The 60,948-nt window shown below is 53.3% G+C and overlaps 3 protein-coding genes across 4 annotated transcripts in view; 2 read left to right on the top strand and 1 right to left on the bottom strand.

Annotated features, from left to right (window-relative positions):
* Positions 1 to 9,675, top strand: part of Col1a1 (collagen type I alpha 1 chain) — a 15,979-nt gene extending 6,304 nt beyond the window's left edge. Inside the window, 36 exon segments of the mRNA XM_048365817.1 lie at positions 1 to 35; positions 125 to 169; positions 267 to 365; positions 488 to 541; positions 730 to 837; positions 941 to 994; positions 1,195 to 1,293; positions 1,443 to 1,496; positions 1,583 to 1,681; positions 2,395 to 2,448; positions 2,631 to 2,684; positions 2,787 to 2,840; positions 2,940 to 2,952; positions 2,955 to 2,992; positions 3,316 to 3,360; positions 3,456 to 3,554; positions 3,790 to 3,897; positions 4,333 to 4,440; positions 4,634 to 4,687; positions 4,832 to 4,885; positions 5,109 to 5,216; positions 5,303 to 5,356; positions 5,467 to 5,520; positions 5,640 to 5,801; positions 5,891 to 5,998; positions 6,113 to 6,220; positions 6,320 to 6,373; positions 6,479 to 6,586; positions 6,957 to 7,010; positions 7,122 to 7,229; positions 7,591 to 7,644; positions 7,985 to 8,092; positions 8,185 to 8,467; positions 8,581 to 8,771; positions 9,053 to 9,295; positions 9,426 to 9,675. The exon segment at positions 1 to 35 is cut by the window's left edge and continues 64 nt beyond it. Of these exon segments, the coding sequence (XP_048221774.1) occupies positions 1 to 35; positions 125 to 169; positions 267 to 365; positions 488 to 541; positions 730 to 837; positions 941 to 994; positions 1,195 to 1,293; positions 1,443 to 1,496; positions 1,583 to 1,681; positions 2,395 to 2,448; positions 2,631 to 2,684; positions 2,787 to 2,840; positions 2,940 to 2,952; positions 2,955 to 2,992; positions 3,316 to 3,360; positions 3,456 to 3,554; positions 3,790 to 3,897; positions 4,333 to 4,440; positions 4,634 to 4,687; positions 4,832 to 4,885; positions 5,109 to 5,216; positions 5,303 to 5,356; positions 5,467 to 5,520; positions 5,640 to 5,801; positions 5,891 to 5,998; positions 6,113 to 6,220; positions 6,320 to 6,373; positions 6,479 to 6,586; positions 6,957 to 7,010; positions 7,122 to 7,229; positions 7,591 to 7,644; positions 7,985 to 8,092; positions 8,185 to 8,467; positions 8,581 to 8,771; positions 9,053 to 9,295; positions 9,426 to 9,572 (3,272 nt within the window). The 3' untranslated portion in view covers positions 9,573 to 9,675.
* Positions 9,676 to 18,800: 9,125 nt separating this feature from the next.
* Positions 18,801 to 29,541, bottom strand: Sgca (sarcoglycan alpha). 2 transcript variants are annotated; one of them, XM_048365778.1, is made up of 10 exons: positions 29,485 to 29,541; positions 28,858 to 28,965; positions 28,607 to 28,761; positions 28,328 to 28,400; positions 27,785 to 27,983; positions 27,068 to 27,230; positions 25,885 to 26,093; positions 25,619 to 25,645; positions 19,437 to 19,629; positions 18,801 to 18,965 (listed from the first exon to the last, which is right to left on the bottom strand). In XM_048365778.1, the coding sequence occupies exons 1-9, from the start codon at positions 29,519 to 29,521 to the stop codon at positions 19,449 to 19,451; spliced, it is 1,152 nt and encodes a 383-aa protein (XP_048221735.1). In that variant the 5' UTR covers positions 29,522 to 29,541; the 3' UTR covers positions 18,801 to 18,965; positions 19,437 to 19,448. The 2 variants fall into 2 exon arrangements, with proteins under 2 accessions (XP_048221735.1, XP_048221734.1); XM_048365777.1 differs by having other exon boundaries at positions 28,858 to 28,977.
* A 15,945-nt stretch (positions 29,542 to 45,486) lies between these two features.
* Positions 45,487 to 60,662, top strand: Ppp1r9b (protein phosphatase 1 regulatory subunit 9B). Its single transcript, XM_048366319.1, has 10 exons — positions 45,487 to 47,409; positions 51,207 to 51,339; positions 52,486 to 52,606; positions 54,245 to 54,349; positions 55,257 to 55,392; positions 55,840 to 55,992; positions 56,074 to 56,127; positions 59,154 to 59,383; positions 59,696 to 59,792; positions 59,973 to 60,662. The coding sequence occupies exons 1-10, from the start codon at positions 46,027 to 46,029 to the stop codon at positions 60,024 to 60,026; spliced, it is 2,466 nt and encodes an 821-aa protein (XP_048222276.1). The 5' UTR covers positions 45,487 to 46,026; the 3' UTR covers positions 60,027 to 60,662.
* The last annotated feature ends 286 nt before the right edge of the window (positions 60,663 to 60,948 follow it).

Genomic DNA, 60,948 nt, shown 5'->3' on the forward strand with positions numbered 1-60,948 from the left:
GCCCCCCTGGCCCTGCTGGTGCTGCTGGTCCTGCTGTAAGTGTCTCCCCAGTCTTAGTGTCCCCCCACTGTGTACAGCCTCCGAGTCCCTGCCTGTCACTCACCCTCCTTTCTCTGGGCCACAGGGAAACCCTGGTGCTGATGGACAACCTGGTGCTAAAGGTGCCAATGTAAGTCTACTGCCTGCTCTCAGTCCTGCCTTGATGCCTGCCCCAGACCCCCCATGCCCTCTACTTCAGGCTCATCCGTCTGTTCTGCCACCTACAGGGCGCTCCCGGTATTGCTGGTGCTCCTGGCTTCCCCGGTGCCCGTGGTCCCTCTGGACCCCAGGGTCCCAGCGGCGCCCCCGGTCCCAAGGGAAACAGCGTAAGTACAAACCCTCATCTCCCTACCCCCATGGTGTGAATTTGCAGTGCATGCATTTTCAATGCAGCTGAGCACCCCAACACTCAGCTCACGGTCTCCTCCTCCCTGGCCTCTATTTACAGGGTGAACCTGGTGCTCCCGGAAACAAAGGAGACACTGGTGCCAAAGGAGATCCTGTAAGTTTCCCATCATCCCCACCCCCAGCACCCACAGCTCAGTCCCAGGGCCCTGAGAGCCCCTGGAGGGAGATGTAGGGAGAAAAGGAGCCCCTCATCTGCTAGAGGAGCTCCAGCCTCCAGCAGGCTCTGGGTCAGGCTTCAAGATGGCCAGTCACCAAGACCATGCCCTCCTCTGCCCACTCTAGGGCCCTACTGGTATTCAAGGACCCCCTGGCCCTGCTGGTGAAGAAGGAAAGCGAGGAGCCCGAGGTGAACCTGGACCTACTGGCCTGCCTGGACCCCCTGGCGAGCGTGTGAGTGCCCCCTACCATCTCTCCTCCTTCTCTGCCCCCAGTGCCTGCCCTGTGTCCTGGAGGTAGGTGTCTCTGAGCTCAATGGGCTCCTCTCCTCCTGCAGGGTGGACCTGGTAGCCGTGGATTTCCCGGTGCAGATGGCGTTGCTGGTCCTAAGGTAACTCTTCACCCTCAGGGCTTCCACTGTGATCACCCACCCATGTCTCCCTCTTTCTCGTCACATCTGGTCTTGTTTTGACACCCCAACCCCACAACCCTCAAAGCCCACCTCAGTTGCCCAAATCTCTCCCAAAAGGAGGAGGACTTTGGTTCATGGTAAAGATTCCCAGGCTTGAGATTATTTTTGCCCCCAACCAGGGTCCTGCTGGTGAACGTGGTGCTCCTGGTCCTGCTGGTCCCAAAGGTTCTCCTGGTGAACCTGGTCGTCCCGGAGAAGCTGGCCTGCCTGGTGCCAAGGTGAGATCCCAGTCCTCTAGCCCAGCTCAGCCAGGACACACCAGCTTGTCCTGTGCAGGGTCCAGGATAAAGCATGCCAGAGTGGTCCACATGTCTACCCACCATACTCTTTTTCCCTAGCCCTGACTCAAATCTCTGCCTCCCCCTAGGGTCTGACTGGAAGTCCTGGCAGCCCTGGTCCTGATGGCAAAACTGGACCCCCTGTGAGTATGCTTCTTCCTGTTCCTCCTCCCCCACTCCTATCTGCCCACCCCAGTCCTCATCATATCCTTGTGCCGTCCATCCTCAGGGCCCCGCTGGTCAAGATGGTCGACCTGGACCCCCAGGCCCCCCTGGTGCCCGTGGTCAGGCTGGTGTGATGGGATTCCCTGGACCTAAAGGTGCTGCTGTGAGTATTCTGTGTGGAGCATCCTGCAGGCTAGAGTCAGGCTTGGGGCCGAGCTCTGCAGACTTGCTGCGTGACCTCAAGCCTTTTGCTCTCTCTCCCTGGGCCTTAGTCTCTCCCTTAGTAAAAATGAAGGATTTCTCCTGGCTCTGTGGTTATTGCTCCATGAAATAAATATTCTTAGTGCCCCACACCCACATACAGGTAGGATGGAGCTTTTATATAATAGCCCTAAATTTAGTGGGTTCTTTGAGCTTCCAAGGACATGACATTCCTTTGCAGTTCAGGCCACTGGAGGCATGTAACAGGAACAAGAAGAGAAGAAGAAAGTCTCTGAGAAGGCACTAAAAGTTGTCAAGGCATTTCCCCACAGGGAAGAGCATGTAGAAGTCTTACACGCTGTCTGAAAAAGCCCTATTCAAAATCGCCCCGCTCAAACTGGGAAAGGTGGCACATTTGGCTACTCAGGAAGTAGAGATGGGAGGATCATAGTCTAAGACCAGCATAGGCATAGTTTGTGCAAGACCCCATCTCAAAAACTAAAAGCAAAAATACTGGGGGCATGACTTGGGGGTAGAGTGCTTGCTTAGCCATCTCAAGGCTCTGAGTTCAATCCCCAGTATTTTTTTAAAAATGGTTCCACTCAATACAATAAGGAGTGACAGAGGTCCCCCAGATCTACTTCAGTACTCAATCCTGACTCCTTTTCTTCACAGGGAGAACCCGGAAAAGCTGGAGAGCGAGGTGTCCCAGGACCCCCTGGTGCTGTTGTGAGTATTGCTGATTCCTGGTTCCCTATTTCCTGTCTGCCCCTGGCTGTGACCCAGGCCTTCCCCAGGGGAGGGATGCCCAAGTCCACCACCAGTATCAGGCCATCAGAAGCCCCTAGCCCCACTGACTGTGCCCCCTTGCTTCCCCTCCCTGAATTCTTTACCTTCCCTTTCCTGCACAGGGTCCTGCTGGAAAAGATGGAGAAGCTGGAGCTCAGGGACCCCCCGGCCCTTCTGTAAGTATCCCTGACCTAGAAGCTTGAGGAGCAAGCACAAGGGTGACCCCCGCCCCTCCTCTTTTCAGACTACCCATGACCACAACATCTTCTCCATGACAGGGTCCTGCTGGTGAGAGAGGTGAACAAGGTCCTGCTGGCTCCCCCGGATTCCAGGTGAGGCCTTCTGGTGTTTGCAGGGGAATGGGGGAGTATCTATGTTCTCATCCAGATTCCAAACCCCTTCCTCTTTCTTCCCCCATTTTCCATCTGTAGGGTCTTCCTGGCCCGCTGGTCCTCCCGGTGAAGCAGGCAAAACTGGTGAACAGGTAAGTGGCAGCAATTGGCCAGAGGGGTGCAGGAAATACAAAGGGACAGGCTAGACAACCTAGCTGCCAGAGGGATGGAGGTCAGACACAAGAAAGACTTCCTATAAGGAAGGGAAGTAAGTACACAGAAAGAAAGCAGGGAACTGCCTGTTCTGACCTGAAAAGAGCTACATGGCTGCTAGGCTGGAAAACTGGTTTTCCCTCAAGCCTTCTAAATTTGGGGAGGGAGGAGGCCTGTGACACCTGCTGAAGGGACCATCTGTAATCACAAGCCCCGAGGTTTGTTTTGCTCACTTGGCTCCTCTGCCTCCACCTCCCCACAGGGTGTTCCCGGAGACCTTGGTGCCCCTGGCCCCTCTGGAGCAAGAGTAAGTAGAAATTCCATCACTGCATCCTATCTCCATGTCCCTGGCCTTAGGTCTGTCTCTGGAGCAGCTATGATGTTCCTGTCTTTCCCTTGTAGGGCGAGAGAGGTTTCCCTGGCGAACGTGGTGTGCAAGGTCCCCCTGGACCTGCTGGTCCCCGTGGATCCAACGGTGCTCCTGGCAATGATGGTGCCAAGGTGGGAGCAGTGTGAGGGGAGGGGGCTGGTTATGACCAAAGCCATGGAGATGTGGAGGGTGGAGGATAAGACCAGGTGGTAGGGGCCTCCACACAGGCGGAAGTCTGCTGCTAGCACATGTCTGTCCTTGAACCAAATCTGGGAGACATTGAGTTGGGGGGGAGGGGTGGTATCTCAAGGCTTTAACTCACTGTGAGACCCCAGGCCTCACATCAATCTTTTGGTTGCCATCTAGGGTGATGCTGGTGCCCCTGGAGCCCCTGGTAGCCAAGGTGCTCCTGGTCTTCAAGGAATGCCCGGTGAACGTGGTGCAGCTGGTCTTCCAGGCCCTAAGGGCGACAGAGTAAGTCAAGCTTCCTCCTGTCTGCAGCCCTTTGTGGCGCCCGTCTGCCTTCCTGCTTTAGATCACACAGTCTCTTTCTCCCAAGACCTTTCTCTTTTCCCTCCTCCCTTCTTCCCCTCTGGCCCATTTGCTTGGTGAATCCTCTGCCTGTGGTCCAGACACTTTTTCTTGTGAGTAACCATGGTGATAAGAAGTAGAGCACTTCCTTGATAGAAGTTTCCTTGATTCATCCCCCTATATAAACCAGGGACATCTTCTCCAGGATTATGCCTGAAAAGGCAGGAGCCTTTTCCCCTGAAAGGAGGTTCTCATATCCTTGGATCCTCGGATAATTGGAGCAAGGCAGCATTGGGAATGGCCTCCCTGGGGTTCCAAGACCCTGCAGGTCATCTCCTGGTTCCATACTGGAAGTCTCTGACTCTTCCCTGTCTCTAGGGTGATGCTGGTCCCAAAGGTGCTGATGGTTCTCCTGGCAAAGATGGAGTCCGTGGTCTGACTGGCCCCATTGGTCCTCCTGGTCCTGCTGGTGCTCCTGGTGACAAGGTAAGTGGCTAGGAACTGCCTCCTCACTGACACACTGCTATTATGTATTCATGCACAGTGCTTACCAGCAAGCCCTGGCATACATACTGGAGCCAAAGTAGTTAGAGGGACCCGAGGTGGGAACGCTGCTGGGGTCATCTACCAGCGTGTTCAGGATGACCTCTGAACTTGAGCTCTTGTTCCTCCCTTTCAGGGTGAATCTGGTCCCAGTGGCCCTCCTGGTCCCACTGGAGCCCGCGGTGCCCCCGTAAGTATAAAAAACCCTGTTGAGACCCATACCCAGCCCTTCTCCCCCTGCCTCCTTTCTGTCCTCCTCCTCTGCTCTCCCACTCCCTCTTCCCCTCGCCCCAGAGGTCAGGACTTCCCTCTAACGTGCCTCCTTTTCTTCTAGGGTGACCGTGGTGAGGCTGGTCCCCCTGGCCCTGCTGGCTTCGCTGGCCCCCCTGTGAGTACCAAGACCTCCCTCTAAGATCACCAACTAGGACATGGGAGATGTGACCTTGAGTGACTGAGGGAAGATGCAGATGTCCTCCTGAGTGGTGGAGAAGGATGGGCAGAGGTTGCTGCCCTCCCAACGTCTCCCTGTGTAGCAGCTGCCCCTCCCCCAACCTAGTGGGCCCCTGGCTCTCTGGATGTCTCCTCCATTTTCCACTCTCCCTCCTTCCCAGGGTGCTGATGGCCAACCCGGTGCTAAAGGCGAACCTGGTGATAGTGGTGCTAAAGGCGATGCTGGTCCTCCTGGCCCTGCTGGCCCTGCCGGACCCCCTGGTCCCATTGTGAGTATCCCCCACCACACCCTAAGCTGCTTGCAGTCTTGGTCCCACAGCGGGACTGGACTTCACATCTCTGTGCTCCCCTGCAGGGTAACGTTGGTGCTCCTGGACCCAAAGGTGCTCGTGGCAGTGCTGGTCCCCCTGTAAGTACCACCCTCCACCACCAAGCCTACCCCAAGCCAGTGGTCAGTGATGGCTGGGCCAGGTGATCTGGCTACTCTCCTCTGATGGCACCTGTGTTCTCTCCTGCCAGGGTGCTACTGGTTTTCCTGGTGCTGCTGGCCGAGTCGGTCCCCCTGGCCCCTCTGTGAGTATCTGATTGAGTCATCTGCTCTGGGTTGAGGGCAAGGGACCCATGCTGCCACCATGACTGCCTGGTGTTCCAGAGCTTCTGGGGTTCTGACAGTCTCTCTTGTCCCTATCCAGGGAAATGCTGGTCCTCCCGGCCCTCCTGGCCCTGTTGGCAAAGAAGGCGGCAAAGGTCCCCGTGGTGAGACTGGTCCTGCTGGACGTCCTGGTGAAGTTGGTCCCCCTGGTCCTCCTGGCCCTGCTGGCGAGAAAGGATCTCCTGGTGCCGATGGGCCTGCTGTAAGTGGCATCTCCAATCTCGCGTGCAGAGCTGGGGTTCAGTCCCTGTGCTCGTGTGAGGTGCCAACCCCCTTTTTTGCCTCCTGCAGGGCTCTCCTGGTACTCCCGGACCTCAGGGTATTGCTGGACAACGTGGTGTGGTTGGTCTGCCTGGTCAGAGAGGAGAACGAGGTTTCCCAGGTCTCCCCGGCCCCTCTGTAAGTGGTTCCTTACTTTAGGGTCCCCAAGAAGAACTTTCCTAGGACCTTGGAGGGGGTACAAGGAGCCCCCATGCCCTGTGTGTGGTCTTACTCTCTCCTTTCTCCCTATAGGGCGAGCCCGGCAAACAAGGTCCTTCTGGAGCAAGTGGAGAACGTGGTCCCCCTGGTCCCATGGGCCCCCCTGGGTTAGCTGGACCTCCTGGTGAATCTGGACGTGAGGTGAGCAGCCTCGCCCCTGAGTGGGTACCCACAGCAGGGCCAAGTAGGCCAATGTCTGAGCTTCTCTCTGGGCAGACCCTCACTTCTCTTTCTCTGTAGGGATCTCCTGGCGCAGAAGGCTCCCCTGGAAGAGACGGCTCTCCTGGCCCCAAGGTGAGAGGAGCACACTGTAGGGCCGTAGCCCTGCCTGCTCCAGCCCAGCCCCAGCCTTGTATCTTCAGTGCAGGCTAACCCACACTGCCCTGCCTTCTTCTCCAGGGTGACCGTGGTGAGACTGGCCCTGCTGGACCCCCTGGTGCTCCTGGTGCTCCCGGTGCCCCTGGTCCTGTTGGCCCTGCTGGCAAGAGTGGCGATCGTGGTGAGACTGTAAGTCGCTGGGCTCTGCTCTAGGCAGGGATTCTCCTGGCTCAGAGGCCTAAGGATGGGCAGCTGACTCCACCTGGGTCAGGGGAGATGAAGAGGTCTAGGGAGATGTCTGTGCCCTTGACCTCCTTAGAAAAAAACAGCCTGGAGACCCCTCTCCCACGTGGCCTCCTATCTTCTCCAAAGACTGGGGTTTGTCCCAGCTTCCCTGAGGCCTGACTCTGAAGAAGGCTATCTGGAGATGGGGATCAGGAGATGACCACAGCCAGAGGGATGTGGGCCAGGAGATGGCTGGCCAGAGAGAGGACTCATCCTGCAGCCCCCAGCCTCAGCTTCTCCTGCTCAGGATCTAACACCATCTTCTCTCCCCCAGGGTCCTGCTGGTCCTGCTGGCCCCATCGGTCCTGTTGGTGCCCGTGGTCCTGCTGTAAGTGCCCATGCCAACCCCACGCCCTCAGCCCTGGTCCAAACACACACTGCACCCCACTTAGCACCAGCCAAACTTCTGCCTGACAGCCTGTCGGTTCTTCTCTTCTAGGGACCCCAAGGTCCCCGTGGTGACAAGGGTGAGACAGGCGAAACCGGCGAGAGAGGCATAAAGGGTCACCGTGGCTTCTCTGGTCTCCAGGGTCCCCCTGGACCTCCTGTGAGTATGCCCTCCAAGCCCACACTGAATCTTTATCATCTCCCCCATTCTCTACAGTGTATGCGGGTGGGGATGGAAAACACTCACCTTTGGATAGGCATTCTGATTTCCCCCCAACAGGGATTGTCTAAAGACTTATAGGTAGTCACAACTAGCTTCTAAGTGGTGGTCGGGGAGCTGTGGGAACAAAGAAAAACTGTGGGTATAGTCTCAGGATGCAGACAGCCAGCCTGGGGGGTAGATTTCCAGAATGAGAGGATGTGAGTTGTGCACACTGCCCATCATCTCCACAGCCAGCACCCAGGCTACAGGGAACCCTGTAGACCCCTGGGTCTGAAATGCCTTTCTCTCTGTCCTCCAGGGCTCCCCTGGTGAACAAGGTCCCTCTGGAGCTTCTGGTCCTGCTGGTCCTCGTGTAAGTCACCCCTTCTATCAATCCTTCCCCGACCCAGGCACACCTTGAGACCTTTTGCTCTGGGAAGAGTTCAGGGACAGGAAGTAGGAGGGGGAGAGGAGTTCTAACAGAGAGAGTTATCTAGCCCTTGGCCTCCTCCCTCCATCCCTACTCCTTTCTCCCACAAACTTTGCCATCCCAGTTGTGGAAATGAGTGAGGATCCCTCTCAAAAGCAGTTTGAGACTGGCCCCCTGAAGGCCTAGGAGCCAGAGCCAGGAAGGATGGTGGTCTCGTCACCCAGGATTGAGGCGATCCTGAGTTTTCCAGCAGGCTTTTCGACATCCATCTCTTCCCCTCTAGGGTCCTCCTGGCTCTGCTGGTGCTGCTGGCAAAGATGGACTTAGTGGTCTCCCTGGTCCCATCGGTCCTCCTGGTCCTCGTGGTCGCACTGGTGACGCTGGTCCTGTTGTAAGTAGCCACATATCCCTCTGCCTCGTGGCTGTCTGTCCTCAAGAAAACACAGACACTGGTAATCCCTGACTTCATCTGTCTCTGCACAGGGTCCTCCTGGTCCTCCTGGACCCCCTGGTCCCCCTGGTCCTCCCAGCGGCGGTTTCGACTTCAGCTTCATGCCCCAGCCACCTCAAGAGAAAGCTCAGGATGGTGGCCGCTACTACCGGGCTGATGATGCCAATGTGGTCCGTGACCGTGACCTTGAAGTGGACACTACCCTCAAGAGCCTGAGCCAGCAGATCGAGAACATCCGCAGCCCTGAAGGCAGCCGCAAGAACCCTGCCCGCACCTGCCGCGACCTCAAGATGTGCCACTCTGACTGGAAGAGCGGTGAGGGCCTGCCCCAGCTGCCCCCCTTCTCCCAGCCGTATCCATGAGCATCCCACCTCCCCCATGATGCTCGCCATCCACTTCCCCTCACTCCACCTGTCCTGCCTCACCAGGAGAGTACTGGATCGATCCCAACCAAGGCTGCAACCTGGATGCCATCAAAGTCTTCTGCAACATGGAAACTGGAGAGACCTGCGTGTTCCCCACCCAACCTACTGTGGCTCAGAAGAACTGGTACATCAGCAAGAACCCCAAGGAGAAGAAGCACGTATGGTTCGGCGAGAGCATGACTGGTGGATTCCAGGTGTGTGGCTAGACCTGGGAGCCAGCTTCAGGACACAGGCTAGCCCAGTGTCCAGAAGGCACATGAAGCTCTGGGTTGGGCTGGATCTCAGCGAGTACAAGGGAAAGAGCTGAGCTGGGAGGCAGTGTTCCTAGGTCCTTAGTACTGGCTTGGCTGCAGGGGGCACACCCACAGGTGATGCGTTTGAGATGAAGCCTACTTGGGGATGCACTCAGAGGAGCCAAGACAGAGAGACTAAGTCTAGAGACTCAATGTCTCCCATTCTCTCCCTCCCCCTACAGTTCGAATATGGCAGTGATGGCTCCGACCCTGCCGATGTGGCTATCCAGCTGACCTTCCTGCGCCTGATGTCCACCGAGGCCTCCCAGAACATCACCTACCACTGCAAGAACAGCGTAGCTTATATGGACAAGCAGACTGGCAACCTCAAGAAGTCCCTGCTCCTCCAGGGCTCCAACGAGATCGAGCTCCGAGGCGAAGGCAACAGCCGCTTCACCTACAGCACCTTGGAGGATGGCTGCTCGGTGGGTCCCCTTTGCCCCCAGCAGGGCCCTGCTTCCATAACGCTTTAGCTTTGGGATGGGCCAGGTGCCCCGGGTTCCATCCTCCCATCGCTAACAACTCTCTCTCTCTCACTGTCTCCTCTCACCCCAGAGCCACACTGGAACCTGGGGCAAGACAGTCATCGAGTACAAAACCACCAAGACCTCCCGCCTGCCCATCATCGATGTGGCTCCCTTGGACATTGGCGCCCCAGACCAGGAATTCGGAATCGACATTGGCCCTGCCTGCTTCGTGTAAACTCCCTCCACCCCAATCTGGCTCCCTCCCACCCAGCCCGCTTTCCTCTTATTCTGGAAACAGACAGACAACCCAAACTGAATCCCCCCCCCCAAAAAAAGCCCCCAAATGGGAGACAATTTCACATGGACTTTGGAAAACAGTTTTTTCCTTTGCATTCATCTCTCAGACTTAGTTTTTAATCTTTGACCAACTGAACATGACCAAAAAACCACCAAAAGTGCATTCAACCTTACCAAAAAGAAAAAAAAAGAATAAATAAATAACTTTTTAAAAAAGGAAGCTTGGTCCACTTGCTTGAAGACCCATGTGTGGGTAAGTCCTTTTCTGCCCTCTGGGCTTATGAGACCCCAATGCCGCCCTTTCCTGCTCTTTTCTCCATCCCTTCTTGAGACCTTTCCTCCATTGCTCCCCAAGTCCCAGTCCACCCCCCAAAAAAGACACAGGAAACAAAGCATTGTCTGTCCAGCAACCAAAGGCAATGCTAAAACACCCAAGTGGCCCCCAAGCTCCAGTTCACTCTCCCACCCAGCACCTCCAAATCCTGGGGAGACCTAGGGTTCTTCAACTGCTAAAGGAACCTGGCCTCTACAATGCACCCCTTTATTTTCGAAGGGCCATGCATGCCCCTCTGGGGTGTGGAGTCAGGCAGGGTCACAGAAGAGTGGAAACATCAGATTTGGGGTGAACATGTCAACACCACCCCCCCACATTGCGTGCGCAGGGCTGGGTGGGAGATTGTTCTGTGCCTTGTGTAATTTTGTTGCTGAAAGACTACCTCGTTCTTGTCTTTGTGTGTCACCAGGGGCAACTGTGTGGGGCAGGGGTGGGGGATGGGGGCAGTGGCACCCCACTTGATATCAACGGTGCTACATCTGTGATGGGGTGGGACAGGGAAGGGGTCTCTCTGGTGCTATCGAACTTGAGATGTCCCCCCTAGGCAAGCAAATGTTTCTTTTGTTCCAAGTCCATTTTTTAAAAATTCTTTGGTTTCTCTCTGTCTTCTCTCTCCTTTTTGTTTTCATGGATGGGGACTCATGTGAATTTTTTTTTTTCTAACGGTGCTATTTAACATGGAGGAAGAACGGCAGTGCCAACCTGCTGGCTCTCCTCCACCCTTTCTCCACCCCTCTGGTGTCTGGACCTCTCTCTCTTTCTCTCTCTCTCTCTCTCTCTCTCTCTCTCTCTCTCTCTCTCTCTCTCTCTTCCAAACCCCTCCCTCCTGCAACTGTGACCCATTCTCTGCCTCTCTCTTAGACTGTCCCACAGCTGGGTTTCACAGCACCACTTCCCAAAGCACAAAGCAATTTTTTTTTTCCTTCTCGGGTGGGAGAAGCAAGAGACTCTGTACCTATTTTGTATGTGTATAATAATTTGAGATGTTTTTAATTATTTTGATTGCTGAAATAAAGCATGTGGAAATGACCCAACACATTTGCAATGGCCTCCTAATTTCCTTCAGGTGGTGGGGAGAGCTTTGGGGCGGGTGGGCTCATCCCCATTTCCTGCCCTTTCTCTCTTCTACATCTTGTCTGGAATCTGCCATTGTTCCCCCTGCTCATGCCTTTCTGATATCTTAGCACCTTTTTCTTTTCCTCTTTATTCTTCTTTCTTATAATCCTTGCATGTTTCCACATCCTCTTTCACAATGCCATACAGACAGCCCATCACACACACACACACACACACACACACACACACACACACACACACACACTCAGATCCTAGGTTGCCCAAACCTCAGGCCTATGACTTTCCACACTGTGGGCACCCTGTTTGGGAGTAGGGGAGGTGCTGCCCGCAGGTCCTGGGAGGACAATGGGGACTGGTAAGAAGTGGAACTTGACCGGAAGCATTTGGAAGCCGCTTTGGACAAACCTGAAGGAACATCTGGCTACTTTCTCCTCCTTGCAAAGAGCAAGCAGAAAAGCTTGAGAGGGTCCTGGAAGGGTGCTCAGGCTCGCTTTCATAAGAAGGAAGGATGGAGGCTACTCAACCCTCAAGGGACTCCTGGGGCCCTTAGAAAGCTGCAGTTAAGGCATCTGCAGGGTGTCATCCACAAAGACCTATGAGTCTCTTTTAGTCTACATGCCCAGAACACAAGCAGACTGGACCTGGGACTTCACATAGAGTCCTCTGTCCCATCCCGCTCACTTCCTTCCTCTCCCTTTGTTTTTCCCCCAATTCTTGCTTCTTCTTCCTTCCCTCCCCTTTGGCCCTTCCTACCTACCTGAGGACTGGCAGCCACCGAGGGACAGTGACTGGCTGGCTTCTCCATCTCAGGGAATAGGAATAGTGGTGTGCAGTCAGCAGGGGATGGGAAATCCACTCTCAGGTGCCCTCTGTCTTGTGTCCCTCCCTCAGGCCTATGGAGAGATGGACAAGTCTTCAGAGGCCATCCATCAGTAACACTGTGACTGTCCCTAAGTATTTCTGCCTACTAATTACAGGCTTTAATAATTCATCATTAGCACTTCCAGCACACTAAGATGGAATAAAAATGAAATTAATCTAGAGAGGATAAGAAACCATGACATATAAATGAACCTATCTTCCGATGTGCATCATTCAAAGTCGCATGTGATCAGTGCCCAGTGCTGTCTTCCTGCTTGATACACCGTCCAGGTAACTCTTATCTACCTGCAACCTCTGGTCCCTGGAACTCCAGCTGACCAGGTTCCACCTCCACCCACCCGCATGGAGATCCAGAAATATCCTGCACCCAGTATTCAAGGTCCTTTCTGCCCACCCCACCCACCCACCCTCCACAGCCCACATCCAGCACACCAGCCGGAAAAGTTGGCTGCAACTCCCACATCTACACCCCCCTTCTTTCCTACTCTATGCCCCTTCCTAGGCCTGTCATGATGTCTCTTGTATACTCAGGCCCTCACCCTTCAGGTCAGGTTCACATAAGCCAGAGCCCAGTAGTGCTATGCAGGGCTGGGCACAGTCCCTATAAATACCTGAGAGATGGAAGAATAGAAGATGCCTGTGCACAGGCATGGGCCAGTGTGAAAGGAAGGGGTGGGGGTGGAGAGGTGGGGGTGGAGGGTGGGGAGAGAGACAGTGGTGTCTCAATGATGAGGAATAGCCAGCCAGGCACCAGTGGCTGACACCTGTCATCCTAGGTATACAGAAGGCTGAGATCTGTGGCTCATGGCTCGTGGTTCAAATCCAGCCCAAGAAGACAAATTTGTATAATTCTTACATTCAATTCACTACCAAAAAGCTGGAAGTGGAGGAGTTGTGGGTTCAAATGGTAGAGTAACACATTTCATCTTGAGCAAAAATGTCAGACAAGAGCACAAGGATCCGAGTTCAAATCCACACACACATACACACGCACACACAGAATCCGTATGTCTCTCACTACACATGTGCAGGTCTACACTCAGGCCATGAGTGTGCATGCACACGTGTATGCACATGTGTGGACACATGCACCCCATGTCTGGGCTGTGGACGTGGCAGACTTTGTGTGACAGTGCCCCATTGCCTGGGCCCACGTCTGTGTCACGTGGTCCGAGGCTGGGTGTGTAGTTTCAGTGTAAAACTCAGGACAGGAGGTGAAGGGGACAAAGGAGCCATTGTACCACACTCCAAGCCCAAACCCTCCTTTCCACTGACATCACAGCCGCTCTAAATACAGCTGCCAGACCCTGTCCCCGAGCCCTTCGCTGCCTCATGTTTGGTGGCACCGTGCCTGCTGCTCCTCTCCACTCCCACGCTGCTCAGTGGGACTGGCCGTTATCTTCTCTGTGGAATGAGTTCCTGGGGCTGACTGGTTTTTGTTTTGTTTTTTTTCCCAGTCAAATCTAGACCAGAAATTCTAGAAAATGAGGAAGCTTCATTTGGGTATTTTTCTTCTGCTGATCTTGAATCCTGGTCCTGTTGAAGGCCTGAACCCATCCATCTCCTAACAGGATTGGCTATAACCAAGATATGGTAGGTTTCCTTTTTCTTCTTGTCCTTCCTTCCTTCCTTCCTTTCTTCCTTCCTTCCTTCCTTCCTTCCTTCTTTCCTTCCTTCCTTCCTTCCTTCCTTCCTTCCTTCCTTCTTTCCTTCCCTCCCTCCCTCCCTCCTTTCTTTCTATCCTTCCTCTTCCTTTCTCCCACCCACCCAAAGGTGTATGCATTTGTAAATGCCTTAAGTAATGATGGCGGGTTTATGGGGAAAGAGCTGCATCCACTGATGAGACACCATGAGCCTGGGAAGGCAGCATGGGCCGTAGCTTTGTGGAAACGTATGTCCACAGGCATAGGAGGGGCTGTGTGCATCAAACAGGGATGAGCAGGGAGGGGTATGGAGGGCGACCCCTCCTCTGGAGCCCCTGCACCAGTGGGGGCCCTTTGTGCATGAGTACTGTGTCCCTGTCCCTCCTGATGTGAGCTCCAGAAGGAACCCAGGTGGGTTGGAGGCCTGTTAATGGCCGCAGAGGCAAGACTATGGAAGAAGGCTGGCCTGGTCTGGAAGGATGACGGAGATGTCAATACTGTGTGGAGGATATGCAGAACCAGGCCAGGATGTACTTATGGGTGCTGGACAAAGTGGGATTGTCCTGCCTAATTCCATGGCAGAACCGGGAAGGGCAGAAGCTGAGAGGAGGACAGAGAAGAGAGAAAGGGGAAGATGAGAGTCATAGCAGGGATCTACCATATTTTAAGGCAAAGAGGCCCCATGTTCAAATTCAAGGACATCTGTTGCTGTGGGGGCCAACTCCTCCACCTCCTCAAGGCTTCCTGAAAGCAAGCAAGGTGGGCAGCTGTTCTGCAGAAAGCAAAAAAAGTTGGGGGGGGGGGGGGGGAAGCTGACTTCTAGTCCCAAGCGGTTCTGGAGTAGAGATAAAGACCTACGAAATCAGCTTTGCCTCATAAAAATACACAGGCAACTTGTCATTTCTAACTGCTGATGAAGAGGGGAGAAGCACACAGAGTATTTTAGTGTGTGTGTGTGTGTGTGTGTGTGTGTGAGAGAGAGAGAGAAAGAGAGAGAGAGAGGAGAGAGGAGAGAGAGAGAGAGAGAGAGAGAGAGAGAGAGAGAGAGAGAGAGAGTGTCCTGGGGTTTGAACTCAGGCTCAGAGCCTGGATGCTAGCCCTTTACTTTTTCACTCAAGGTGGTGCTCTACCACCTTGAGTTACAGCTCCACTTCCAGCTTTTTGGTGATGAATTGGATAAGAATCTCATGGGATTTTCTGATGGAGTTGGCTTCAAACCATGATCCTCAGATCTCAGGCTCCTGGGTAGCCTATTCTATTTTATTTTTGTACCAGTACTGGGGCTTGAACTCAGGGCCTGGACATTGTCCCTTAGCATTTTTACTCAAGGTTGAACCACAGCTCTACTTCCAGCTTTTTGGTGGTTAATTGGAGATAAGAGTCTCATGGGCTTTGCTGTCCTGGTTGACTTTGAATGTCAATCCTCAATCTCAGCCTCCTGAGTAGAATTATAAGCATGAGCCACCAGTGCCCATTGAGGGCCAAGAATTTTATAAGTACACTAACTCTCAATAGCTGTGATGAGGCAGAATCACAACTCAAGTCCTGTCTGGGGAAATGTGAGCCTCTGGGGATTGCGACCTCACTGAAGGTGGCGACCTCTGTCCTCAGATCTGATCAGTTAAAGGTAGTTTAAAAAAATGTCTGGGGCTGGGAATGCGGCTTAGTGGTAGAGGGCTTGCCTAGTGTGCATGAATGGAACCCTGGGTTCAATTCCTCAGTACCACATAAGCAGAAAAAAGAAGGAGGAAGAGGAGGAGGAGAGGGAGAGGAGGAGGAGGAGGAGGAGGAGGAGGAGGAGGAGGAGGAGGAGGAGGAGGAGGAGGAGGAGGAAGAGAAGTGTGGAGGTCTGGAGCCAGGTATTGGTGACTCATACCTGTAATCCTAGCTACTCAGGAGGCTGAAATCTGATGATCACGGTCAAAGCCAGGCCTGACAGACATATATGGAAGACTTTTACCCTCAATTAACCACCAAAAAGCCAGAAGTGGAGGTTAGTTCAAGTGGTAGAGTGCCAGCCTTAAGAAAAAAAAAAATCTAGGCAAGAACTCAAGTCCCTGAGTTCAAGTCCCAGTATCAGCACGAAAGAGAAGACAGAGGAGGAGGTGTCTGGAGAGAGTCAGGCCGTGTATGGGAGCCATGTTTAGGTGAAGGTGGAGGTCACGTGGGCAGGATCTCCCCTAAGACCGGAGGAGATGAGGTGGAACAAGCATGGGCTGTCTCAGGTGGAGTGAGGGCCGCCCCTTTGTCATGGGCCGTGAGGACAAGGCATGTCTGCAGGGTGGAATCTTGCCCTCCCGGGAGGGGCAGTATGTCTGTGTCTGTGTCCTGGCCACACGTTGCTAGACAGCTGGGTGGTGGAGTTTGGGTACCCAGGCATGGTACGGTGCGCTCCGCAGTCACGCCATCCTCCCGGCTACTTGTCTGGACCACTTCCTCTCAGGCAGACAGCCAGGCCTGACTCCTGTGTGCTCCTGGGAGCTGGGAGGGGAGGAAAGGCATTGCCAAGACCCCAAGGCAGGGCTGGGAAGCAGAGGGTAGGAGGAGCTGGCCTCAATCTCTCCCAACACAAGCCAGCTCAGGAAGAGCTGACAGGAGGACCTGAGGTCTGCCCAGATGCAGGAGAGGGACAGAGAAGAGGGAGTGTGTGTGTGTGTGCCCGCGTGTGGGCACACACACACACACATGCACACACACACCAGCTCAAGGTGGGGGCAGAGAGGCAGCAAGCTGTCTACTCAGCACCTCTGATGTGAGCATCTGCTATGCAACTCCCAGGCTTCCGGTGCTTCCGGTCAGATGATTGGCCCCAGGAGAAAAGATGGCTCAAGTGAATGAGAAGGCTGAGAGCCAGTTCAGTTAAAGAACCATCTGTTCAACACTTGTGCACTGAGCACATTCTCTATGCAGTGTGTGTGTGTGTGTGTGTGTGTGTGTGTGTGTTCTGGTGCTGGAGATTGAACTCAAGGCCTGGGCACTGTCCTTGAGCTTTTTGGGGCGAGCCTGGTGCTCTACCACTTGTGTCACACCTCTACTTTTAGCTTTTTGCTGGTGAATCAGCGCTAAGAGTTTCTTGGATTTGTCTGCTCATAGTGGCTTCAAACCTTGCTCCTCAGATCTAGTTTTAAAATATGTTAATTAGCTATCTGATGGGTATGGGGCATCCAGAGCAGTGGAGGATCAGTGATAATAAGCGGTACACGTTGAGCAATGGCCTTGCTCAGTCTTTCACCCAGAAAGGAGGAAAATGTCCTCTGGACAGATGGCAAGCTTTCAAACAGTATTATTCCCCAGCACATCCAATGTGCATAGGCTGCAACCCTAGGGCAGGAAGAACTCCTGAGCAGCTTCTGTCAGAGAGAAGGGAGGGTTGTGAAAGGGCCCCGGAGGCCCTGGGGCCAGGGGAAGCCTCTCTGAGACCATGTCACAGAGGCAGAGACTAGGAAAAGTTCTGAGGGTTTGAGAGACTCCAGGCTCCCAGCAGGAACAGCTGAGGCATGCCAGGGTGGTGGGGACAGGTCCTTGTTTGGATTCTCTTTGAGCTGTCTCTAGAGACCTACCTGGGTCCTGGGTCCTTATTCCTCAGTTATCCTTTTTTTTGGGGGGGGCGGTTATGGGTTGGTCATGGAGCTTGAACTCAGAGCCTGGGTACTGTCCCTGAGCTTTAAACTCTACTACTTTTGAGCCACAGCTCCACTCCTGGCTTTCTGGTAAATTGGAGGTAAGAGACGCATGGACTTTCCTATCTGTCTTGGCTTTGAACCAAGAACCTCAGATCTCAGCCTCCTGAGTAGCTAGGATTACAGGCATGAGCCACCAGCACCCAGCCAGTTATCCTCTTTTATGGGGTCACCTCTCAGCTCAGCCTGGTCTGGCCTGGTCCCACACAGAGGGGGTAAAATGTGAGGCTGGATGTGACACGATGACAGTGAGCAAGTGCCGAGCTGGCCCAGTGTGCTTGTGGCCACCTAGCCAAGCAACCTCTGGCTGTGCTGTGCTTTCTCCGCCACACTGACGACATTCAGCTCAACAAGTGCTCTAGGCTTGCAGAATGTCTAGGCCTCTGCCAGGTCTCTGAAGGAGCCACTAGGAGAGGAGCAGAAATTCAGTCCCATCTTCTAAGCTCTCTCCAAATCTTAGCTGGCGTGCAAAGGCACTCAACCTGCACAGGAATCTCAACAGTGTCATCCAAATCTCCAGGGAAGAGCCCGGGTCCTCAGCTTCACAAGTCTCTCAGCCTCAGCCCTGTAGGAGACCATGCCAGGCTGCAAGGCTGCAAGCCAAGCTCTGTGCCTGCCTGCTCTGTGACCTTAGGTCCATCATTTACTCTCCAGAAGCCTCACTTTCCTTCTCTATAGAATGAAGATTATGGGGGAATGTGGCTAGCAGTATAGGGCTTGCCTAACATACAGAAAGCCCTGGGTTTGATTCCTCAGTACCACATACACACAAAAAGCTGGAAGTGGTGCTTTGGCTCAAGTGGTAGACTGTTAGCCTTGAGAAAAAAGAAGTTCAGGGGGGCTGGGAATATGGCCTAGTGGCAAGAGTGCTTGACTTGTATACATGAAGCCCTGGGTTCAATTCCCCAGCACCACATACACAGAAAACGGCCAGAAGTGGTGCTGTGGCTCAAGTGGCAGAGTGCTAGCCTTGAGCAAAGAGAAGCCAGGGACAGTGCTCAGGCCCTGAGTCCAAGGCCCAGGACTGGCAAAAAAAAAAAAAAAAAGTTCAGGGACAGTGCCCAGGCATAAAATAAAATAAAATAAAATGAAGATCATGCTGGGAGCTGATGACTCACACCTGTAATCCTAGCTACTCAGGAGGCTGAGATCTGAAGATCATTGCTTGAAGCCAGCCCAGGCAGGAAAGTCCATGATACTCTCTTATCTCCAGCTAACCAGCAAAAAGTTGGAATTGGAGCTGTGGCTCAGGTGGTAAGAGTGCTGGCTTTGTGTGAAAAGGTCAAGTAAGAGCATAAGGTCCTGAGTTCAAGCCCCAGTACTGGCAACAACACAAAAGATAATGATCCAGTCATCCCTCATTGTCAAGTTCATGGGTGAGCTGTATCTAGCAAGTCATTCCCCAACCAGAGAATTTGAGAAAACAGCAAATTTCCACGAGCCCAAGGACAAGCTAGAAGCCCCTTCTGGGGACCCCCATAAGACAGAAAGAATGGAGGCAGTGAGGATTTGGGGAGGCTGCTTAAAAGGCAGGCACTGGCAGCCATAGATGAGCAGAGCTGTAGGCATTTGTTTATTCCAGGATTTGGACTGCATAGACCATCACCTCCCTCACTTTGCCCAAGCCCATCTCTCTGATGTTCAGAGTCTGAGGTTCAAGTGGTCCAGAAGCCAGAAGCTACAGGTCAGCAGCTGTCTGAAAGGAAAGGCCGGGGCTGGAAGGATGGAAAGAAGGAAAAGTTGAGGGAGCTTGATACTGGTGTCCCTGCCTTCCTTCCCCTCCCCTGTAGGAGCCTGACCTCAGGGCCTGTCCTGAGGCTTGAACTCAGGGCCTGGGTGCTGTCCTTGAGCTTCCTTTGCTCAAGGCTAGCTAGTACTCTACCATTTGAGCCACAGCTCCATTGCCAGCTCTTTTTATTGGTGGGGGTGGTAGAGGAGTGTTTAATTAGAGATAAGAGTCTCATGGACTTTCATGCCTCAGCTGTCCTTGAACTGTGATCCTCAGATCTCAGCCTCCTGAGTAGCTAGGATTACAGGTGAGAGCACCAGCACCCTGCCCCAGAGCTTTTGAGTACTCTTACAGGTCTCTGTGTGCCCCTTTCCCTTCTAGCCCCTTACCTGCCCCAGCCTTGAAGCAGCTGCCACCCATGGCCAGCAACAAGCCTGGCCCTGCCAGCCAGACCTACCTGGCCGGGCCATCAGTGCTGGTCCAGGATGAGGGGCACCTGGGCACTGTCCACACGGGGAGGCAGCCGCTCGCCTGTGCGCACGTTGAACATGGGCAAGGTGGAGAGAGGCCGGGGCACCTCTCGGCTGGCCGCCATCTGCCGCAGCTCCTCTGTGTTCCCATGGATGGTGAAATGGTGGAACATCTGGATGCTGAAGGCAGAGGGCAAAGGGCAGGGGTCAGCAGCTCTCAGAGTCAGCCCCTAGGGTCTAGGACCCAAATATACAACGTGGGAGCAGGGAACCAACAGGAAATCCCATAGTGTCTGCTCGTTGTCCTGTGACTGAGACACAGGCCCTGGGTGCAGACAGCCTGGGGTCAGAGCTGCATGTCCTCAGTAAGTTGCATAACTACTGGATGCCTCAGTTTTCTCAACTGTAAAATGAGGGCGGCCAGGCCTGCCTCCTAGACTGATAGGAAGATCCAATGAATCGATGCAGCATGGGGCACAGAGCAGCGGTCAGCATGGGGCGGATGCTCAGGAGATACTGAGGCGTGGCACATACCCACAGTGGACACCCGATGCTGGGCCTCACAGTCTGTTGTTAGAGCCTGGTGGCTCTGTCCTAGCACTCCGGCCTCTCTCAGTACTCTCAAAAACCCCAAGCACCAAGCCTGGGGCACTCAGCTTCTTTCTTTCTTTTTTTTTTTTTTTTTTTTTTGGCCATCCCTGGAGCTTGCCTCAGGGCCTGAGCACTGTCCCTGGCTCCTTTTTGCTCAAGGCTAGCACTCTGCCACTTGAGCCACAGAGCCACTTCTGGCCATTTTCTACATATGTGGTGCTGGGGAATCAAACCCAGGACTTCATGTGTATGAGGCAAGCAATCTTGCCACTAGGCCATATTCCCAGCCCCTCAGCTTCTTTCTTAGTACCAACCCAAGCACTGAGCATCTAGCACTCAGCTCCTCACTTAGGACAAACTCCAAGCACTTGGCATTGCACTAGCTCCTCTCTCAGAAACTCTAAACACCAAGCATCCAGCACTCAGCTCCTCAGTACCATCAAGCATCAAGCACCTAGCCCCTCTCTTTTTTTTTTTTTTTTTTTTTTGGCCAGTCCTGGGGCTTGGACTCAAGGCCTGAGCACTGTCCCTGGCTTCTTTTTGCTCAAGGCTAGCACTCTGCCACTTGAGTCACAGCGCCACTTCTGGCCATTTTCTGTATATGTGGTGCTGGGGAATCAAACCCAGGGCCTCATGTATATGAAGCAGGCACTCTTGCCACTAGGCCATATCCCCAGCCCCTAGCCCCTCTCTTAATACCAACTTTCTCCTTGCCCTTCTCTCGCCTCCCAGCTTTTCCCAGGCTGTCGCCCCTTGCAGTATAGCCTCCCCGTGTCCCCACAGCCCTGGGTCATCTCACCATTGGCTCCTTGGGCCTGTCCCTGCTCCTTTGTGCCCTAACCTCCTCTGAATATATCTTCTGTCTTCCTTTCTCTGTTTGAGACTGGAGTTTCTAAAGGCTGGCCTGAAGCGTCACCACCCATCGCCTGGAACACTGAGTGGCCCCATCCTTCAGGACATTCTTCCTGAGCTCCAGCTCCTGGCCTCCGTCAGGAGGCTCCACTGTCTGCACAGGTGATGTCCTCGTGGGTATGCTCCTGCTGTCCAGGAACACGCTGGAGTCCTCTCAGAGCAGCAGGGAGCACAGTGAAGCACAAGGACTTGCTTTGGGTTTGAATCTGCATTCTGCTGTTTACTGCACTGTGACCTTAGGTAAATTATTTAACCTCCTTGGGCCTCTGTGCCCTTACCTGGAATGTAGTGCATGAATTAATGTAGGTTAATGTAGAAAAGAAAGCACCTAAAGCATCTCCTAGTCCAGCTTATAACCAGCAGTAGCTATTATTATTTTTGTGTGTGCTAGTACTGGGTCTTAAGCAATTTGTTGTTGTTGTTGTTGTTGTTGTTTTTGCCAGTCCTGGTGTTTGAACTCAGGGCCTGAGCACTGTCCCTGAGCTTCTTTTGCTCAAGGGTAGCACTCTACCACTTGAGCCACAGCACCACTTCCAGCTTTTCCTGTTTATGTGGTACTGAGGAATCGAACCCAGCTTTATGCAGGCTAGGCAAACACTCTACCACTAAGCCACATTCCCAGCCCAATACTGGGTCTTGAATTTTGGACCTCACACTCTCATTTGGCCTTTTCACTCAAGGCTGGTATTTTACCATTTGAGCCACAGTTCTACTTTAAGCCTTTCGGTGGTTAATTGGAGATGAGTCTTGTGGGCTTTCCTGCTGGGGCTGGCTTTGAACCAAGATCCTCAGATTTCAGCCTCCTAAGTAGTTAGGATTTATAGGCAGCTCTGAGCCACCAGTGCTTGGCTAGTAGCCATTATTATTGGATACTTGCAGTTGCTATGGTAACAGTTGATGTTATTTTCCTGTACCAACTCCCCCAATGAACTTGGCCTCCAGGGGAAGTTAAGACAGGTCAGACAGAGCAGAGACTTTTCCTTATGAACAGCAGAAACTGCTGGGAGGCTGGGACCTCCATACAGGCTAAAGCCACCCCACTTCCCACTCCATTATTGATCCTATGGGGGTGGCGGGAATCGTCTCTACCATGTACATGTTCATGTCTCATTCACTGGACACAGGACCCTGTAGCACCCGAAAGGCACGACTACAGAAAGACTTTCAGCCTTGTGCAAAATGGACCACTCTCCCTGGGGAGTGTGGCTGAACACCCAGCACCCTCTGGCTGGGGGAAGACAGGTGTCTTAGAGTCACCATCTAAAAGCCACAGGAAGATCAAGACAAGGCCATGAGTCTGAAATTTGGCAAAAGGAGGTATTCAGAAACACAATTTTCTATGCGTAGGCAGCAGGAAACTGAGGAGAGGTAGGAGAGATGGGAGAGGTGGGAGAGCTAGGAGTGGAGCCAGCCAGGCAAGTAAGAACCCCAGCAGGAGAGGCTTTAGTCAGAGGTCCCTCTCCACTCCAGGTCCCACACCTAGAATCAGGTGGAAGAATACTCTGAGAGTGTTTTTCTACAGTGAAAGCAGACCCCAGACCCCGAGGGGTCTATGAGAATAGGCCCTCCACATCAACACTCTGGCCAACAGAAGAGCAGGTGGGAGTTCTTACATGCCCAAACAACACACATGAATGCACAAATACACCACTACGTGCCTAGATCTTGGCTACCTCCTACTCCACCACAGATATGTGATCCTGAATGCTCTGGGTCTGGCACACAGGTCACAGGACAGTGTCACTAGGGCCTGGAAGAACTTGGGAACTGTAAAGTCTGATGTAGGCAAGACACAGGCAGCAGAACCACAACTTGTGGCTAATTTCAAAGATGGCAGCAGTAGAACTCTTGACTCACATGTGTGAGGCCCTGAGTTCCATCTCCAGCATGAGAAACAACTACTTTTAAAACTGAATGCACTAGCTGGGCACTGGTGATTCATACCTATAGTCCAAACTACTCAGGAGACTGAGATCTGAGCATCGATGTTCGAAGCCAGCCAAGACACAAAAGTCCATGAGACTCCTATCTCCAATTAACCACAAAAAAAAACACACAAAAAACTGGAAGTGGCACTGTGGCTCAAGTGAGAGAGTGCTAGCCTTGAACTGAAGAGCACCCAGGCCCGAAGTTCAAGTCCCACAACCAAAAAAAGTATGCACTGAGCAGAGTAAAACAACTGAGCCAGGTGCTGGTGACACATGCCTATAATCCTAACTACTCAGGAGGCTGAGATCAGAGCATCACAATTAGAACCCAGCCCTGGCAGGAAAGTCTGTGAGTTCAAGCCCCAGGACTGGCCAAAATAAATAAATAAATAAAATAATACAAAATTTACAATGACAGTAACTAGAAATAACCAAATTTGGCATAGCTCCACCCCCTCCAAAAATAACAATAATATCCACCTTGTGCAGTTAACAGGGAAAGCTATGGGCCTTGACGGAGGTGAACTCTATGAAAGTAAAACAAATAATGAAAGTGAAATCTATGAAAGTAAAATTTTAAAAAATCAAAGTATTTCAAGTCTCTTAGCTTTATGGTTTGGGGATTTTTGTTTGTTTTAGTTTTGTGCTGTTTTTACCACTGTTACATCCCCAACCTTTTAACTGTGTTGCATAGAAAGTTGATGGACTTACATAAAGCAAGGAATTTCATTTGTTTACTCTGGAAAGTATATTCCCCATTAAAATCACATTGGTATGGTTCTGGTGTTTAAAATGGTTTGGGGATTTTTTTTTCTGGTCCTAGGGCTTGAACTCAGGTCCTAGAGAGAAAACTTAGCTGGCACTCTACCCCTTGAACCATACCTGCAGCCTAGCCTTTTGGTAGTTCATTGGAGATCAGAGTCCCATGGATTTTTTTTCTGCCTACACTGGCTTCAGGCCATGAAGCTCTTCTAGGTCTCAGCCTCCTAAGTAGCTAGGATTACAGCTGAGCCACCATACTAGGCTCAAATACTCTTTAACCCAGAGACACAAAGAGCCAGCTGGTGGGGCCAAACAATGGGTTAAAACTGAGGGCTCAGGGCACACAGTCTTTGACATGTGCACGCACACCCGCATGCCCACCTGCCTTTTCTCAGCAGGGCACCTGGTACAGTAGATGTCCACACTGCTACTTCCTGTTTGCCCCTCCCAGCAGTGGGAACAATGGGGTCCCTGTGACCCCTGAAGTACTCTGGTGGCCTCACAATAGCCCCCTGAGGTCACTGCAGGGATAACTTCGCCTCCCCCCAAGCCCACGGCAGGAGTCTGCTGAGGCCAGCCGTGTGTGATCGTCCTCGGTCACCCCACTGGCCAGCCAGGGGAGGTGTGGGCCACAGCCTTACAAGAAGCCTCTTGAGGGCAACGGGAGCCAGGACCCAGCTTGCTGACCACCAAGACTGACCCAGTGGGGGACCTTCAGCCACCACCCTGGAGGTTCTGACACCCAACTCCCCGCCGCCACTCCCCCCGGGAGAGATGCAAAAAGACACTTCTCCGGTGGCCCCGCCAGTGCCCTTGGCCACAAACACTACCATGGGTGGAAGCTGGCAGGCTAGTGCATCAGGGGCCCCGAGCAAGAGTGAAACGGGGCCTCGCACCTTCCCCAAAGCCCAGCAGAGGCCCAGCATGTCGAAGGTGATCCTGAGGGCCGTGGCAGACAAGGGGGCACGCAATCGTGTGTCCCTGGCCGCCCTGAAGAAGGCTGTGGCAGGCACGGGCTACAACATGACTCGCAACTCCTGGCGTTTCAAGTGTGTGATCCAGAAGTTGCTGGACAGTGGCATGATCAAGCAGGTGTCCGGCAGAGGCTACTCAGGTTCCTTCAGCCTGGGTAAGAAGCAGGCCCAAAATATCAAGGCCAAGAGATGCCAGCCACCACCAAGACAGTCTGGGCAGCGTCGCTCTGGGCAGCGCCGTTGTGGACAGCACAGGTCAAGAGCGAGCTCCAGACAGGGCCCAAAGCAGGGTTTCAAGGGAGTCCGCCGGGCAGCCAAGAGCCGCCGTACTTAACCAGGCAGGCCAGGCAAAGAGGCAGAGAGCCATACCTGCCACGGGCTGTATGCAGTGAATAAAAGGAGCCCAACGTATATCACATCTGCCTCCTGGAATCTTTGGGATTCAGGGCGTGGGGGAGGAAGAGGGCTGTGGGGAGGAGGTGGAGAGAAGGGAAGCCACAGGTAGGGGAAGCTGGGACAAATTAAGAAATGAATTTTGGAAGGAGTAATAGAAGCGAGAGTGGGTATAAAAGCTGAATGTTGAATGCAGAGTATGTGTGTGTAATCGATCTTTTTACCCAGGCTGACATAGAGGTGTGAGCCACCAGTGCCCAGCTATTTCTCTTTAAAGACCCACTTATGGCACACCTACCTATGACACAATGGACCTTTTTGTTTCTTGCGTCATACCTCCAGTCTCACTTCAAACTGAGATCCTTAGGATTACAGGCATGAGCCACCAGCATCAGCATTGGGCTCATAAAAGACTCTAGGATGACTCAGAGCACCGGCCCAGCCTTCAGCCTGCCCAGGGCCAGGGCTTAGCAGTTAAACACCCATCATCCCAAAGATACCTTGTCTCTGTAGCTCATAGAGGTTGGAGGGTCCAAATGTGACAGTCTAGAGAGACCCCAGCCCAACTCCCATCCTTCCTCCCCCAACCCCCAGCTTTCCCCTACTCACTCAGAGGTGGCCAGGTCTCTCTTCAGCCTGTGAAAAAAACAAGGAGAGTTGGTTTCTCTCCACAGGGTCGCCAGGGCACAAATGGGAAGGGGGGAGGGATGTTCAGTCTCCTCAAGACCCTGGCTGCCTCAAAATGTACCCTACACTCCCCCTCTGAGAACCCCATTCCCTGAGGGCTCTGGGTCCCCACGTGGCTCCCACCCACAAGAGGACCCCTGGGAACGAGAAGCAGCTGGTCTCCACCCTGCCCTCTGCCCCTGCCTCACCGTCCCTCGCGCCGGCAGCACATGATGTAGGCCAGCAGCAGAGCGAGCAGCAGGGCCAGCAGCAGAGGCACCAGGAGGGTGACCAGCGCATCTGTCAGGAAGTCCTGAGCTGTGGCCTCCGTAGGTGGGCAGAAGAATGGGTCATCCTCCAGGATCCCATCGCCTGGGGTGGGCACCTCCTCCGGGGGTTCTGGTACTGACTTATCCACCTGCACAGAGAGCCAGGGATGACCCAGAGTCACAGGGTTTTCTCCCCTAGTCTGTATGACCTTGCAAGGAGAACGTGGGATAAGGAGCCAGGAGAGACAAGATCACACGATGGTGAGCCCCAGTTCCTCAGCCTTGTGCTTCACTGGGGGTGATTTGCCTCTGCATGCCTCAGTTTCCTCACCTGTAAAGTCAGAGTGATCGTGGTGTAACCTGCTTCCTATAGTGACTGTGAGGCTGCAGCAGGCATGGTGCCTCCCACGTGGCAGGTATGGGGACATCAATGCCTGATCCGGACTTTGTGGCTCTGAGTCTCCCTGCTCCACCCCCATCCTGGAGACAATTTCCCAGAAGCACAGCATTCCTAGCCAAGGATTTGGGATCTCTGGGGACTCTCAACATCCCCAAGAGCTGTAGGGAGACCTCTTTGAATTTATAGTTTGGAAAGCTATCCACTCCTTGTGATAGGCGGGTTTACTAGGAGGAATCTCTCAGGGGCCCTTCATGAGGGAAGTCTGGAAACCAACCTGATGGGGGCTGTTGCTGTAGCTATGGGGCTGGGCAGAGCTAGGACACCAAGGCTGGAGGTCCTGTATGTGGACTGTAGACTCTGTTGCCCTCTTGTGGGCAAAAGTAAAACTTCTCTCTTTCCTTCTCACCGCCACCCTCCACCCCCTCCAGCCCCCAGGTTGTTAGAGATGGGAGAGGGAGAGGGAAGAGAGAGAAGGGAGAGGGGAGGAGGGGGAAGGGAGGGGAGAGGAAAGGAGAGGAGAGGAGAGGAGAGGAGAGGAGAGGAGAGGAGAGGAGAGGAGAGGAGAGGAGAGGAGAGGAGAGGAGAGGAGAGGAGAGGAGAGGAGAGGAGAGAGCGAGAACATCTAAGGCTGAGACTAACTGAACATCAGAGGAAGAAACTGGAGAAATCTGATTGGAGTAGGAAGCAGTCCCCCCCAGCCCTGGAGTCGGGGTCCCTCCTCACCAGAGACACATTGCACCAGTCAATGCGGAAGTAGGGTGCTAAAGTGTCATAGCAAGACAGAAGTGGAGGCTGACCCTGGGAACAGCTAGCGTGGCTCTCAGGGGATGCCACCATCTTCAGGCAGGTGGAGAAGGGCGAGGCAGAGCCCACCTTGATGTACACCCTGGACACAAAGAAACCACTGTCAACAGAGTGGGGGGGAGAACAGTGTGCCAGACACCACAGTGTTGGGGTGTCCTAATTTAGGGTAGGAAAGACAGCTTGGAGACACATGATAAAGTCCTCCCCCCAAGATCTGAGGTCGCCTAGATCACTCCATTCTTTGGAGTGTGTGTGTGTGTATGTGTGCCAGTGCTGGGGCTTGAACTCAAGGCCTGGCTGCTGCCCTTTAGCTTTTGTACTCAAGGCTGGTACAGTACCATTCTACAACTCTTATCTCTCAGCAGACTTTGAACCACAATCCTCAGATCTCAGCCTCCTAAGCAGCTAGGATTCCAGGCATGAGCCACCAGTGCCTTGACTAATACCCCACTCTTTAGGCCCGAGGACTTATGGAAGACTAGGGAGTACTGAATTCACAGCACTGAGTGAGAGTAACAGGAATAGACAGGGGTGAATCTGGGAGGAGTGGCCCTAGGGTGTACAAGGGTGAGGAATCCCAACTGTTAATTAGGGGGACCCCTGTCTGATGCCCACCTCCCCAGAGTTACCACTCACCCTTCTTTACGGCCCTCAATAGGAAGAGGAACTCGGCCCCCACGGTCCAAGGCTGAGGTTATGTTGAGCAGCTGCAGTTGCCCTGCCTCCCAGAGCCCGCCCAGTGCTGTCAGAAAGCGGCTAGCAGGTGTGGAGGGCAGCACTTCCTCCACATCATGGCTACGCACCAGGAACTCCGCGTGGTATGGCAGCCGGGGGCCTGGAGGAGCCAAGTGGATAGTTGGTTGCACCTAGTCCCTCTCTGCTCTCTAGTTCTTTCCTTAGTCTTCCTCAAGCTCTTCTCCTCCAAGCCCCCCAACCTCAGGCCCCAAACGCCTTTCCCCAACATGTGCACTCTTGGTGACTTGCCCAGGTCCCTACATCAGTTGACACAGAGATGATAACCCAGCTAGACACTAGCCCCAGGCCAGGGCTTGTTCCCTAAAAAACCATCAATGTTATGTCCCACCCTCCAGGATGACCTGCTCCCTACTGCTTCCCAAGTCTCTCCTTTCCAAGGAACTGGCAATGATGGGGAGGGGGTGGGACAGGATTGGGGGGTACCTTCTGGGTCGCCAATTATCAGCACCAGCCTCTGCCTAGTGGTATCGAAGCTGTCTCGATTATAGGCTGTGACCTGAGGAGAAATGGGAAGAGTGGAGCCGCAGGATTAAGAGAGCCTGAGAGCTGGGCCTGAAAACACCAATAAAAGTAGGGGTATGTAAATGAATGTGAATGAATGACCAATGAACATGAAGGAACACCCAGTTCCCCCTGACAGGATGGCTGCCAGAAGGCCACAGTGACCCACCCTCTGGGGTCTCTGAGGGTCCCTGCTGGCACCTCTATGACCTGGCGTCCCCGATCTTCTGGGGTTGCAGTGCCGTAGAGGAAGCCAGAGTTGTTAGGGCTGCGCTGGGTGTAGCGGAGCCACCGAGGCAGGTCAGGATGTCCTTGGAGGTGGGCATGGTAGGTGATTCGCACGGTGGGTGGGACGGCTGGTGAAGAGAGAACATGGGATTGGAGTCTGGAAGCCCTGGCAAGGCACGCCCCCCCCCCCCCCCGCACACCGGGTGGTCCCTCAGGCCCCTCACCAACGTGCTCCGGAAGGCGCAGGAAGGTGGCATGGTCCAAGGTATGCACAAAGAAACGGCCCACAAGTGGGTGTAGGGTGATCTGCTGGGCCTCGACGCTCCCTAACCCTGCCAAGAAACCTAGAGGGATCCCCACAAGCCCCAAACACATAGGCTGCCTCAGTTCTAGATAAGCACTTTTCTATACTAAGTACCTTGTGATCCTGCAAGTCTGAGAGAAGCCCTCCCCCCCACACACACACACCTCCCTGGATACATGGGGAGAAGCCAGGCCTGCCCCAAATGGAGTAACAAGGACTTGCCCAACTCCCTCATCCTCCCCCCCCCCCAAGTCTAAATTTAGCCCAGGCCTCATAGAAGCAGTGTCCAAGCCAGCCCATTAAAGGGCCCCAGACCATCTGGGCCTGTGCAGTCCAGTCCACCCCAGCCCTAAAGTATCTCCACCCTCAGGGCTTCCAACACCACACCCCAGAACCTAGTGCCGAGGCCCTGGATCCCTGGCTGCCTGGGCATCTATCACCTTCAAAGACCTTCAGGCCCTGCCTCACCCCCACCATTCTTCCACCTCATCCTCCCTGAACCCTACCCCTCCGCCTTGACAGCTCCCTAAAGGAGACCCCAACTTGCCTACAAGGAGAGGAATCCACGTAGGTGCTGCCGCCATGGCTGTCCTGCCCTGCTGGCCTTGGTGAGTGACAGAGACAGGAGCAGGGGGGAAGGAGGGAGGGAGGGACAGAAGGGGGAGGTGTCCCAGAGCAGCTGGGGCCCAGCCTTGGCTAGCAGGGCCCTCCCCTCCCCCACAAGGCACTGAATCTGGGGTAGGCACTATTCTCATACAATGTCCCTCCTACCACACTTTCCTGGAGGAGTGTGTGTGTGTGTGTGTGTGTGTGTGTGTGTGTGTGTGTGTGTTTGAGACAGGGTCTTACTATACAGCCCAGCTCTGGCTGACTTTCAGCTCCTGATCCTCCTACCCGACCTCAACCTCCCAAGAGCTGGGATTATAGGTGTGTACTACCATGCTCAGATGCAGAGCACATTCTCTAAGTTACTAACCTGACTACCTGGGTCAGCTCTAAAATCCTAAGATCTCCCACTGTTGGGGGACGCCAGACTGACTCCATCTCAGATTAGTTAAAGAGAGCAGAAGCTGACTCCATCTTCACTAAGATCTCCCCCGCCCCTGAGCTTCAGGGTTGAGGGCCGCATCCTGTCTGCTCAGAATCCAGGGAAGGTCCCCCTGGCAGTGATAAGAAATTGCTTGACCACCTGTGTAGTGGGACGTTCAAGGTTAACAATAGTATCCCCACCCCCACTAGTAAGCGTATCTGCCTGCATCGTGTGGGCCCCCCAAATTCTAACTAGAATGATAGGTTGGTTCAAACAGATACTACGTGGCAGGTTGTAACTCCATTGGCCACCTGCGTGTGGCCTGGCATGACTATGAGGTTTCCTGTGTGTGTTGTAACCTCATTGGCCACCTGCATGTTGCCAGGCTCGACCATGTGGTATTTTCCTTTATAACCCCAACTTGAGCACCACTGAGGGTCACAGGGGTATCCCCCGAGTCTGCACTGTGTCCCTGGCCGGCCAGCCGGCTTTTCACTGTTGCAGTTCAGCTCCTGAGTCTGTGCTGCGTCCCTGGCCGGTCAGTTTGCTTTTTACTTCCCCAGTAAATCCATCTTTTTGCTTGAGACTCTCTCTGGGTGGTAGAATCTTAGAGGAATATGAAATCTCCTCCCTCAAACCCTCTAACACCACTACCTGTAAGTTCCCCATTCATCCTCAGTTGATGGCTTTCTGGCTGTTCCTATCCTTAGAACTCCCTTATAGATACCTCCAACACACACACACACACACACACACACACACACACACACACACACACCATTCCTAGGCTTCCCTTGCTTGGTATGCTTCCTTGGGTTTCTTTTAAAGAATTCTGTTCCCTCTGCCTGGTGTTCTTTTCCTGCCCCATCCCCATTTTCCTGCTCCAACTTCAGGGAGAAAAAACAAAAACAAACAAACTTTCATAAGTCTTCCCAAGTCTGCCTCTCCCTCTCTCCAAAGCTTTCCTACTTCCTTCCCTCCTGGGTCAGCCGGTGCTCTCAGTCCCTGCACACACCCCTGTGCCAACCCAGCCTCACAGATGTGGTGGTAGGCATGGGCTCCTCAGAGACTAGGATCTTCCTGCCTTCCGGTCCCTGCACCTGGGCACCCAGCCCAGCACCTAGTAGGTGTAGGGAGCTGGGTACCAGCTTCCTTAATAAATGGAGTTGGCTGTTTCTCAGTTTGAGCCTCAGGCCAATATACCCCTATGTAGAGCTGGGAGCAGACAGCCCTCAGGGGACTAGCCAGATGAAGACAAGTGACTGGAGCTCTGCCCTCCCTGGCTCCCCCTGCTGGGAGCAACAGCATAGGCTGGGAGGCTCGAAGGCCCAAACCCCACCCAGATGCTTCCTGGAGACGTGGCCTAGGGTGAGTCACTTGGCCTCTGCAGGCTTCTGTATCTACCACTGCCAGCTGTGTGCCCAGTGCTGGCCTCTGCAGGCCCTGACCATGAACAGATAATGTCAATAATTGTGTGTGGCACACCTACCTGGTCCCAGATAGCTGTGCTAGTGAGCAGGACAACTGTGCAGCTTGCTGCTGGGCACAAGGGTGCCCAGCACCCTTACTAGCTTACCTATACTAACCCATAGCGGTTTCATGAGGCAAGTATTGCTTTTGTTTCCATTTCACAGATGGGAGGCAGAGGGTTGTCATGGGTTCTAACCATGCTGCTGCTGAGTACCTGTGAAGGGAAGGGGGCACTGACCCCAAGGACAACCACTGATGTACTTGCTGGTGAGCACCACTGCCCTTCCCTCCGGCACCTGCCAAAAAGCCTGGGTCCAGGGGTGCTAGTGTTCTTCTCTCCCAGGGCCTCATACTCAGAGCAAGCAGAGGGGCATTCTTTCCAGATGCCCAGAGAAGTCAGCAGTACCCCCAAAGCACCCAGCCTTCCAGACAGCCATTCTAGTCCTTCCTGTATTTCACCCATCTCATCCCACAACCAAACTCCCCAGCAAGGACATCTGGGACCTGACATACGTCAGGGCATAGCCTGGAGTGACAGGTGGCAGGTTTTGTAGTCCTTGTCCCTTCCTGTCTCTCCCCACCTGACCATCACATCTCTCCTGGAGAGCCCCCAAATTCCAGAGTCCTTGTCTAGTCCATGGGGGCTCTCAGGCAGGTTGTGTGTCCTGGAAAAAAGCTTAGCATCTCTTTGCCTTCTTGGGGACAGAGGTCAGAAAGAGGCTCTGCTGACAGGAGAGGGGCTGCCCCAGCCCCAGAGCTTGTTCATGTGACTCCCTTTGTCCCCCTGAACCTCCTCTGCTATTTTTGGAGCCACCCACTCACACAGTCAGCCCTAATCAGGCAGCATTGGGGCATCCAGTGTTCCTAGGCTCATAAAGACCATTCGTTGCTCAATAGAAAGGCAGCAGTCACTTCTCCTCTGAGCCTCCCCAACACCACCCCATCAGGAGAGCCAGGGATTGTCCCAGCAGGCAGTTGGAGTCTCCAAAGGTGGCCACAGGCTCCTAGGTCACCAAACCCTACTTGGGAGCTATGTGGGTGGGCTACCACCTGTGGCGCATGCCTGTAATCATAGCTACTCAGGAGGCTGAGATCTGAGGATCTGGCAGTTCGAAGCCAGCCCGGGCAGAAAAGGCACTGAGATTCTTATCTCTATTAACCACCAAAAAGCTAGAAGTGGAGCTGTGGCTCAAGAGGTAGAGCACCAGTCTTCGCAAAAAAAGCTAAGAGAAAGCACACAGGCCCTGGGTTTAAGTCCCAGTACTGGCACCAAAAAAACAACCAACAAAAACACAATTTTAAAGCATTGTAAAACATACAGAATGAAATAATGAGCTCCTTCCTATGTATACACTGCCCAGCTACTACAATTATCAACCCCTAGACAAACTAGTTTGATCTATATGGCTCCCATTTAATTTCATCTTTCAATGTCACAGTGGCTGTGAACTCACTGAACAAATTGCCCTCCCCACCCCCCACCCCCGGCTTTCTTGCCTTTCCTCCCTATCTTCCCCACCTGACCGTCCTATCTCTCCTTGGAGAGCCACCAAATTCCAGAGTCAGCATCCACTGGGGCTCTCAGGCAGGTGTATGTCCTGGAATAACCTTGACACCTCTGCCTTCCTCAGAGATAGCGGGGAGAGGAAGGGGCCCTGAAGTCAATGACTCAGTGACTCATATGAACATAAACCACAAAGCAGAATCATTTACTCACATCACCACTAATTCCTTAATATCCGTGTTCAGTGCTCACCTCAGCTACATATTGGCTAACACTAGAACACAGAGAAGACCAGCGTGCGCTTCCTACACAGGAGAACATGCAAATTCTTGAAAGCGTTCTATATTTAAAACTAGAAAAAAAAGAGTCCAGTGTTCAAATCTCATTTCTTATTATTTTATTTATTGCTTTAAAGAAATGAATCCTTGCATAGAAATGGAGGGACAAAGGGTAAACAAATGGAGCAGTGGTATTCATTAGACACTATGTTGAAAATGAGCTAGACAACTTGTGGGTGGGAATGGGAAGAAAAAGCAGAAATACTGTGAGGGAATGGGGTAACATTGTCAAAAAAGAAATATGCTTTTTACCTGAAACTGTAACCACTCTGCAAATCACCTTTATAATAACAATTAATTTTTTTTTTTTTTTTTTTTTTTTTTTGCCAGTCCTGGGGCTTGGACTCAGGGCCTGTGCACTGTCCCTGGCTTCTTTTTGCTCAAGGCTAGCACTCTGCCACTTGAGCCACAGCGCCACTTCTGGCCATTTTCTGTATATGTGGTGCTGGGGAATCGAACCTAGGGCCTCATGTATATGAGGCCACTAGGCCATATCCCCAGCCCCAACAATTAATTTTTTTAAAGAAGAAAAAAAAAAAAAGAAATGAGGCTTTGGCCAGATGCAGTGGCTCATGCCTGTAATCCTAGCTACTCAGGAGGTAGAGGTCAGAGGATTCAGATTCAAGGCCAACCTGGGAAACAAATTGGCCCAGACATCATCTCAATCAGTAAAATCTGGGCATGATGGTTTACACCTGTTACCAGCTAACCAAGAATCGAAAATAGGAGAGTCAAAGTTAAGGCCACCTGGGCATCAGAGCAAGACTTTGAAAAATAACTCAAGTGGTACAATGCCTGTCCTTCTGTTTCTCCCTCCTTCCCCTTTTTCTTCTGTCTTTGTTTATAGAAACCAGATCTGTTCTGTACTTTCCATAGCCTGGATTGCTGATTGTAATGCTCTAGTATTCTTTTTTTTGTGTATGCCAGTCATGGGGCTTGAACTTAGTGCCTGGACAGTGTCCCTGAGCTTTTTTTTTTTTTTTTTTGGCCAGTCCTGGCGCTTGGACTCAGGGCCTGAGCACTGTCCCTGGCTTCTTTTTGCTCAAGGCTAGCACTCTGCCACTTGAGCCACAGTGCCACTTCTGGCCATTTTCTGTATATTTGGTGCTGGGGAATCGAACCCAGGGCCTCATGTATATGAGGCAAGCACTCTTGCCACTAGGCCATATCCCCAGCCCTCTAGTATTCTTTAATGTGTCCCTCCACACTTCGTGTTATTTTCTGTACTTCTAAGATCTAGCCTGAAGTTAGATCTAGAGGCCTGGTCAGATTTAGGTTTAGTTTTCTTCAGCAAGATGTGATGATATTCAAATTCTCTCATTCCTTTATTAGGTGGAATTCTCCTACCTGGAGAAAAGTGCCTTTCACTCATGATCTGGTTACCAAGTTGCATACTTCATAAAGGGAAAACAGAGTAAATGCTTCCCCCGTACCCCCAGTATGTATGAGTTTCAAAATAAGGTAATGGAAGTATGGCTTGAGTGGTAGAGCAAGTTCAGACCCTGTGAACCCAACACTACCAAAAAAAAAAGTAGACGAGGAAAGGGGCAGAAAGAAAGAGTAAAGAGGGCTGGGGATATGGCCTAGTGGCAAGAGTGCTTGCCTCCTATGCACAAAGCCCTAGGTTCGATTCCCCAGCACCACATATATACAAAATGGCCAGAAGGGGCGCTGTGGCTCAAGTGGCAGAGTGCTAGCCTTGAGCAAAAAGAAGCCAGGGAAAGTACTCAGGCCCTGAGTTCAAGCCCTAGGACTGGCAAAAAAAAAGAGTAAAGAGTACTATAGATAGGGTGAAATTGATTAAATTACATAATGTGCCATGTATGTAACTATTACTGTGAAATCCCTTTGTACAATTAAGTTGTTAGTAAAACTTTTGAAACAAAGAAAATGTATTATATTGGGTTGATTTATTTTAATGGGCTGGTTTCCCAATATCCTTCAAACTGTGGCCAATTAGTACCCTGGTTCTCCTAGTAGGATAATCTCAGATGCACAGTTTAACCACCATATTTGACTACTTTAATCCGTTGCTAGGAGCCACCGCCCCCCCCCCCCACCCCCGGTTTAGTCTTCAGCTCTTGCTGTAGTCCTCCTCACCGGTAAGAGCATGGGGTCAGGGACTGCAGGATCAGATCTTTTTTCATTCCTACCTCATTCAACCTTGACCTTGAAAGCTCAGTAAGAGTTTCCCTCACCTTAGCTTCTCCTGCAACCCAGCCCCAACCCTTGGCTACCTGGGTCTTTGTCATCCATTCTTTGTCATCTGCATCCATTTCCCCAGCTTCCTATTCCCCCATTTTAGGGAATGTTTGATGAATGCAGGCAGGCAGCACTGTCCCAACATCTCTCTCTCTCTCTCCCTCCCTCTCTCTCTCCCTCTCCCTCTCTCCTCTGTCTCTGTCTCTCTCTCTCTCCCCCCTCCTTCCCTCCTCCCCCCCTCCCTGCCCCGCCTCTTATATTCCACTTCGGTCTCCAAGAACCAATCTCCCTTAGTCTCTGGTTCTCGGAGGTCTATATTTTCTCTATCTGCCTATCTAAAATTGGAGATAACTCGTTGTCTTGAGGGACAAAGGAAAGCCGTTCCCCTTATTGTGATCTGAATCTCCCATCTGCCGCCCAGACTCCGCCCACATCTTTCTCCCCCGTCCTCTACACCGCCCCCAGCACAACAAAGGGTGCAACTCAGACAATCAACCACCAGGGGGCGCGTCACTAACGTCAACCCAGTCCTGCGCCTGCGCAGTTTAGGGGCGGAGCGGTCTCTGGAGAGCCAGATGTGCCCCGCCTCGGCTCAAAGAGGGGTGTGAGGGCGGGAGGGAGGGGGGGGGGGAAAGGTCTTCACTGTGGAGCATGCGCAGTGAGCGCGGCGGTTAGAGGTGGTGACTAAGGAAAGGCACCCAAGGCCGCGAGCGCCCCTCCTCCCCTCCCGTGTCAGAGGATGTGCTTCCTTACAGGGAAGAGAACCTGCGTGTGGGGGCCGGGGCTTGGACTTCATGGTCGCTTCCCACCCTTCCCCCGCCCGTCATCATCCGTGTCAACCCTCTGAACTTCCAAGGACATTTTCCTGACACTCCCTTCCCACCCTACCCCACAATCCCGCAGATGCTTGGGGGCGCTAGCCTGAAGATCTAGATCTCTCTCCGATACACACACACCGCCCTTCCGTTTTATTAGGTGGGCTTCAGCCATCCCGGGGGCTGCTTGGACGTCTGACCACCAAACTTAGGCTGGGGGTGCCGGGGGGACACCGCAGGCCGCACGGTCCATGGAAGAAGGGGCGGGGCTTGCGGACGCCCCGGCCCCGCCACGCCCCGGAGCCACGCCCCTCCTTGCGAGGTGGTAGTCAGGGTGCAGGACAGCCCCGAGAGAATGGACTGGATGGAAAAGTGCACACCCTGAAGCTCTGGAGAAAGCTCGTAGTCCTGCAGTTATTTCTTTATAACTGACCACCAGCCTGGCCCGAGAGCTGGGAGAGGCCAGATTCAGAAGACACTTCTGGCTGACAAAAGGATTTGGAACCTCAATGACATGAAAATCTCTGACATGTTTTGTAAAAGGTATGATGTTATTTAGAAAATTCAAGAGCTCCAACAAGCTTGCCTAGCATGCATGAAGCCCTGGGTTCGATTCCTCAGCACCACATATATAGAAAAGGCCAGAAGTGGCGCTGTGGCTCAAGTGGTAGAGTGCTAGCCTTGAGCAAAAAGAAGCCAGGGACAGTGCTCCCTGAGTCCAAGGCCCAGGACTGGCAAAAAATAAAATAAAGAGAGATTATGAGAAGATTGAAATAGAAAATCCAGACAAAAACTTAACGACATTTAAAGATATTTATGAAGGAAAACATTATTAAAGTCTAAAGGAATAAGTGGAGGGATGTAGAGAAGGGATGAATTTAGGGATGGAATGCTTAATGTCTTTCTCCAACACAAATCTTTCCACATTAATCTCATGCATGCCCAATAAATACCCCAACAGGATGATTCAAAGAACTAAGCAAACTGATTCTAAAATTCATATAGAAGAGCAGTGGGCCAAGAAAAATCTAGACACGTCTGAGGACCAATAAGGAAGAGGACCTGCCCCTAATAGATAGCAAGCTTTTCTGAAAGCAATAGTAATTAAAACAATGTGGTATTGGAGCCACGCTGGACAAAGGGATCAATAGAATAGAGTATCCAGAAACAGATCCAAGTGTATGTGGGGATTTGATTTATGATGGAACTGCAACTCAGCGAAAGAGAATAGACCATTCAATAAAAAGTATGGGGACAACTGGCTTTTCATATGAAAACTTTTTACACCACCCATAAATATTAATTCCAGATGAATTAAAGACCTAAAAGTGAAAAACAAAACTTTAAAAATCATTAGGAGAAAACATAGTAGATCCAAGGATAGGAAAACATTTCTTAGGCTAGAAACTGAACTCATAAAAGATTGAGTTTATTGCATTAGTCCTCAAAGTCCTCTGCTAGGGAAATGACATTATGAACAAAGTTAAAAGACAAGTAACAGTTTGGGTGTTCATGTGGGGAGCACATAAAAAGATAAAAGGCTAGTATTCAAAATATATAAGCACCTCCATGAAATCAGATCTGAATTCAGGAGGTGGAGGCAGGAGATTTCCAGGCCAACCTGGAGATCCTGTCTTGAAAAAACAAACATAGCCAGGTGTCTCACACCTGTAGTCCTAGCTATCCCAGAGGCTGAGATCTGCAGATCTTGGTTGGAAGTCAGCTCAGGCAGGAAAGTCCATGAGACTCTCATTTCCAATAAACTATACAGAAAAAGGTGCTGTGGCTCAAGTGGTAGAGTACTAGCCTTGAACAAAAGAAGCTCAGGACAGTGCCCAGGCCCTGAGTTCAAGCCTCAGGACTGGCACAAATAAAAACCAGAGTGGGGTGCTGGTAGCTTAAGCCTGCTATTACTCAGGAGGCTACTGAGGAGGCTAGGATCAGAGGATCTTGGTTTGAAGCCCGCCTGAGCAGGAAAGTCCATGAGACTCTTATCTCCAAGTAACCAGCGAAAAACCAGAAGTAGAGCTGTGGCTCACATGGTAGAGAGCTAGCCTTGAATGAAAAAGCTAAAGGACAGCACCCAGGCCATCAGTTCTAGCCCCAATACTGGCACCAAAACAAAACAAAAAGGTTAATAGGAGGGGCTGGGACTATGGCCTAGTGGCAAGAGTGCTTGCCTCATATACATGAAGCCCTGGGTTCGATTCCCCAGCACCACATATATAGAAAATGGCTAGAAGTGGCGCTGTGGCTCAAGTGGCAGAGTGCTAGCCTTGAGCAAAAAGAAGCCAAGGACAGTGCTCAGGCCCTGAGTCCAGGCCCGGGACTGGCAAAAAAAAAAAAAAAAAAACTTAATAGGATAACAAAAGTGATTCATCAGGAGGACACTTTGATGACCAATGTGCATACTTGACCTCATAGGCAAGAAATCCAGATGAGATAAAGCCTTATCTATCAGACTGGCAAAAATGAAAAGTGTATAAATAAAAAGTGTATATTGGGGGTATGGCTCAGCCTTAGAGCACTTGCCAACATGCACATGCCTTGGGTGCAGTACCCAGTACTACAACAAGTTAAAATTTAAAGAAGTAAGCTGAATATGGTGGCTCATACCTGAAACCCTAGCTGCTCAGGAATCTGACATCTGATGATCTTGTTCTAGGAAGGAAAGTCCATGAGACTCTTTATCTCCAATTAACTACCAAAAAGCCAGAAGTGGGGTTGTGACTCAAGTGGTAGAGTGTAGCCTTGAGCAAAAAAAAAAAAAAAAAAAGCTTAGGGACAGCATTTAGGCCTTGAATCCAAGTCCCAGGACAGGCATTTAAAAAAAAAAAATCAGAAACCCGACAAAAGCAAATGTTTGGCAAGGCTGTGGTCAGACAGGGTGACTTGTACAGTTGCTGGTGGGAGGAGGGACGAGTGGGTTTAGCGGCTGCAGGATCAACTTGGCAGTTAGTAGTCAAGATCAAGATCAAAGTGTGTCTGCTTCCAGGTAGACATTCTGAGATGGGTTCAGAGAAAGTCCAAGAAGTTCATTGCGGCCCAGCTTACAACAGCAAAAGAAACTAACAACCTAATCATCCATCAAGAAGGGAAATGACAACTAAATTGTGGTCTTTTCACATGATAAAATAATAAACAGAAATTAAAATGAAGGAACCAAATCCTTAAGAATAGTGTCTCCTGTGTGAAAATCATGGAGGGTACGAAAAGGCACATGTATACATTCACCATGGCTGTTAGATAAATTATAAGTATTCAGGAAGTACTGTTTTATGAACCCTTAAGTGAGTGGAGAATTTGAAATTATGGCCTATGGGCACATGACCTTTTTTTTTTCCTTGTGGCAGTATTAGGACTTGAATTCAAGGCCTTACATTCTTGCTTAGATTTTTCTGCTTAAGGTTGTCCCTCTACCACTTGAATCTCACCCCTACATTTGGCTTTTTGCTGGTTAACTGGAGATAATCATTCTCATGGACTTTTCTGCCCAGGTTGGCTTCAAACTGTGATTCTCAAATATGAGCCTCCCGAATAGCCAGGATTACAGGCTTGAGCCACCACCATTTGGCTCAAATGCTCAAGCATGAGCTTTGAAGATTCAAACATCGTGAAAGAAAGTGAAATAAGTCATTTACCAAAGGACAAATTGTCTACGATCCCATCTTCTGTGTAATTCACGCAGGCAGCTGGGGTGGCAGGGAGAAGGATTGAGAAATCACTGTTGGATGGAGATCAGAGATTCAGTCTGGGAAGATGAAGAAACTGTGGTTTCAGATGCATGTGAACAAAAGAACATGCTCCTGACTTGTACCTTAAAATGGTGAGTTTATGTTTTGTACAGTTTGCTACAACTAAAAAAAGTAATAATATAACCAGGTACCAGTGGCTCACACTATATTTATCCTAGGTACTCAAGAGACTGAGATCTGAGGATCACAGTTTGAAGCCAGCCTAGGCAGCCAAATCCCAGAGACTCTTATCTCCAATTAACCAGCAAAACAAACAAACAAAAAAAAAAACTGGAAGTAGAGCTGTGGCTCTAGTGGTAGAATGCCAGCAAAAGAAGCTAAGTGAGCAAGGGAGGCCCTGAGTTCAAATAGCAGCACAAAATAATATAAAAAAATTATGTTACCAAGTTCATCTCTCAACTGTATGAGAGTCAGGGCACAGGCCATAGGATCAGAAAAGAGAAGAGGATTTCACACATACTGATGTTATTGTTGTTTTTGCCAGTCCTGGGACTTGAACTCAGGACCTGGGCATTGTCCCTGGCTTCTTTTTGCTCAAGGCTAGCACTCTGCCACATGAACCTCAGCACCACTTCTGGCTTTTTCTATATATGTGGTGCTGAGGAATCGAACCCAGAGCTTCATGTATGCGAGGTAAGCACTTTACCACTAGGCCATATTCCCAGACCCTGCTGTTGTTTTTTTCTATAGACCGGAAAAAAACAACAAACACAAAAAAACACTGAAGCAAAAGAGACACAATGTTAGCGTTTGTAAACTCTGTGATATGATTCCTTGAACTTTTCTTACTTTTCAAAGTAAAAACAGCATGGATTGATTGATGTTCTTTTACAATTAGAAAAAAGAGTCTCTAAAGGTAGAAGGATTGCACTTCCTCTCTCTCCCTAAGCCAAGGCCATGGCCACCTGAAGTGCAAGGGGCTGAGGCTGAGCAAGGGGGAGCTGAAAGCTGGCATTCCGTTCTGCAGGCTGTACCAGTGCAGAGCCAGCCATGGCAGAAAGGCAAAAGGAAGTGTGGAAAGGTAACTTGAGAGTCAGTCTTTTTCTTTAGGTATCTAAAGCATAAGATCCAGACAGCAGATGAATACAGAAAAAAAAAAAAACCATGCAAAGAGACACATGTATTATTAGCAGTTCTTCCAATCTGCTGATGACAAAATATATTGCTTAATCTTTCTGGTTATTTCTTCTTCTTCTTTTTTCTTTGACCTCCCTACATGTCTCTGGAGCTCCCATGGCTACGGCTGTCTGCGTTGCAAAATACATATTTGCAGGCCCTCTAAGCCCAGCTAAATATAGGCTATCCTTTAAAGCAACTGATGATTTAGAGAAATCTTTGCTCTGTTCTATCCCTCCCCCCAAACCCCAATACATACACACATTCCCTGACTCCTTTCTTGATCTTCTTAGTCTCCAAGATAGCAGTGTCTTTCAAAGGACATGAAAGTGCCCAGTGTGGGGACTGATGGAAGGAAAGGGGCCAGAAAGAACCACAGTAGGTCTCCCAGCTATGAGACTACCAGGAGGCCTCTCTCCCCCCAGGGGCAATGAGATATAGCTCAGTAGTACAACACTAAATAGCATGTGTGAGAACCTGGGTTCTATCCCCAAGGGAGGGGAGGGAGATTTGGAGTTGCTGAAGGCAGGAAGTGCTTATTATTTCAGAATTTCATATTACAGACCTTAAAAGAGAACCAAAGATCCATGCAGACTAACTTAGAGCTCTAGATACCAATGCTCATTCTCAGCCACACCTGCCCACGCATGTAACACACATACACACTCACATACACATGTGATCAGTGAATGGCCAACTCTCCAACAAACTCCTCTGTGCATTTTATGCATTTAGAATCCATTTAAAGCTCACACTAAGCTGGGTGCCCGTGGCTCATGCCTGTAACCTCAGCTACTCAGAAGACTGAATGCTGAAGATCATAGTTTAAAGTCAAGCCTGGGCACGAAAGTCGGTGAGACTCTTATCTCCAATTAACCTCCAAGAAGCTGGAAGTGGAGGTGTGGCTCAAGTGGTAGTGTACTAGCCTTGAGCATAAAGCTAAGAGACAGTACCCAGGCCCTAAGTTCAAGCCCCAGAACCAGCACAAAAACAATACTAATTGGCTTGGGAATTCCAACAAAAATAGTCCAGCTTCAAAGCTCTACTCTGTTCTACACAGAGTAGAGAATACCAAGGATCAGCCATGCTCAGGAACAAGCTCAGACCATTGAGTCAAACAGGTTTAGGAATTGAGGCTTAGGGATAGGAAATGCCTAGCCCAAGGTCATCCATGAGTGGAGCCTAGGACCGGATTCAGGCCTCCAGGACCCCTAGCTTGGTCTGTAAATCTGGATTAGCCCTCATTCCTCTCTGAAGGAGGTCAAGCAAGGGCCACTAAGGGTCCCTCTAAAACTACCATGCTAGGGTTGAGCTCTCTTGTAAATGTGCACACTCAAGCATTTATGCCCAATATCTTAGAGCCAGCCCAAGGCATCCTGGCAGATAGAGGAAAGGAACTGGGGTCAGAACTTCTGGATTACCACACAATGGCTGAAAGGCGGGGCCCAGACCACCCTTTGCTATGATGACTGTGGCCAGAGAAAAGCCACTTTCTGGAGCTGTCTCAAGGCCCCAGGGCTAGAAAGAACATCCAATCTTGGCACCCAGCCTGGGTTTGAGCCCAGGACACTGAGGGCTCAGAACTGCCATACACCAGGTCTTCCTGGTCTGAATCACTATTTTTTGACGCTACAACCTAGTGTTTAAAGCCAGAGAGCCTGGAAGAACAGTCTTAAGAGCGCATCTCAGAGCACAGAAAGGGAAAGTGACTTGTCTAAGGTCACATAGCTAGTAAGTGGTAGAGCCTAGATCTGAACCCTGGAAGCCTGGCTCCTAGATCAATCTTGAGGATATTCCATGATCTCTATTAGTTGAATCTAAGCCAAGATAGAGGAAAGGAAAGGCATTTCCATAAAGGACTCTGGAGAGAGTATGTGTATGCTAAGTAAGGCTGAGCTAGACAGAATGAGATTAGAGGCAAGGCTTCAGTTTAGATGGGAACCCTCCCAAGGGAGCTCCCTCCTGGCAGGTGGGTTCATTCTTCCAGGCTGGCAGGGGGAGGTGACACCTCACACTGTGCCCCACCCACCTCACAGGCCAGCCACTTCGCAGCTGACTCCTAGGAAAGAGTGATAGGAAAGCACTTATCACTCCTTGAAAGCTTCTTTGGGAAATTCCAGCCTGGGTGAAGCCCATGAAATAATAATCCCACTCATTAGTGTCACCCAAGCTCTGGATAGCTCCACAGTCTCACACATCAAAGCCCTTAATGGGGTTTCACCCTTGGAAATCTCTGGGCAAAGGAGACTTGAGCATTCCACTGATGCTAGCTCACTCTAGAGGTGGTGTTAGAGGGATGGTTAGAGGGAGGGTCTTTGGGCTTGACAGCTGGTTCTCAGCTCCTCCTCCCACTCTCGGAAACTGGGGCCTGCCCCACCTGGCCAGAAGCATAGGCACAGACCCCTTGGGTTGGGACCAATTAGGATGACTCATCACAAAGGGTGTGGGAGATTCTGGGCAGAACACCCAGGGGCCTGCACCCTCCTCCAATCCACAAAGGAGCTGCCGAGGACACTGCCCAAATCCCCAACCCCCAAGGCGATCAGCTTTCAGGCTTCTCCAAATGGCCACCGTGGGGTAAAGGTTCAAACCCCAAACTCGAGCTTAATACTCAAGTCCCACGCTTGTTCACAGACCTTCCTTCCAAAAAGGACCAGGAAGTGAGGAGGTTGGCTTTTGTACTCGGCCCCATGGGAAAGTGCAGAATTGGGGAGGGGGAATCTTCTGGGCCTTGGGATAAAGATGTAAGTGGGTGAAGATGAATTCCTTAGGAACTCAAATCTTCCCCCCTCCGGCATCACTGGGCTGGGGATCCGGTGCTGTGGTTCCTGGCACCACCTCACCCCAGTATCCAGGGCTCCCAGGCGGCTTCCCCACACCCATCCCCCACGCAGGGAGCTCTTTGGCACGTGCTGAAGGGTTAGTATCCCACAAAACCCACATACACACCCCTCTCTGCCATGGAAGGGTAGGAGAGCTCCCTTCCTCGGCCAAGGAGAGTGGAAATTGGGAAGAGGAGGAGGAAGATGGAAAGGAAAGAGGGTGAGGGAGGAGGCAGAGGCCGCAGGAAGGCCTGAGAAGCAGGAAGCAGCTGGGGGGGGGGGGGGGGAGGCTTTGTGCCTGAGTTGTTCTCTGGGTCCTAGCGCACACCACGTTCATCAGTTTCTGTATTCTGCTGACCTAGAGGGATACATCTGGATCTGACCAAGAGAATAGACCTTCACCCCCAGGGCCCAAGCAGCTGGGGTGGGATAAAGGGAAACCCTCAGGCTTCTTACAGTGTAGGTGAGGAATGAGAATGCTTCAAGGCAGCTTTCTGGGTTTTCAGGGGCAGAACCAGGACCTGTAGGTCACTTTCCCACTCCCTAGCCCCAACCCCCCCCCCCACTTGCACACAGTGGCCAGGAGCCTTTAAATCAGTGACCCAAGTTAGAGCTCTCAGTGGGGAAACTTTGGCCCCAAGCCTCTAGAATTGCTCCAAAACTCCTTCTTCCTGTTTGAGAGACCAGATTGTCCGGGCAGGGTGTGAAGACCAGGATTCCATTCCCTCTAGCCTGGGGTGCAGAGCAGGCAGTCGGACCACTGGACATTCTTTTTTAGACTTCAAAGGGCAAAGGGCAGCTTTGAGGCTCTTCTGTTATTTGGGTGACGGGGCTACCCCCTTTGAATATGTTCCTCCTCCATCACTGCAAAGTCACCAATACCGAGACAAGGTTTTTCCACCTTCAAAGACATAAAAGATTCCCTTAAGGGAAATTGTTAAAATGCAGATTCCCAAAGTCCTGCCTCCGACACTCTCCTTCACAAGGTTTGGAAGAGAGCCTAGAAATCGGTACTTCCACCATCCATTTCTGATACCAAGGGGCCCGGAAGCCCACTGAGGAACTATAGGGCCCTCGAAGGAAGCGATCCTCAGTCCCTTTCGACAGCAGCCCAGCCACTTTGGGGAAGGAGAGGGGGCCGGCACAGCACGGAGAGACCACCGAGGCTGGATTGACTCCCCTACTCAAGATTAAACAGGGGTGTACGTACTACACATGTGCGCTGTGATAAGGCGCAGGCAGATGCTGGGGTGGGAGGGTTGGAGAGGATCGGATAGGATCCCGAGGGTAGCGGAAGGCAGGCTCGCGCGGGAGACGTCGAGTGGCAGGGGAAGGGGAGGGCTCAAAGGCCCCGGCTCCGGAAATCCGATCCCTTTAGGACCCAGCGGTGCCAGTCCCCCAGCGGCGGCGGCGAGAAGGGCAGCCGCTCGGTGTCGGGCAGCCGCCGCTCGGGCAGAGCCAGAGAAAAGACCGAGGCTCGGGGAGCAGGGGGGGAGGGAGGGAGGGAGGGAGGCGCGGCGGAGCGGCCCGGGCCGGCCGAAGCAGCCATGGGCGCTGGGGTGCCCGGCGCCCCGAGAGCCGAGGCCCCCGGCGGGAGTGGGGGGCGCCCGCAGCGCCAGCCCTGCTGACACCGCCGCGGACGATGTGAGCGGGCGCCGCCGCCGCCGCTGCTTCGCGGGCTGGGCGCGCGGTCCCGGCGGCCCCGGCTGCCGCTTTTCCTCATCTGGGTGGGGGCGACCGCACCAGGCCGCTCGGGCTCACACCAAGTGGGGGGGGGGGGAATCTGGCTGGGCCTTTGGCAGCTTGATTGGGGGAGGCGACCCATACGGGGTGCCCGGAGATTTTTTTTTTCTCCCGTTTTATTTTAAAGCGGGGTTAACTGTTTTGGGGAGCTTGGTTTCTGGGAGACCCTAAAAAAAGGCCTTTCGGGGCTTCTTTCTTGGGGGGGGGGGAGGGGACGGTGGTCCCGACTTGGCCAGCCGCCTGCTGGAGGGGGGCAGCGGGGAGCGGGGGGATGCGAACCCGGCTCCCCCCACCATGATGAAGACGGAGCCGCGGGGGCCCGGGGGTCCCCTCCGGAGCGCCTCCCCGCACCGCAGCGCCTACGAGGCGGGCATCCAGGCGCTGAAGCCTCCCGACGCATCCGGGCCCGACGAGACACCCAAGGCGGCCCACCACAAGAAATATGGCTCCAACGTCCACCGCATCAAAAGTATGTTCCTGCAGATGGGCACCACGGCGGGGCCGCCGGGCGAGGCGGGCGGCGGCGGCGCGGGCATGGCCGAGGCCCCCCGGGCATCGGAGCGCGGCGGCGTGCGCCTGTCGCTGCCGCGGGCCAGCAGCCTGAACGAGAACGTGGACCACAGCGCCCTGCTCAAGCTGGGCACCAGCGTGTCGGAGCGCGTGAGCCGCTTCGACTCCAAGCCCGCGCCCTCGGCGCAGCCCGCGCCGCCGCCGCACCCGCCGTCCCGGCTGCAGGAGACGCGGAAGCTGTTTGAACGCAGCGGCCCCGCGGCTGCCGCCGGCGACAAGGAGGCCGCGGCGCGACGGCTGCTCCGGCAGGAGCGCGCCGGCCTGCAGGACCGGAAGCTGGACGTCGTGGTGCGCTTCAACGGCAGCACCGAGGCGTTGGACAAGCTGGACGCCGACGCCGTGTCGCCGACGGTCAGCCAGCTCAGCGCCGTCTTCGAGAAGGCCGACTCGAGGACCGGCGTCCATCGAGGGCCTGGGCCTCCCCGGGCTGCGGCCGCAGGGGCTCCCCAGGTCAACTCGAAGCTGGTCAGTAAGCGATCCCGGGTGTTCCAGCCGCCCCCGCCCCCGCCCGCCCCATCGGGAGATGCCCCGACCGACAGGGAGCGTGGGGGCCCTGGAGGGCAGCTGCCCCCGCAGCACCGAGTGGCCCCCGCCCGGCCGCCCCCCAAGCCGCGGGAGGTGAGGAAGATCAAGCCCGTGGAGGTGGAGGAGAGCGGGGATTCGGAGGCCGAGTCTGCCCCCGGGGAAGTGATCCAGGCCGAGGTGACGGTCCACGCGGCCCTGGAGAATGGCAGCGCCTCGGCAACCACCGCCAGCCCCGCGCCCGAGGAGCCCAAGGCCCCAGCGGCCTCCGAGGAGGAGGTGGCGGCGGTGGCAGAGCCAGAGAGGGGGGTGGGAAATGGACGGGCCCCGGACGTGGCCCCGGAGGAGGCCGACGAGTCTAAGAAGGAGGACTTCTCCGAGGCGGACTTGGTGGACGTGAGCGCCTACAGTGGGCTTGGGGAGGACTCTGGGGGCAGTGCCCTGGAGGAGGACGATGAGGAAGACGAAGAGGATGGAGAGCCTCCCTATGAGCCCGAGTCTGGGTGTGTGGAGATCCCGGGGCTCTCGGAGGAAGAGGACCCGGCCCCGAGCCGGAAGATCCATTTCAGCACAGCGCCCATCCAAGTGAGTTGAGCCCTCCCGCCCGCCCCCCACGTCCCCTGGCCACGTGCACCGGGTCGCCCCCGCCTCACCAGCCAGGTTTGGCAGGCTGAGTCAGCCCTGGCGACCCAGCCCCCTTCCCAGAAGTTCCTCCCCGTGGGGGGCGTTGGGGAGTTCCAGCTGTTTGTCAGAGGGGGAGGGCCTTTGGGTCTGGGACAGCCTGTTTGGACCTGCCCTCAGGTTCCCAGAGCCTGCCGCCCAGCCCAGCCCTGCGCAGCCACAACAAACCTGCCCCCGGCCGGTCCTGGGACACCTGCTTCCCGGCCTCTCCCAGACATTGCTTCCTCCAGAGGCTGCCCGAGGCTAGGGTGGTGTGAAGGATGTGGGTGTCCTCAGAAGACTCTCCACATTGTCCTACCCTCCTACACGGCTGGGGACACTGGTCTGGAGGCCGAGAGGTCCAAGCTCAGAAATACTTCCTGCTTTCCCATGTTTGGGAGCTGGCTGGAAGTGGTGAGGGAGCCAGGAACTTCCCAATGTTTTGGGACCAGGGATGATGGCTTTTCCTCCTCCCTCTCTGTGCCCCCACCCCAACTTTGCAGAAGTGAAAGAAGGAAGCAGGTTGAGAGTGTGAGCTTGGCCCTGGCCATGTGATGGCCTGGGAGAAAAGCCCAGTCTCCTGGGGTCTGTGCTGGGCTGACTTCCCAGGTCTCGCTTTGCACAAGGAGAGGGCATTTTGGCCCACGAGAGGGTAGGCATTCTGTAGGCCATGGAGGAGTGAGGCAGAGTGAGACCAGGAGTTCATCCCCAGGGTGCCTGGCAGAGGCCTGCATGCCTTTGCTCTTAGCTCTTCAGTGGGACAGATTCCCATGGCCTTGGCAAGCCCCAGCTGCTCTTGCCACATCTTCTAGGTACCCTGAAAGAGGCTGGGAGCTGTCCCTTTTTTTAGGGGGAGGGTGTCTGCCCCACCACACACACTGTTTGGTGATTGGTTTGTGGGCTGTGTTGGCCAGTGCCTTGAGATGCTCAAAACAGAGCTAGGTGAGGAGGGGATGTCCCCTGGGAAGAATTAAGAACTCGAATGCACTAGTCCCTTTCCCCACTCTCCTCTACTCTCCGCTGGCACACTAGCCTTAATGGCCCTTTCTTCCTGTCTGCTGTGCCCACACCCTCCTTTCCCCATGGAAGTGTCAAGGTCCCAGGACTTTCCTTCGCCTTGTATCCTGCCCAGCCTCTGCCTTCCCCCACAATCTGTTTGCTTGAGGTTTCCATAACTACTCCTGGACACTGAAGCTGCCCAAGTTTCTCATCCCAAGTATGAGTCTCACCCTCTGCCCTCTTCTACCTCCCAGCTCAGGCCTGAAAGTTTAAAAGAGGGTAGCTACAGCACCCCTCCCAGGCCACCCCTTCCCTGATTGGGGACCTTGGAGCCCTTTCTATCCCCTGCCCCCTCTGTGGGCAGTGGCATCCTAGGAGGAAGGTTGGCCCAGCAGTCCCCACCCTGCCCCCACAGTTCTCCCAGCAGCCCAATGCCCTCAGCAAGAGAGCATGGTCTGGCCTCTGGCTGTCTATATCTGACGCCTTACCCTGATTTTTTTGGTAAAAAATAGCACATGATTTGGAGCAGTGCTCCCAACTCCCTGGTGACTGAAGCTGGCTGCCCGTGTGAGAGCCAGGGCGGGTAGAGTGTCTGACTTTTGGCTTTGCTTGGGATTTCCTCCTTTCTACCCCAGCACAGAGCGGGGAGGGAGGCAGTCTTCCTTCTGCTCCCATTCCTGCCTTGATTTTGAGTCCAGGGTTCTTTACCACCACCACCACCACCACCACCCCTCCCCCCATGACCCAGTTGTCATCTGATGGATGGAGGTGGAGGTTTCCATGGAGGGCCAAGAACCCAAATCTAGCCTATTATGTGGGGAGGTAGGGCTAGGCCCAGGGTCTTCTGACAAGATGGGTGCTCAGTAGTCTAGAGCCTCAGAGCCTGAGGTTTGGGATTTCTGGAGGGGGCAGGCTAGAAAAGGTGAACAGTATTTTACTGGCTGAGGAGAAGAGAGGGGAGGACAAGGCCCAGGACAGTCCGGGTGTTTGGTCTGTGTGTGGTGATGAGGAGGAATACCCTCTCTGGTGGAGCACAGTATCAGAATAGGGACCTCAGATGCAAAAGTAGGCCAAGGCTAGTTCAGGTTCATGCCAGCCTGCCCCAAAGCCTGGGGCACTTGTGCAGTGCGGACAGAATCATTGGTGACCTACCATCCAGAGCTCATCTGAATGCAGGTCCGTCCTGCCCTGCACTGGCTAAGCTTATGTCCTCAGGCAATGGACCCTATGTTTCCTTTGGACTGAGGAGTCGGTAGGTAGCCCTGCCTCTCAGCAGCTGGTGCTGATGTCCATCCCATCAACACTGCTCCAGGGCTGGGTGAGCCTTAAAGGCCTGAGCACCAGTGTCTGTGAAGCGATGTGATTTCGACGCGATTCAGGGCATGAGCAGGTGACTACACAGATCACTCCCAGCATGCTTCTGATTAGTCCTCTGAGTGCCCTGTCCCCCTCCCACCCTGGCATTGAGCCTCTGGGATGGGGGTGGGGATGACTGGGAGCAAGCCCAAAACAAAGGCTGGGACACAAGAGTGAGTGCCCCTGCCTACTGGGGTGCCTAGGAACCTGCTTCTGGGGTAGAGGGGGCCCTAGCAGGGCTCTTGGGGGGAGGGGCAGTTTTCCATTCTAGCTTCCTAGGCCTCAAGCCCAGCCAGTTGATAGATAGAGCTGCTCCCACCCCTTCCGCCTCCGCTTGGCTCCAAGTGGTGCCAACCTGTCGCTGCCGGCAGTGGAGCTGAACAAGTCATGGTACCCCAAATGGTGCTTGCTTGTTAACCACCCACTGGGGGCACCCTACTGGACCCAGATTTAAGCACCCCTGAAGAACCCCTGCCTCACCTTTTCTGGTCCTTTGGAGAGAGTGACAGTCAGAAAATTCCCCTTGGCTAGAGACCCAGAAGGACACAGCAGAAGGGCACAAGGGATTTTGTGGCAGGGACAGAGAGGCTGCCACCTCCCTAGGATCCTTGGTGCCTCCAGGGCTCAGGACCAGGAGCGTCTACTCTGGCCTCCTAATGAGGTAGACAGAGAGGCCAGAGCTCAGAGCTGCCATTTTCCAGGGGGGCTAGGTTTTCCCAGTTTCTGCCACCTGAAGGGCACCCATGAGCAGAGAGCTCCCCTTCTCTGAGGGAGTCCTTTCTATTCCCTTCTTTGGCCCCTAACATCTCTTTACTTCAGATGCAGGGCGGGGGGGGGGGTGCCTCTCTCCCTCTCCTTCCCTCTCCTCTGCTCCTCTGCTCTCCTCCCCCCTCCCCATCTGGCATCCAGCATCTTCATCCTTTCTCCCCTCCTCCTCTTTCCCTCTGCTGCTCAGCCTGTTCCTGTGTGTGTGTGTGTGTGTGTGTGTGTGTGTGTGTGTGTGTGTGTCTGTATGTGTGTGCACGCCTTTGTGTCCACCCTCGCCTGTCTGCTCTCGGGTCCTGTCTCTCACTTTCTCTGTGCCCTGGTGTTGAGATTCCTGCCCTTGGCAGTCTTCCTGGGACTGCCCATCCATTCCTGCACAGACCATGCTCTACTGGTTGAGCTTCATGTGGGTCAAGCCAGGCTGGGTGCCTTGCTCCTGCCCTCTGAGCTCCAGAACTAGGAAGGCCTTTGTTCAGAGCCATGGTCATAGCAAGGCAAGGGTGGAGGGCAAGGCCCATGGCAGGAGGGGTGCAAGGGTTATCAGGGCTCAGCCTCCCCCTGCAATTCTGTCCACTGGACTCTGACAAGCTGCTCCTCCCCAGGTGTTCAGCACCTACTCCAACGAGGACTATGACCGCCGCAACGAGGATGTGGACCCCATGGCTGCCTCTGCAGAGTATGAGCTGGAGAAGCGGGTGGAACGGCTGGAGCTGTTTCCTGTAGAGCTGGAGAAGGGTGAGAGGCCAGACTCAGGCCAGTGGGCTCAGTAGGCTCACCCGGGCTCATTGTGTGGGCACCTGTGTCTAACTTGCCCTGTCTCACGCTGGGCTTTCTCCATCAGCCCTCCTGTATTCAGCCCAGCCCCAGAACAGTCTCCTTGGAGACTCCCTCTAACTTGTCCTGTGCTTTCAGAGGTAGGCAGAGGGAAAGGAGGCTGCCTTTGAAGTGAAGGGATTTAATGGGTCCTGGCCAGACTGGGGCATTTCTCAAGGAAGCAGTGCTCACATGGATTTCTGAAGAGGAGGAATTTGGGAGTGTAGGGTAGACACCGATGGCTGCCTTTACATAGTAAATGCAGGAAGGACATGGGACCACGGCCACACGGGCCATGGTGAGGACATGGTCTTTTCTGAGATGGACTGGCAGCCATTGCAAGGCATGTGGAAGATGTTCTAGAAAGATCGCACTGGCTGCAGTGCAGGGAAGGGATCAGAGTGGGTGGAGGACCACTGTGGTACAGACGAGGTGTTGGTAGACCTGAGGGTGGGTGGATGTGGGAGAGAGAGTCCACAGGACCTGTGCTTATTTGGCTCCGTGGAGGCTGTGGGGGTGTGGGGGGTGAAGTCTAAGTGTTTTCCAGGTCTGGCAGCCAGCAGCTGGTGGAGCCAGCCCCAGGAGGGAGTATTTATAAGCAAGGTCATAGGTTTGGATGCCAGATGCCCCGGAGACAGGCGGAGGCAGGTATGGCCTGCAGGATAGGTGTGGCCAGGGCAGTGAACCTCAGGGGAGAGAAAACCTTGGTTTGTAAGCTCTAGGTAGGGAAGCTTCTAAATATAAAAGCTGCTGGCAGGAGACCTAAAGGCTTGGGGCCAAGTCCAGTCACAATCCCTATCTCAGCCACACCCCCTTATCTATATACACAATACTGTCACACCCCAGCCTCCCCAATACACCCTGCTTCCCGTCTGCTCTTTGGTTAGGACAAAGAACAGAGAGGTGGCCCAAGAGCCATCCTAGTTAGCCTGGAAAGTAGGGTGTGGACATAAGCATGCCCCTTCTTCCCCTGTGGGATGTCCCAAAGCCTTGGGGACTGCCTCCAAGGGTAAGTGACAGGGTAGAGGATCTCCTGCCAGCCCCTGCATCTCCTCCTCTGCCCCACAGACTCCGAGGGCCTGGGCATCAGCATCATCGGCATGGGGGCTGGGGCCGATATGGGCCTGGAGAAGCTGGGCATCTTCGTCAAGACCGTGACTGAGGGTGGCGCTGCCCATCGGGATGGCAGGTACCACCTCCCCTCCCCTGCACAGCTGTCATTTACGGGGCAGCCAGAGTACTCCCCATTCCCCAGGAGACGGATGTGTTCTGTGTGGCTCCCAGTGTGCGGGGAGCACTGTTGTGCAGGGCTGCATCAGGCTGTGGAGTTACAGCTGTGAACAGCAGGTGGAACTCCTCCAAGGTAGAAAGGGGAGCTGTACTGAGTACCATGTGCCCTGCCTGGTGGGGGTGTGTGTGTGAGCCTTGCCAGGGAGTATGGGCTGTGTGAAGCACATTTGAGCATTGCTTTCCTTTTGTTGTTGGGCTGATGCCAGGCCTAGGCAGTTGGTGTCAATGGCCTTGCCCTCAGGAAGTAGGCAGTGTGGTGAGGCAGATAGAATCTAGACAGGGGACACACAGAACATGGCTGAATGGAGGAAAAACACATAAAGCACCAACAGGAGGGCTTGACCTTCGTGGGTAAGGGAGGGGCTTCCTGGGTGAAACAACACTGGAGCTGAGCAGGAGTTAGGGAGGCCAAATGAGTGCACGAGGCTCCAGGCCAGGAGCTGAAAGAGGAGACAGGGTGAAGAGGAGATAGGGCGAGGGGTGTAGACAGCTGGGATGCAGGTGTTGATGTGACTAGACTAGTTGGAGGGTAGTATGTGCTCTGAAGCTGGGGGTGTGCGCATGTGTTTGTGTTGAACATCTGTGGCCATAAGGGTGAGTCAGAGGGGCAGGGAAGGTGTCCTGGAGCTCTGGGCTAGCCGATGACCCTCTACCAGCTGTTGAGCTGTGTGGGGGTTGTGGTGGAGGAGGGGAGGGAGGAAGGGGCTGCAAGAGCGTTCCTCAGGATGGTCCCAGGAAGTTACGTTGGAGGCATGGTTTCTTCATTCAGCTAGCTCTGTGTGCCGTAGCTGGGCTGCATGGAGCGAGGCACAGAACAGAAAGGGTGAAAATTTCTCATCTCCTCCCTTTCCAGAGCCTTCCCACCATCGCCCGTTGATTTGGAAAGTGTGTGTGATGAGGCTGCCCACTGGCTTGTGCATGGGATATGGGGGTGAACCCTTTCCATAGGAGCTTGGGGTATTGGAGTGAACTTTTACAATGGGCCATGCCATGTGGAGCCCCAAGACTAGGCCTGGAGTTCCCAGGAAGTGGGAGAGGAGGAAGGAGGTATCCTAGGATTCCTCTACTTCCTTAGCAAGCCAGCTGCATACCCCATCTTCCCCTTCCTGTGAGGGCTGAAGCTTTAGCAGCCACTGCTGGAGTATGTGGGGAGTGTGTGGGTGTGGCAGTGTGTGAGGCAGAGAGGGGCTGTTGGAGCCTTCAGTCAGAAATGTCCATATAAAAGGGTGGTGACATGGCACATGTGTGCATGAGAGAGATGAATTCTGAAGGTTGAGTATGATGGAAGAGGAGACATGTGTGAGTGTCACAGGAAGTGAGCCTGCAGCTGGCCTGCTCCTGGAAGCCTGTGTCTGCTTGGCTTGCCCTGAGCTCCCTATCCACACAGGTGGGCCTGGCTTTTGCCTCATCTGGCTTCACATCTGTAATACCTATCGCTATGGGGCTGAGTCGTCAATTTCCAGGGGGAGGGGTCACTTCTGCCTTAACTGGACAAGTTGTCTTATGATCCCATAACCAATGTCACTTACCCCCCTAGGATCCAGGTGAACGATCTTCTGGTAGAGGTGGATGGAACGAGTCTGGTGGGAGTGACCCAGAGTTTTGCGGCCTCTGTGCTCAGGAACACCAAGGGCCGAGTGCGGTGAGAGTCCTGGGGCAGAAAAGTAGGGAGGAGGCTGGCCACCATGCCCACTTGCTCACATCTGGCTCTTTGTCTGAGGGGACGGCTGCGGCCACAGTACTCCTGCTTCTAGACCCCTAGCCATGTCCTCCTCTGCCTACTGTCTTCCTGGGCTTATCCTCCTTTCCCTCTGCCTTTTTCTGGCTCACTTAATAAGAATCCAGGTATGTAGTGTGAATGCCAACCATTTGGGTTCACCTTACTCAGAACTTCAATCCTCCCTCTGACCAGCCCATGTACGCCTTCCCTGAGAACAGGGCATGGAGTAGAAGCTCCCTGCGTACATTCTACCTTTGGCATAAAACTCAGGGATTGCTCCCTGCCCCCTCTAAGAGGGGCACTGCCCCCAGGAAAGGGTGGTGGAGAGAAACAGGATGTGGGTGGCCCTGGGGAGGAGGGGCTGGGCCCTGGAAGTTCCAGTTTCCTCTCCATCCTAATCTCCGGTCTCCATCGTCCCTCCCCTTCCTGAAACACAGGGGCTTGGAGCTCACCCAAGACCCTCCTCCACAGCCACAACCCGGTTAGGATGGGTCACCTTTGCCATCCCTGTCTCTTTTACACCCACATGGTGGAGGAAGAGCCTCCTATCCTTGAAGCCCTTGAGCTCATGTCCTCTCCATCCCAAAGTTTAGCTTATATCCCCTCTCCAGAAACTGTCCAGAAGGGCTAGTGGCCTTCCCGCCTTCCCCAGGAGGGAATTAGATAAAGTCCCAGCTCTCCTATCCATTATTAACACTACAGCCCCTAGACTTAGCCTCTCAGTTCACCTCCCTTGGGAGGGCCTGGGTTTGGAGAGAGGACTGCCAGCAGGGAGGGTAGTGGCATTCCCCATGGAGGACAGGCAAGAGTGACATCTGTGCTCCTGCAGGTTCATGATTGGCCGGGAGCGGCCTGGAGAGCAGAGTGAAGTGGCTCAGCTAATTCAGCAGACTTTGGAGCAAGAGCGATGGCAGCGGGAGATGATGGAGCAAAGATATGCCCAGTACGGGGAGGATGATGATGAGGTAGGACTCCCAGCCTGGCTGGTGCAGTGGTTGCCCTCTAGTGGCTAGTGCAAGCAGTGCATCCATTTGCCTCTACCATCTTCTCAGGCTTGGTGAAGAAGCCCAAAGCCCAGCTCCCACTCTCTCTTCCCTCAGAGAACCCCTCATCTTATGCGACTCATCTTAGGACCCCTCATCTTAGGACTGCCTTGTTGTTGCAGTCCTACAAGGAACTCAGTTCCCTCAAACAATCCTCAATGTGAAGACAGGTCTACATACCAGAGACCTATATTGTATAGGGGATAGTACCGTTTGTTTCTTCAGGATTTTGTAGAGGACCTACCTCTTTCTTGAGGATACCCCTAGCCAGTCACAAGGCTGAAACGAACTGCTGTTGGCCTTAGGCTTGGTCATGGGGATACTGAGGGGTTGGGGTATGTGTGGAATCCATACTGTGTCCCTCCACAGACTGGTGAGTATGCCACTGACGAGGAAGAGGAGCTGAGCCCCACATTCCCGGGTGGCGAGATGGCCATCGAGGTGTTCGAGCTGGCAGAGAACGAGGATGCACTGTCCCCTGTTGACATGGAGCCCGAGAAGCTGGTGCACAAGTTCAAGGAGGTGGGAGATGGGTCCTGGGGTAGTGAGCGAAGGCAGGTGGGTCTCAGCCCCCTGGAGCTGAGTGCCAACCTCTGCCCACAGCTCCAGATCAAGCATGCGGTGACTGAAGCAGAGATCCAGCAGCTGAAACGGAAGGTAAGAGTGCACATACACATGTGCCAATGTGTGCATTGAACAGGTTGGGGGCTGGTGGGAGGGCCCCTTACAACAGCACTCACCAGGCTACTAGGATGGGAGGGTCGCAAAATAGAGCTGGAGCTCTAGGCACATCTGCTCCATCACTCACTTATCTGGACTTCCATCCCTTGTAAGATGGGGTAAAATACTGCCGGCACCATAGGAGCCATGTGTGAGCTAAATGAGATAAATGCATCTGTGTCCTTAGTATGGAACTCAGACACAGAATACTCAATCAAAAGTCAGTCATGGGGCTGGGAATATGGCCTAGTGGTAGAGTGCTTGCCACATATACATGAAGCCCTGGGTTCAATTCCTCAGCACATGAAGCCCTGGGTTCAATTCCTCAGCACCCCATATATAGAAAAGGCCAGAAGTGGTGCTGTGGCCCAAGTGGTAGAGTGCTAGCCTTGAGCAAAGGGAAGCCTGGGACAGTGCTCAGGCTCCGAGTTCAAGCTCCAAGACTGACAAAAAATAAAAAATAAAAATTTTTTAAAGTCAGTCATGACTGGGAATGTTTCTTAATCGTAGAGTGTTTTCCTAACATGCATGAAGCCCTGGGTTTGATTCCTCAGTACCACATGCACAGAAAAAAATCAGAAGTGGTGCTGTGGCTCAAGTGGTAGAGTGTTAGTCTTGAGCAAAATAAGCTCAGGGACAGGGCCCAGGCCTTGCGTTCAAGCCCTAAGACAGGCAAAAAAAAAAATAAAAATCAGTCATTTCACAGAGGATAAGAATACCCTGAATCCTGTTCTTCATATCTGTGCCTGGCTATTTTACACATCTTCCATATATAGGTCCAAGGATTAGTCCATGCTACCCAGAGGGACATACACTGACACGTGCTAGCCAGGACCCATGGTACCCACAGAACTCACCCAGAAATCTAGATACCCCACACTGTACAGATACCGCTGGGGCCCTGTCCCTACTTTTCATGCTTCCACAGACCTCCCCTCTGCCCTCAAGTGCTCTAAGACACAGGGTGACTACCATCCAGACCACCTAGCCTAGGACAGAACATGTACGTTCTCATCTTAGTCAGCAACACTGATCTGCTGGTGACACATGACACACAATCCATATTCACACAAGCACACTGCTACCAGTATGTCTACAGGCATGAAACTCCATACTGAAGGCATTCCAGCTCCCACGGGCTTCCAGTCGGTGGGGGGTGGGGGGGAGTTCCCAGGGGCCATGCAAACTGGGTGCATCCAGGTACATATGTATGTACACTTCCTCTGTGTGGGCAGAGAAAGAATGTTCGTTGCAGGGAGACAAACGAGCTTGGAGGCTGGCTTTGAGAGGAGGTCTGCTATGCTGTAGCTGTTCTGCAGGGTGAGGTGGGAGACGGGTTGAACAGCTGGCAGTGTGTGACTCCCCTCCAAGAATGCTAGCCTTGGCCCTGGAGATAGTGTGGAGCTGTGTGGCCCCAGGAGGTTTGGGTAGCCAGCACTGCTTAGGAAACTGAGAGGGCACAAGGCTGGGCAGGACTTAGAGCTAGGCAAACTGGCTAGAGACCTGGGCTAGATCTTCCCTGAGCACAGGCCAAGGGTGGAGCAGAACCACATTTATGGTCTAGAGGTAGGTTACTGGGTGTTTTCAGGGCACAAATCAGAGTGAGGCGAAGGTCTCTTCAGGGGCACAGAAAGCCAGGCCCATTCTATTTGCAGATTTGCATTGAGTACCTTCTAGATGTCTGGCACTGATCCAGCCACGGTGCTAGGCAAAAGCAAGTTTGCCCTTGTGCAGCTTTGAGTCTGTACACCAGTGACTGCTGTCACAAACTGACTTGGGATTCTGGAGGGGAGGACACAGCTACTAAGGACCTGTTTGGCTGGGAGTGGGCAGTCGAGAGAGCTTCTGTGGGGTGTCTGAAGTGATAGATGGAGCTGAGATGTGGTTAGATGGTTAGAAGGTTAGATGGATATTCCCAGGAAAGGAAGAGACATGCAGACACCCTGGGTGAGTCTGAGGGTCTGCAGGAAGGCCTTTCTGGCTAGATATAGAGCACACAGAGCTTTGACAGCAATCACATGGACAGGCTAGCAAGGGCTCGAGACTGAATGTCGGGGTGGCTGTGAAGTTGTAGCACATTCTAACATGAGTCTGTGAGGAAAGCAGGCACTGTGGTTGGTTGGTTTGTTTTGCCAGTCCTGGAGCTTGAGCTCAGGGCCTGAGCACTGTCCCTGGCTTCTTTTTGCTCAAGGCTAGCACTCTGCCACTTGAGCCACAGCGCCACTTCTGGCCTTTTATATGTATGTGGTGCTGAGGAATTGAACCTAGGGCTTCATGCACTCTACCAGTAGGCCATATTCCCAGCCCACAGGCATTGTTTTGTACAGATGTGAGTCTGGTTTAGGGCATCTGATGAGGAGCTAGCTTTAAAGTTGGGAGTGAGGCTGAGTTGGAGGCTGAGATTTGGGGGAGTCAGTCAGAGGTGGTATCAGAGTTAGGGCTCCACTCAAGCAATGCTATGGAGAGAACAAAGGATCCAGATTGAGCCATTGGGAGGTTCAAAGTCATTGGATATTAGAGAGGGTCCAGATTGTTCAGGAAGCCCCAGGAGCAGGGACTGGTTGACAGGCCAGCCAGGTCTGCAGAGGGCACAGAGCAATGGCATCCCTCACTTGCCGTGTGTGCTTAGCTATTTTACCAATTCACTGGCTCCTGAATGCTTGGGAGGTACATGTCACTCCTGTTTCCAGATGAGAGGGCTGAGGTGCCAGACAGAAAACACTACCTAAGTCCCAGAGCTAGTCAGCGAATAATAGAGGCCTCTCATGTGTGCACTGCTGAGACAGGGGCCCTGGTGAGGAGCCCTGAGGCTGAGGTTTCTTGGTTCAGCACAGGAGGAAAGGTAGTGGTTGGGGTTATGGGCTTTCACAAGAATCTCTTAAAGACTGTGGCCCTGGTGCCAAGGCGGGGATCTGTAGGCTCCTTCTGAACCTCACCAACCTAGGACTGCTTCTTCCTCTCAGCTGCAGAGCCTGGAGCAGGAGAAGGGGCGCTGGCGAGTGGAGAAGGCCCAGTTGGAGCAGAGTGTGGAAGAGAACAAGGAGCGCATGGAGAAACTAGAGGGCTACTGGGGCGAGGCACAGAGCCTGTGCCAGGCAGTAGACGAGCACCTTCGGGAGACCCAGGCCCAATACCAGGCCCTGGAGCGCAAGTACAGCAAGGCCAAGCGACTCATCAAGGACTACCAGCAGAAGTACGTGGCAGGCTGGGGGGGTCCTGGGCCCAGGGTGATTGAGCGATCTTTAGTGGCAGTCCTCCCCCCTCCCCCAGCTGAGGAGGGAGAGAGAACAGAGGGGTTGGCAGGCCCCATGGTGGTGTACCTGAGCCTGAAACAGCACCACTAGCTCAGGGCCAGGTCTCAGAGGCCTTCGGGAAACCTCAGACCTCCTGACCTAAGAGAAGCACAGCAGTGCTGGCCAGGTATTGCTGAAGACCCTGCCTCTCTCTGGACAGAAGCCAGGCACCACACCCTTCCTCACTACTGCCTGTCCTTACCTGTCTCCAGGGAGATTGAGTTTCTGAAAAAGGAGACTGCCCAGCGTCGGGTTCTGGAGGAGTCAGAGCTGGCCAGGAAGGAAGAAATGGACAAGCTCCTGGACAAGGTGGGCCTGGGGGTGCCTTAGAGGCAGGGCGTGTGGAGAGAGCTACCCAGAAGCCCCTATCTAGCCCCTATCTTGTGGACCCTCGGGTGTGGGCCATGCTGCTGGCTGGGATTCAGGGTCATACCCTCAGCAGGGGGCCAGGGGGCTGGGCCTAACCCCCTTCTCATCTTTGTTTTCTAGATCTCAGAACTGGAAGGAAACCTACAAACACTGAGGAATTCCAATTCTACTTAACAGGAATCATTCCTTGACAGGACAATAATAATTCCCACTATCCTTGCTCCCAGTCCTCAGTCCCCTACCCCACCCCTACCAGCCTGGGGACAGGTGCCCCGACTCCCCAACTCCTCCACCCCACCTCCCCCAGCTTCAGGGACCAGAGGGCCCATATCATAGGCCCCTTTACGGTGGCCCGGGCAGTCAGTGGTGGCTGGAAGGGTGGCCTCTTTGCCCCACGGGGCTGAGGCACAGAGACTGAGGGACGCCGAGGGCTGGCCTGGGTGGTGAATGGACACAAGGACCTGCAGACCAAACTGCCAGACTTTATAACCTCCAGCCTTTGTCTCTGGACTGGAGTGGGGCTGGGGCTCTCCCAGCATCTCACCAACTGGAGGCTGCTCCCCGCCCACGGGACTCTGGGTAGCCCCTGGGCCTCTTGACTTGAGGTTCTACCTTCTTGGCCCTTCCCTCTTCCCTATCATTGTGCTGTCTGTTGCATTCTAACCTTCCTGCTTGGGGGTAGGGGGGGGCTCACCTCAACACCTCCCAGCCCTGTTCCCCATCCCGGTCCCGGGAGGGACAGAGCCCCCAAGGAGGCTGGGCCTGACCCTGCATGATTTCTCATGCATCCTTCAGGAAAAGGGGATTGAGAGTAGGAAAAAAAAAGGAGAGTCCAGGACACCTGGTCCCCAGCCTCCCTTTCCTGAAAAGGGCAGCAGCCTCAACTTCTCGTGCCTCCCTTCTCCCAGGTGCCAAATAGCCATAACCTCCTCCTGCAACTATTCTGCAGCCTTTCTGGGTCCTGGTCTTGGCCAAGCCTGGGAAGGCCAGTGGAGAGGGAGGTCAGATTAGTGGGCCTGGCTGCAGAGCGAGGGCAAAGGTCCTCACTGGAGAGCCCGGCCCTGCCCAGGGCCACACCTGGAAGCCTTGTATTCAC

Source organism: Perognathus longimembris, chromosome 17, assembly GCF_023159225.1.
Source record: "Perognathus longimembris pacificus isolate PPM17 chromosome 17, ASM2315922v1, whole genome shotgun sequence".
Classification (NCBI taxonomy): Eukaryota; Metazoa; Chordata; class Mammalia; order Rodentia; family Heteromyidae; genus Perognathus; species Perognathus longimembris.

Excerpts from the sequence above, each read along its gene's own strand:
- Ppp1r9b (XM_048366319.1), top strand. The coding sequence starts at position 46,027 with ATGATGAAGACGGAGCCGCGGGGGCCCGGGGGTCCCCTCCGGAGCGCC. Across the intron at positions 51,340-52,485 it reads TCCTGTAGAGCTGGAGAAGG|ACTCCGAGGGCCTGGGCATC; the intron begins GTGAGAGGCCAG and ends TCTGCCCCACAG. Across the intron at positions 55,393-55,839 it reads ACGGGGAGGATGATGATGAG|ACTGGTGAGTATGCCACTGA; the intron begins GTAGGACTCCCA and ends GTCCCTCCACAG.
- Sgca (XM_048365777.1), bottom strand. The coding sequence starts at position 29,521 with ATGGCGGCAGCACCTACGTGGATTCCTCTCCTTGTAG. Across the intron at positions 28,401-28,606 it reads GGGGACGCCAGGTCATAGAG|GTCACAGCCTATAATCGAGA; the intron begins GTGCCAGCAGGG and ends ATTTCTCCTCAG. Across the intron at positions 26,094-27,067 it reads ACTGGTGCAATGTGTCTCTG|GTGGATAAGTCAGTACCAGA; the intron begins GTGAGGAGGGAC and ends CTCTCTGTGCAG.